The 72,089-nt window shown below is 33.7% G+C and overlaps 3 protein-coding genes across 5 annotated transcripts; 1 reads left to right on the top strand and 2 right to left on the bottom strand.

Moving 5' to 3' along the window:
* Positions 1–2,597: 2,597 nt before the first annotated feature.
* Positions 2,598–9,858, bottom strand: LOC126828706 (semaphorin-1A). Its single transcript, XM_050558655.2, has one exon. It carries the CDS (start codon positions 9,215–9,217, stop codon positions 7,019–7,021), a length of 2,199 nt encoding a protein of 732 aa, XP_050414612.1. The 5' UTR covers positions 9,218–9,858; the 3' UTR covers positions 2,598–7,018.
* A 23,577-nt stretch (positions 9,859–33,435) lies between these two features.
* LOC126828734 (3-hydroxyacyl-CoA dehydrogenase type-2) lies at positions 33,436–45,634 on the bottom strand. 2 transcript variants are annotated; one of them, XM_050558707.2, is made up of 5 exons: positions 45,554–45,634; positions 39,723–39,887; positions 37,160–37,324; positions 36,405–36,642; positions 33,436–35,583 (listed from the first exon to the last, which is right to left on the bottom strand). In XM_050558707.2, the coding sequence occupies exons 1-5, from the start codon at positions 45,575–45,577 to the stop codon at positions 35,396–35,398; spliced, it is 780 nt and encodes a 259-aa protein (XP_050414664.1). In that variant the 5' UTR covers positions 45,578–45,634; the 3' UTR covers positions 33,436–35,395. The 2 variants fall into 2 exon arrangements, with proteins under 2 accessions (XP_050414664.1, XP_050414668.1); XM_050558711.2 differs by lacking the exon at positions 45,554–45,634 and adding an exon at positions 44,381–44,399.
* A 64-nt stretch (positions 45,635–45,698) lies between these two features.
* On the top strand, positions 45,699–60,588 carry LOC126828714 (ataxin-10). Of its 2 annotated transcripts, XM_050558670.2 has the most exons (9): positions 45,699–45,888; positions 50,506–50,880; positions 52,161–52,328; positions 54,127–54,204; positions 54,736–54,895; positions 55,263–55,374; positions 55,751–55,926; positions 57,729–57,792; positions 59,669–60,588. In XM_050558670.2, exons 1-9 carry the CDS (start codon positions 45,773–45,775, stop codon positions 59,860–59,862), a joined length of 1,443 nt encoding a protein of 480 aa, XP_050414627.2. In that variant the 5' UTR covers positions 45,699–45,772; the 3' UTR covers positions 59,863–60,588. The 2 variants fall into 2 exon arrangements, with proteins under 2 accessions (XP_050414627.2, XP_050414628.2); XM_050558671.2 differs by lacking the exon at positions 52,161–52,328.
* Positions 60,589–72,089: the final 11,501 nt, after the last annotated feature.

Genomic DNA, 72,089 nt, shown 5'->3' with positions numbered 1-72,089 from the left:
TGTATCCTTACATGCACTCTACAATCTCTTGAATCGGTTTACCATATTAAAACAAAAAACGACCCTGAGTTTGAGCAAATAATCTAATGACTGAAAGGTGCCCTTCTGAGCATTTGTTAATGTCACAAAGAAATTTTTTAGGTTTTCATAATCAAAAAACCCTGCATTTACACTAAGGACACCTTTCGTCAAGACAAACCATAATACAATATGAAATGATACATATTCAAGTTGTTTTCTGAGCAAAGAGTTTAACTGAAAAACCCACAGAAGTTGTAATGATTATTTGCAGTTTTTTTTTCTTAGAAAAAAGGATGCATAGTCTAAGAATTCTATCTGGGAAGAGGGAAGTTTATAGTCCCCCTACTCTTTAAATTACCCCGTTGCTCTGACATGGCTTCAAGTTTGTAGAAAATATGAAATTTTAAATTAGAATACAAAAGATAGGTAGCTAGGCAATGAAACATACAACCACAGCAACTAACACTGTAACACGGGTATCATTTAATCTTGTGTATCTAGCACTAATTTCTTTCACATTCGTTTAATGTCAAATCTTTGTTTAAAATTTCATAAAATCACTAAAAATCATTGTACATGTGTCCAGTTTAATTTCTTTCACATTCGTTTAATATCAAATCTTTGTTTAAAATTTCATAAAATCACCAAAAATCTTTGTACTTGTGTCCAGTTTAAAGCTGACCATTCAATTTTGAATTTTTAAAAAAGACCTTATATTAAATGAATGTGAAAGAAATTAGTGCTAAATACACAAAATTAAATGATACCCGGATTACAGTGTAAGTCGTCCGTGCAGTCAACAAGGGTTGTCGCATATTTGTTTTCTTGTCAGTATGAAAACATTTGCAACCCACTAAAATCTGATTATGAGTAACAAACCATTACATGTAAGTAATTATCAGAAATCATTATAGTTCTGTTCTATATTATGAGTAACAAATTAAGTAATCATCAGAAATCATTATAGTTCTGCCTTATATTAACATTAAGTACACAAAACTCTGTCTATAAATATATAGTCAATCGGATATTAAGTTTAGCTTCTACAGCATCCACAAGTTTTTTTACTAAAGTTATCAAGGGCCATAACTCTCGCAGTAATTATTGGAAATATGTGGAAATCAATAGACTTCCTGGTCTCATGACCTTAAACACTGAGTATTAATTTAAAGTCAATCAGATATCAACTTTAGCCTCTAGAACTAGAACATCCAATAGATTTTTCAAATTCTGGCAGTAATTATCAGAAATCGTTGAAAATCAATAGGCTTCCAGGTCTCATCACACACTGTGTATAAATTTACTCAAACGGATATTAACTTTAGACTCTAGAGGTGGACACCGGCCGGACGTACAAGGGAGAAGACAATATACAACATTTTACTGTGGGTGTATAAAAATGGTTATCCTATCATGTTCACTACATTTTATTCGACAAATATTCACTCAAGATGTTTCCAAATGTTTAGAAACCTGATAGTCTGAAAAAGCCACTCTTATCTGTTTAATGGCTTTCATCATTAGCATCATTTGAAATGTTTTCAGGGTTATGTAACATGTTCAGTCAAATAAAATATCTGCTGTTGCACGAAATTCACTGTCTGCCTGAGGATAGAGTTAGTTCTATTAAATACGGAATGGTTGACTGGTCAATGTGACACATGGTTAGACCACATAAGTTACAAGGTGTCCAGGGAATGTCTGTACCATGCGTTACCAGGTCTTGTAAATTATACAATATAATCTTGTCAGGCATTCACTTAAACTTACAAATATTATTTTAATATTCAATTTTCATTTTAAGACCTTCAATAGTGACAATATTATAGTATATATTTTTGATAGTCTTTCTTCCCATTTACCCAGGTGGTTACATATATCTTGCCAAAACAAAGGTTATTTGTTTTTAGGTATATTTGGAGTATTTGGTATGGATTCGCAACCATGGGTTCCAACCCGGCCATCTATGCAACATAAAAAAAAAGGTTTATCTAACTGACATTATTCACTCTGAATAAGATGCAGGATTATGGCAAACTCTACATAGCTTGTTTTATTTCTTTGTTTGCAAAAACTTAGAGGAGTAGTTCAATTATACTGTATAATGATTTTGGCCATGGTAAGAAAACTGAGAGGGTGGCATTACATTTCTAATTCTTTCTACTTTTGCTGGCAAAGAATTAGCAACCAAGACTGCAAGGAGAATCTAAAATGAATGTGCCAATACCTCTGAACAATACATGTACATGTACTCTTATTTAAATAACTTCTGTGTCTTTTCCATAGAAAACTATTTCAAACTAAGTGTGAAATCCCAAGCTTAACAGAATTTCTGCCATAGATTATGGGAACTTCTGCCATAGATTATGCAAATCTTGTGGTTTCACAAACAGATGCTTGCCAAAACTGAAGGAAAGGACCATTTACTGTACATGTAGTTTGATGTTTATTTTGGATATGAAACAATTTGTTACTTTGACAACCAGTTTCAACATACACGTACATGTATGTGTTCCTTCACATTGTGTTCAAACTACATGTAACAAAATAATTAATATAAAAAAAATACGAAAAAATAGTTTCTAGCAATTTTTTGTTTTATTACATTTCATCACATCAAATAATCTACAAAATAACAACAAGTTCACCATATTGTTTCCAAGGTGATCATCATATAATTCTTTGTTTTTTTCCTAAGATTCAACATTGCGCAGAAGACATTTTAAATGCCACCATTACAGAAGCAATCAATTTTGTAAAGCTTTTAAAATTTTTAAAGAGCACACCTTTCAAAAGTGCATGACCTAACATGGGTGTATGTGTCATTGTCTCAAATGATAGAAACAAGTCTACATTTAAAACATTCTTGACATGGATTTAACCAATTTACAACCGAACAGTTTTCATACAATTTTCTAATAGATTTTGTGGAAAACCACCATTCTTGTATACACATACAATGACATGAAAATAAACCATCAATAATTTAAATATTCATATTAATTATATATAACCTTTGTTTTTTTAATATATTATAATTTAAAAATATAGATTTAAAATATAATTCCACAGAAAATGTAGATATACATTTCTAGTTAAACACTAAATCTGACAGAAATGATATTGATTGGGTGATACCAGAAGAGAAGATGTTTTAATGTATGTAATGTGTAATATACAGTGAAATTCATCTTAAAGGGAAATACAATGTATGTAAAAATGACATCATGATTCTTTAAAAAATGAAATCTACTTGTCCAGAAAAAAAATACAATAAAATAAACACTTGGAAACTTTTCTACTTGTTTTTCACACAAATGTATCTTTATTCATGAAATAATAATAATAAACTTCACAACTCCTTCAATATGATTTTCATTCAGTTGTAAACCAAACATTGCCATTATTTTCTCCTACTCCAAAAAAGATCCAAGACAATTGGTATGGATTAAAGTGTTAAGTTTTAAAGTAAATACATGTATGTAAATTTGCATTCACAAATAAAAATTTCAAATGATAAATTGCAAATCTTGGTCAAAACCGATTTAGATTTACTATGGATTAGAGCATAACTGAATGATGTACATGTTGTAGTTATAAAGATTGCACTATTATTTCAACAACCATAATATCACAAAGGGGGGTACATTAATCTTCTCGTAATTACCTTTAATAAAACTTAAAATGGTGACAGACAAAAAATGTGTGTGCATTTAAGCGCTTCCTTGATGTACATGTAAAAAATACAAAAAATTAAAGTATGTGTGGTACATTGTATATAAGAAGTAACCTTGCCAGCAAGTTTCGATTTAAATATAAAACTTAAATGAACGTTTAATTTTCATAATAAAAAGTACATAAGTCATAGAATAACAATAAAAGTTCACAGAGCTTCAAAACTCTTTAACGCCAATTCTTTATTCAAAGATTTAAAAGACTTTATTGAACATATATGTATATTTACTTAAGCTTTGTGTATACTATTGTAGTCAATTGTAGTAAAGGAATAACAAGATGTGCCAATGTTGTATAGACAAAAATTGTTTGTATATTTGTAAGTCTATTTATATATTAAATAGCCTACACCTGGATTTACTCTCATTAAATTTGAAAACAGTTGTAAACTCTATTGTGTGTCCTAGCTTTTTATGCTTCGTGAGTTGACATAATTAAGCTGTATTTGTAAAACTTGGGTGGAGTGATTTTAGAACATGTGACAATTACAATAGTAGCTACCCCAACACTTGAGGTCCTTGAATTAAAAAACTTGCAGCTCTGTAATTACTAATATAATACATGGATTTTACAAACAATTGACATTACTTGAGTAACAAAAGCAAATAGCTATAAAGACTGGAGTTTGGAATACAAGTCCATAAATATTAGCTTGCTAAATCAATACAAGAACTGTACAGGTACATAATGTATGTAAATCCAAGTGTTAATATGGGTTAGAAAAGCTCTATGTTAAGTCATGTATTATTTACAAAATAATGCCTTTAAAGGTTTTTGCTTACGGTTAAAAACAAAGTCTAGATATAAAGTTAACACCCCATTTGTTTGAAATTTATCCCCCGGGCATCTAATCATAGAAAAGTGGTGGATTTCACACTTGTATGTTCTAAACAACACTGAATGTTAATTAATTCTGACAAAAATGCCCAAAGGTGTAAAAAAAAAGAACAATCATTGCTTTTTTCTAATTTACAGAAACTGGGGAAATCATAAAAATGTTTTCAGTATCTACAATGTTCAAAATTAAAGCCAGAACTTCAACAGAGATTACTAATGAATGTTGATGATCAAAAAGAATAGTACATGTACATGTATCTACAGGTAGCTTGAAATTAGGTTAAGAAAAACCTGTTTTTGTTATTAATAGAAATGAAATGAAATAAATAGGGTCTAAGGTCCTACTCTGGCTATAAACAGAACAGCACAGATTAATTAAGAGACTTTACAATTGGATGTGATTAAAGAACTTGTTACATACAGTGTGGGTTCTGTATTTTTAATACTTCATATACTGGATTAATAATAAATATATACAGGATTAAAGCAGTTATGTCTGTAACTCAGTAGTATCACTTTTTTAAATTAAACAACCTACATAATTCATTTCTCCTTATTGAATTCTATTACCATATAAAAATTAATTAAAAATAATTCATGCTATAACAGTCTATATGATGGGGACAAATGGATGAATTATGGATGACATTAACATGTATTTACACCGAATAAACAATTTTTGATATATTTCTTTCGCCCTTACTTGATTAAAATTTATAATATATAATAAAGATGATGAGTTTGTGTTATACATGTATATAATATGTTTAAAGCAACATCTATCATAATTCATAATACATGTATATTTGCATAAAGCATATGAATATGATTTAAAGATCATATATGACATGTACGTAATATAATGTACATTTCGTTTGTTATTTTGTTAAGTAGGCCTACATGTATGTGTGTACATGTAGGTTGAGTTTTTGTGACCCTAATACATCAAGTTGGCTTAAAATAAATAAGTTAACCTTTTATAAGTCTCTCCAATTACTGACAATTTTAAAACCACTATACACCACTTTGATTTGGGCAAAAAATAAAAGTGTTGATGTACTTAATGTGTTGATTTGCTTTGTGAAGTTGGTATCTGTCTACATTTAAAATTGTAGATCAACATAATAAAAGACCTTAATTACTATAACCCTAATCGAAAAAGTTTTCTTTTTATAAATTGTAAAACCTACAGTATACTTGTACTGCATAAATACACGAGAAATTAGCAAGGAAAGCATTGTTTTAGTAAGGCCTGAAGATTTATATGTACAATGTACATTGCTGCACATTGCCAGATTTTCAAGAAAATGATTAGATGAAAAACCAAATGTACAAAATCAATGTGTACATATAATTTTAAAAATATATCAATTTTTAGGCTTCATTTAACAATTTAAACACCAAAAAGTATCATTGTTAAGAAATTTTACGAAACTGCCACGTCATTTTTGAAACTTATTTTGGTCACGCATCGTATACCATCCTAATATTATTTATCTACCTAGCTATAAACTTTTTTAATGGTTGCTTGTTCATGATAATCGCCTATTTATCCACTGGCTGTCATATCTATTCAAGTGATAATATTCCAAGATAGTCCTCTGAATAGAAACTAATGTAGAGTATCAGATGAAAGATGTTATTGAGGCGAAAGAACAAATCAAAGTTACTGGACCGTGAAGCTACAGTGTATACCAATGCAGTAATTTGAGAGACTTATAAAAGACTGTTGACCTCAATCTCTTTGCCCACTGGGTGAGCCAAGATATGTTTATATATAGGTGGGATATGATAGCACTATAGAAATCCAAATTTAAAATGGAATGTCTTTCTTTATAGTGAGTTTATGACGTCAACTTTTTCTATGTAAATTCACCAGCTCTTCCAACAATATGATGAAAATGTCACAACTAGAGGGTACATTTCCCCTCTGTTAGTTTATACAATGTAAAATCACAACCTTTGAAGAGTCTGGTGTGGTCACATGTTTATGTTTTTGTTAAATCTTCACTTTTATGATTTGAGAAGATAAAATAAAAAATAGGCTTAATGCCAAACACAACCACAAAGCTTGAATAATACAGGTACACACAAACTGTCTGGAGTCCTTAGTTTTTGGCAGTTGTACACAAGATTTACAAGTCATTTAACTTCCATTTTGCAGTAGACTTGAATAACATGTTTAACACACACACAAATCCAACAAAAGTAAAAATTTTTGGCCATATAGTTTGCGACTTTGCCCTTATTCTCAATGGAGAGAACCGATTCTCTTGGCAGTAGACTTGCTTTTTCACTCAAGAGTTTACACAGCTTAATTAAAACAACAATGAAAACAACCACTGGCCAGATTTCTTTTTTCACTTTGGTTAAACTTTTAAAACAAATCACTAAAAAGCACCAATAACAAATTAAAAACACCATGTTATAAGTAGACTTTGTTTGATTTGTGTACGGGTTTAGTTTCCACTGAACTGTTCAATTTACCTTGATTTGTAACGTTCACAACATAATTTATATTAGGTTTTTGTAAGTTCACAGTTTCGGGGTTAAAATACACATTTTCTCCCGTAGACGAGAGTCTGTTTTTTGTTTTTTGAATAGCAATGTTTCTATCTAAATGGGGGGTATCAATGTTCCTGGAACCCCGACAGGAACTGACCTTATACCCTATCAAGAACCCTATCACAAGCGATAACACTATAGACACTACAACAGAAATAGCCATGGTTGATGCTGTCACATTTGATTCTGTTCTGTCTTTGATTTCTTCAACACGACCGCCTTTGTCAATAAAATTTTGGTTTTCTTCTGGCATTTCTGGATAATTAACAGGTACGCTATTCGGTACGTCGATGGGATACGTTTTTTGGGGGTTTTCCTGATCTTTGCAATTACAAACTAGTGGCTTTTGAGGAACAAAATGTCGGATTGTTGTTGTAGGCGGCTTGCTGACACCCATTGGCGGTGCAGGACCACAATCATCATCTTTCCCTTCTTGGATGTTCTGAATGCCTCTTTCGGAATTAGCGCATTTATTTTCAATCCAAGAACAGTATGGATCTTGTAAAGCAACACAAGCATGACACGACATTTTCTCATGACATCGATGTAGTGGAATGGAGACGATATCTTTGCTAGACATGACAACCAGTTTCTCTGTTAAACTGTTTTTCTTGTAAACTTTCAAATTAGTAATTGGGGAATGATCGTGAAACACTAAAATATCTTCAATTATAACTGTTTCTATTTTAGATGTCTCCCCTTTGTTAATAGTCTTGATAACACGTCCATCGTTAGTACCCACAAATATAATATCGTAATATCTTCCTTTACCGGAATTCACCTGCCAATCAACAGCAATCTGCGTAAATCTCGATGTAAAACTGGTATGTACCAATATCGGTGCCCCGCCTCTAGCCGGAACAGCTTTATCCATCAATGGATGAGTTTTGATAAAATCTAGTGTCATATCTGGCAAATCCTTGCTGTGTCTAGAGCACTCCTGTGGATGCGGAACTGGCACCTTTTCTTCTGGTACAGCCAACCAATTATGCAGTGCTGATTCTTGACCCTTGAACTGCCCTTGAAAAGTATTAATGATATCCTCGTGACTAAAAGCACAGATTGCAGAACCAGGAATACTATTTTCGCTTGTGGTAAAAACACCATAAATCATATCATGTCGATCGCGACTGTTTGGTACTGGTCTATAGCTACCTTCCTCCAGTGATGTGGTCGACTGAATTTCATTAAAATAAAAGGGCATATTTCCAGGAATGGAGCAATTTAGTCTAGCTTTGAAGAAAGAGGTCCATGTATTGGGTAAAAGTACATTACCACCTTGGTCTTGTTTGCAAATTCGAGCGACTCTGGAAAACGTTGCTTTGCCGCAGTTGATATTTTCAATGGCTGTTTCTCGGAAAAAGAAAAACACTTTGTCCTCTTTTGCGAAGGAACTTACAAAATTGGGTTCATTTAACCATTTTGAGTCATACTGTTCAGACCTGATAAATTTGTCACTTTCCAAGATCAAAGGATCCCGTGCAGAAAAATCAGCAACAGTTGCGGAATAAAATTTACCATCTACGTAAATGGATGTGCTGTTTTGTTTGGGATCAAAGGGACATTTGGCAATGCCCTCCTCTTCTTTTCCCTTAAATTCATATTTTCCTTCACTGTTTTTTCGATAAGTTCGGCATCTTGGTCTGAAAGCATTTGTACCACAAACAAATAAATCCATAGTGTTCTTTGGTACTAAAACACGGATATAATTCTGACACTCTTCTTTTGGTTTTTGTTTCCTGATGCAAACATTGATATCCGATTCGTCTGCAGGCCATTTTATTTCATCAAACTGTTTTAAATCAGCTAAACTGATGTTGTGAACAACATTTCTAGCTCCGACCAGCATCCAGTCATCTTCAGAGTGTATCACTTTAAAATAGTCATTTTCATGTAGTTTCCCATGAAAATACATAATACTTTTTTGACCATCTTGTACAGAGGAGTAAGAATTAGGATTCCATTTGTATTGCCAACTGTTGATTGTGACGAAATGTGAGATCAAGAAAATCAATACAACACACACATGTTTACTTGAGGCTAAATAATTGTTCTCCATATTTTCGGTTTCTGTTGATCAGCTGTATACAGAAACGTTGAAAACACTGATGATTAATATCTAAGTTGCATACGTGCCCTATGAATATTTATCGTGACTCAGATGGGGGGTTTTAAGGCCAAATCAGGGTCAGTCTTATTTGTTAATAGCGGTCGAGTCTCTACCGCCGTAAACCCCAATAAAACATCGGTTTTCTTTTCACACGCACAGATGTAAATCTGTCGTAAACATTTCTCCAATCAATATCTGATCAAACAACTTCTGATTACCTATAATCCAAGCTATACACAAACAAAATATATAGTCTTGACACGCACCAGTGCGTCGTCTACGTAAACCCAGAACAGGGCCAAAGGATTGTGCGAAGCCCACAACAATATTTCTTCCTTCAAGCTTGTCAAGTTTTTGGCAAGAATCCAACTCAAGTAAAATCACAAACTGGGTTTCAAAGACAAAATACAACTGTACTCCAATCACACATATGTTATTAAATGTCCAATTATTATCTTCTGGCTATCTTCAACATCGTGGTCCCTTAATACAAAGAACGTTAGCTAAAATAACCCATCAAAACTTTCTGTAAGCGAATGGAAGACCCAGCTCGATGGAAGCCATTTTGGATATGATGAAGGTCAGATTTACCTAAACCAATCAAAACACAGATAGTATTAGTCCAACCAATCAGCTTGTTTGATATTCGCAGGTACTTGTCTTTGGGTATCGTAGGAGCCGAAAGGTGGCGCCTAGGTTTATTCGATTAACAAGACATGTCAATGATCATACGTTGCAAAAGAATCACTGGTTAACCGAAAATATATGCTAATCTTGTCTAAACAGGTGCGTTGTTGATTGTTTACCTATGGACTGATGTACACCTCAAAGAGAGCTGATACAAGACTTCCAACTAAACCCAACGAGCTATTATGCACACATTTCAAACAAAGATCTTTTAAAGTAGCAACTGTTTTCTCGATTTTGTAGCTGCATCTTGTAATTTGCGTAAATTTGGATTAAATGCGCAAGGAATAAAAACTTTTTATCTGCACAGCTGTAAAACTTTGACCCCCGAAAACGACGCTTTTAAAACCCGACGTATATCTATCGCTTCTCCCGATAATAACCGACCTCTTTTTTAAAAAAACAGATCGTCCTATTTTTTAGGATGTCACGTAGCTTGAAAACACAAATCCATATTTTTAAGGAGTCATAGCCCAGACTTGTTTTAACTCTTGTCTAAAGTTGTCTCTTATTTACTTTGTAGAAGCATTATAAAATACTACGATTACATTTTATAGTAACCTATTTATCAGTAGTAGGTTGGGTTTCACTCCCAAAGAAAGTGCATTATATTACTTTGGTTCAATTTGTGTATTTCATTTTGGAATAAATTAATAGGTTAAAAAGCCTGATAGATCTATCCACCAACGTATTGTATTATTCACAAAGATCTAGGGTATTACCATATGCAATCAATTAATTGTTTCCCTTTTTTATTCTATCCTGAAGCATAATATTTAGTAATATAATTAAAGAGACATAATATATAGAATTACTATACTGTACTTTAAAAATTGACACTTTATTCTATTCAGTCCAGGTTTACAACAAAGTATTATATCAATCAATGCTAATTACTGTTATTATGAATAATATACAATTGATATGAACACAGATTCTAATTTAATAAACTCTTAATACTATTGACATACAGCTGAGTGCTGATTGTATGTAATAATGTATAAAATCTGTTTCATTAATTTTATTAACTATATAATTTGTAATTATGTAATCTTGTCTGTCTATACCATACGCACCTGTACAACTTACGACTGCAGGTGGTAAGAGTTTGATGTTAATGACTTTAAGTATAGAACAATAGATATATAATGGTAGGTGTGATGAGTTTCTTTAAGAAGTTATCAGGTTAATATAGTAGCGTGTTTGACAGGTAGCAACCCCTGGTCAGCCTAGTGGTACATTCAATATGTAATTAACTAGTTTAACACCAGCCATTCATTACAAAAAGAGGGAAGGTCATTATTTTTTAACCTGTCAAATTCTCTTTAAACTTTCATTATCAGCTGAATAAATATTCAATGGAACTGTCAACTGGATTTTATAAATAATATAACATTGTGGTTTAATTTAACCTGACACATTTGTTGAATATTTTAAAATAAAACAAACGATAACCAATCATTTAATATCAATCAAATCTGACAAATTGTCTATGTATCATAATCATTAACCAACTTATTTTAACATTAAATATTTTTTAAAAAGAAATATGAAAATCAGTCTAAACAAACGATAGAATTCTTAACAGAAATTTATAGATTACATGTACATAGATTGATTAATGTCTCTTTTTCAAAATTTGAATCAATTAAATAATGACAAATAGTCTATACGTATCATACTCATTATTGTTATTTTACTATTTGTAAAAAGATAATTATCTTTGAAGGTAGGATGACAGTAATAAAGGCTTGACAGGTAACAAAACTTTTGTATGTTAATTATTACATTATCAGTTATTTATACATGACTGACTTCCACATCGCAATTTGATTTTACATACATCTACAGATGTTCATGTATTGGTAATAATATTTGTTATTTTATGACTAAGCTAAATTTGATTTTAATATTAAGTGTAAAAATTAGGAATATATAAAGCTTAGTCCACAATATTAGACCATGTGTATTTGGTCAACAGGTGTTAAGAATAAACATTGAAGCAGGTTAACATTTATCTTGTAAATAATAAAAGAAAATAGGTAAAGGTTTACCGATAATTGCCCTTTATTACTAATTAAAACCTACTAAAGCCAACTGACATAAGTAAAATGTATGTGACAGTTTATGTGAAAGAGCAATGACCAACTCTTTCAACTCCATGTCAACAGAGGATGTTTGCTCCGCTCAGACAATAGGTACATAAATTAGGCATTTTACAGTAGAAATAGGTCAGGTTGTTTTTCCCCAACTTATAAAATTTAGGTGAAGATGTAAGCTACATGTCTACCTTCTTCTTTAAAATTAAATTTACCAGTTTTATAATGATCTGTAAATTTGATTAGAAAGTCAAGTGTATTTGGAGCGTTTTGGAGTAGTGAAATTGAGCTGATGTGACATTTCTTGTAACTAAAACTCTAATGACTGAAGACAGTCAAGACACAGATAAAGAAAATGGTGATAAAAATACCCACACCAAGAATAATTCATAAAATAAATATATCCACAGTAATTTTTAACTTTTGAATATAACTTTTATGAATTATTTTTGGTGTGGGGTATTTTATCACCATTTTCCTGAACCATGTAGACAGGCCATGCCCAGACAGCAATTGAATTCCAACTATCAGTGTTTCTCTTACATGTAGGTTCACATCTTAACGCCTAGACTCTGTTCCTTACCATAACCCTCTGTCCGGCACCACTGTCAAGGAAAAGCACTCTAGAAAATCCTGCGAAACTTTTTTGGCCAACACTGGGATCGAACCTGGGACCTCGAGTTTAGTTACCCAACATGGCCCCCTCAAAGCTTAGTTACAGCTCAACATAACTACTTAGAAATGCCCCAAATAACTTCCTAATCAAATTTACAGATAATTAAAAAAAATCTGTCAAATTAAATTTAATTTTCAGGAAGATAATTATTTTAATTGAGTGTGGACATTTATATAGGTAGAAAATATACACTCATGTATTATTATCATATAACTCATGCTATTGTTACAATACAGTCATGAACTACAGGCTTGTGTAATTCTGTGATATAAATATACAAATTCTGTGATATAAATATAAACATACAATGTTACAGATCTTTTATTTTGTATATATAGTAGGCAAAAATAACTATTTTATTTAAAGCAGCAATAAGTCAATGTAAGCCAGCATAATTTCTTGTAGTTAACAAGATTTAAATCCTACTAACTGTTGAATATGTATTTAATTATTTTAACAGTTTTAAATCTGGTACTTGTTTATCTCTCTATAACCTCCTTTACTATTAGTAAACCTTATTTTGGTATACAACTAATATAAGAATTAGAGTTTTCAAATAATATATTTCAGAAATATTGAGGTTTGCAGATTACCATAATATAGTATGTTTTAGTTCCATCCAAAGACTGGTCTTGGTGATTTTTATATATTAATAACAATATTTCTACTTTAAGTTTTAAAAACAATTTGATATAAATTAAAAGTAATATTAACTAATTTTAAACCCCAAGATATTAAATTATTTGATGTACTCTACAAAAGACCGGATTTAAATTGTAAGATATTTATGTAAAAACAGTGTTTTAAAACTATGTAATAGTATATGTGTATGTAAATGTAGGTTGCGTCTCTTAGGGTTGGGTGACCTTGAATGTGGTGTCCAATATCCTATTATCCAGCCATTATCATGTCTAAGGAGAATGCCTGTACTCCCTAGACAACACAAAAAAAAACTAACAAGGAGTGTAAAATTTAGGCTATGAACTGCGTCTCTCTGAGCTCAAGTAAGCGTATATATGTAAATCTTGTAGGGCTGTCAGCATTTGTAGTGACAGTTTGTAGAAACAAAGTGACATTGTACTATAAAAAAAACATAATTTTACTTAAACTTGAATATTAACTTCTTCTTTCACGTAAAACAACGTAAGTGTGTTAATATATACCATTTACACATTCATAAATAACAATAGATGTCGTCCATTTCATACAAGAATAAATCTTTTGACTTTTCTCACAATTGGAGAAATTGTGGCTACTTTGCTTTTCCATCGAGCATAAAAATTTATTGCCCTAAAATGATTAAAGATATGTATTTTTATAGATGAATTAGTTATCAATAGAGTACTCATTGTTATAACACCATTTTTTTTATCAAGATCTATATTTGCCCTGAGCAAAATAAAAATGAACCACACGACAGTAAATGTTTTATTCATGTTAAAATTGGATTTATTTTAGGTTTTTAAATATGATTAACAATTCAAACCATGTTATTATTCATATAAACCACAGATTTTATTGATTGTGATGATGAGTATTCAAGCACCTCCTACATTCATGTACACTAATTGCCATTTAACCTGCTTTTTGTACCTGTGAGTAAATTGAGATCAAATTATACTTGGGGATACAATATCAATCATCCATAACCTCCTATATTTTTTAAATGATTGCTTTTATTTATATTTTAATGATTAATGATATTACACTTGTAATTGGAATACACCTGCCAATAAATGATAAATAAATAGTTTTCTATTAATTGCAAAGATATTTCAAAATTTGAAGAAAAACAATTATGATGGGCTTATAAATGTTATTTTATATGATTGACTCTATATTAAATGGTTAAACAAATTCACATTTTTATATTCCTTAAAGTAGCCCAACTTTGATTTTAGGTAAAGGAATGTACTAAATTGGGTTGAGCTGATGTATTATTTCAAAGTGATAGTACAAGCTTATTGAAAACTATTGAAAGGAATAGATCTGGGATTAAAAATACACACTTGACACATCAACAGACTTTATGATTTTATGTGCACACATTGGGCCAATTTGCCCCCCGCCCCCGCCCTCTGCCTCTTTTAAAGCAAACAGAACTGTACAGGTTAAACTGACAGAAACATGGTTTAGTGATGTTTTCCTCCCGATGTATGCAAAAAGCTTATTTTGTATTTTGGATTTGATCCCCAGCCAAGGATCCTGTAGTATATAAATTGTACAATATGACAATTTGAAGTTTGCCTTGATTCCATGTCAACGTCTCTATTTTCAAGTTACAATGATTTATCAATCTTTTCCACACAAGCCAGTTCATACTTTATATACAGATGTGTTTATGGATATAGTTAATTAGATAACAGTCCTGTAAAATAAACAGATATATGTTTGATTGTATAAAATATTTATGGATCTGGTTTATTGTCCCTTAAATTGATTACATAAAGGATTACAGTTTTAGGAAATTGCTGTGAATCAGTCATATGCTAATCTATAAACAGAAATAGATTAAATCCATCTAAAAGCCCAACTATAATCCTCTGGATGAGTGGATTTAATGGAAAAAAAGATTAGATATCAAAATTATGAAACACTCTGATTATTTTGTATTAAGTATTTGGGATGGTGGTGGTGGTGGTGATAATTATTATTAATAGCCTACATGCGCCTGTGGTATTTCTTTTGTTCCCTTTATAAGCAGGGCCATATTATTTCTTAATGTTTTCAAGCAGGATTGGTTTCACCATATAAAAAATATCCTGTTAAACTTTGACCTGTAACCTGAGTCATCCTATTGTATGTTTTGTTAGTATACTATACGTAAAATAAGGTTATGCGTGTATATAATACATTGGGATGTCTTAACAGCTGATTTAGGCTATGACAGGTGTAATAGGAAATCCTATATATTTAATTTTATCTTTTATAGTGTCATGTGATACTGAATCAGATAGGGTTTCTAGTCTATAGGAATGTTACTCAAACTGTTACATTAATATTAGGAAATATTAAAGGAACTATATAAGCAGATAGTTTGTAATATTTTGTCTGACTCCAATTGATTGTCTAAAATATGTTTTAAATTTCAACCTTCATCCAAGGGTCAAAACTTAACTTACAATACATTGTGTCATTTCTATCTTTAACCCCTCCCCCAACCCCTCCCAATAAAGATTAAACTAGAGACAAGCTGTTGCCATTCCCTGCCTGTATGGTTCTCCACAAAACACACTGTATTACTTAAGACAGGAAATAAGGAATATTAAACCACCTAGTGATTATTATTGGTCGTCCCAAATTAAGATAATATCAATATTGACAACACTTCCAGATGAATGAGAAAATTCATTTGTCTGATAGTGTTATCAGTTATGCAACATAGATAACCTCAAAAGGTGCAGTACCTTTAAATATGAGCATGACATACGCATAACACATCAATCTCTCTTCCTACCCATTCAGAGGGCCCTCACATAGGGGGAGACTGAAGGGGGCATATGCCCGTTGGGGATGCTTCTTGGGGGGGGCAGCAAATTATTTAAGTGCATACCAGAAATATTCAAAGGGCTGAGATAGCAAATCACTGGCCTTTGCTTCCCCTAAAACTTGTGTAAACCAGTTCATATTTCAGCTAATAGACCGGGTAACTTTCAGATTTTTTCAAGATATATTATAGAAATGAAATGAAATAGGGTTTAACATCCTACTGTTCTGCTCAGATGGGGGGGGGGAGGCATCACTGAAACTTTTGCCCTGAGGCACCACATAGGCCTGTGAGGGCTCTGCCCGTGCGCAGTTTGAATTGTTTTTTCAACAGTTCATAATTCAAGCGACTACGCTAATCACAAATTGGCTAAAAACTAAATATGTTACCTACTTAGCTTATTTAAATTAGAAATTGGGTATAAGATCAAACCAACAACTTGAGCTTTGTCCCTTTAAACAGTTTCTTCTAATCTGCACCTATCTAATAACTGTTATTGGAAGAATATCACGTAGAATAAACAAGTCCATACAATCTGCATAAAATATCCAAATAATAATTTACATGTTTGATCAAACATCTGAAAAAATTACTCAAATAAATCAAGTTCAAGTTTATTTTTTGTCACGAATGCGTCAAATGTGTTTGATATCACAGAGATACATACATACTAAGTAAAACAAGTTCCATGTTTTTCTGTATTGCAATCTCAGCTATAGGCCTAATGATTAAACAAAAATTTCAAGACTTGCAAAAAAATTGTTTTGACAGTGTTTGTATTTTGTTTTGTTGAGAAATCTAATGATTCTTTATGTAAAACCAATGCCCAGTGGTGTCTGCTTATAGGGTGGATGTGAAAATAATTTAAAGGTGTATGTTACTGTTCAGGTTCAAATTTTACAAAAGATGTGTTTTTCATTAACTGACGCTAATAACTTAGATAACCACCTATATTTACATGTAATTGGGAACTTAAATATAATATATATTATTTACTGAGCATGTTTCTATGTCCGTTTCTTTATGTTGTAGGTTGGAATTATGTATAAAAGGTGTTACTATTACTTCGAAGGAAAAGAATTAAATTTTGCCTAGTAAAATCAACATCATAATATGATTCACTGGTGTTCAACCCAGATCTACATATATGCTCTCCCTCCCTACAACTCTTTTACTTCAATTCTTTTAGCAAATATTCCCACTCTCAGTCTTTATAGCAAGTACTTCCTCCTGAATTATTGTAGCAAGTTTCCCCTCCTCAGTCTTTATATCAAGGACTCCATTCTGAATTATTACATTTTGTATAACAATTATTCCCCTCCTCAGTCTTTATAGCAAATTCTCCCTCCGGAATTATTATAGCAAGTATTTGCCTCCTCAGTCATTGTAGCAAGTACTCCCCTCTTGAATCTTTTTAGCAAGTATTCCGCTCCACAGATAGCAAGTACTCCCCTCTTGAATTATATCACGTCATCCTTTCCTCAGTCATTATAGCAAGTACCGGTATTTCCCTCCTCAAGTCACTGTAGCAAGTACTCCCCTCTTGAATTTTTATAGCAAGTATTCTCTTCCTCAGTCACTCCTTTCTTAAATTATACCAAGAAATCTCCTCTTCAGTCATTATAGCATAATTTTAATAGCAAGTATTCCCCTCCTGAAGTAATATAGCAAGTATTCCAATCCTCTGTCATTATAGCAAATATAATTCCCCCTTCATAACTTGTGCTAGAATATTTCCCTTCTCATTCAAGCAAATATCACTATTCACAATTTATGCTAGTAAATGTTACCCTTTATAAATCATGCTAGTTACGATCTCAATCCCATGAAAGTAATTTTTGCATCAACCAAGTTTGATATTTCCGTCAATCTTTCTAGCAAAAGTTCTCATCAATCATGCTAGAAATCTTTCCAAAACGAAGTTTTTTTTTTCAAAATTCAAATTAATCTCCCACATGCAATCCAAACCAATTAGCTATTCTGTTTGTAAAAGTATTGGTCTAATCCCACATGAGCTTATTAGTTCTTTGTCTTTAGCCACCTCTATGAATTGATGTTCTAAACTTATTTAATAATTAACTTCTTCAACGCCTTCCGCAACCAGTTACACTGCAACACACTTTAAGAAATCAATAAAGAAAATAAAGGTGTTACAGCACTTAATCAGCACCTTTCTCTAATATTTATATTTATTCACCTGTATTTTTTATTGTCCATGATTAATTATTTTGTATTAGAGTGTAAAATCTCTTTTGTGCTTCAATCATTTATCACTTAGTCTTTTTCTCTGTAGCCTAAGGTGGTGTTATTATAACTACATTAGAACTAATTCAGATTTATTGTAATGATAACTATTAATTCTGTTTTACAATACCTCACATAAAATACTAATCTATTATGATAGAACACAGACATTTTTGATTAGTACAAAAAGTCAATAGTTACTATCTGAAAAGCTATATTAAGAAAATCTTTCCTCTTTGATTTCCTTTAAAGGTTGTCCATATCAGGAATTTCTTTATTTCCTTTAATTCTGGTGGTTACACTTTCTATTGACTTTTAAGAGATTTGAGATAAACTGGTATTATATATAGTATTGACAGAGGAAAACTTTATACAAGGTGCCTCACCAATATGGTCAATTATTTCAGTCTATGACTTTGTGCTCAAACAATACTCTGGCATAAAGTTTATGTCATAGCCCTAGGTCACACAGACAACTTTTAAAAAGTACATTGCTTGTTAGTTTTCTCCTCTTTGTTGATATTTATTTGTCTGACACACATCTATTTTTCCTGATAATTATGATGATTTGGATAAATCTAATGGTATCAGTGCCCTGATTTACAACAGAGTTTTGGCATTTGGTGGACTGATTGTGATTTTAATTTTTTTAACAATATTGAATTATTTTATGACTTATGTCACGCTAAAAAGAAACGGTACATTGTGCTCAAATTGATTATTTAACATTTAATTAAGGAAACAAAATCAAATAACAGTGGTAGATAATCATCTGATTGTTAAGTCACTCATAAAATTGGAATATGAATTTTTTTAAATGAGTTACATAACCCCGTTAAGCAAAACTAGCAACAATTTCTGAATGACTCAACATTTTGATTTGAAATTTGCAGACAAAGTAAATATGCTATATCCTCACATTTTGGCATTTGACTTAAACCGTTTTTTTTATTAACGGAACAGTCCTGTGAGATCAGGGACTTCCTCTTTAAATCAAATCATTTTAGATTAGTTTACATAACTATATATCTATTTCCATCAACTTGTATGTATAGTCTATAATTAAGAGTGATGGATGAGGTATAATATGGGGTTATAATATATTGACACTAATACCAACAGATGATATTAGATACTACTATTGATATGAGAAAAACTACACACTAGTCCATTAGTAGTCATATATCATCATAATATATCACAGTTTAACAACTTCCTACTCTGCAAAATAACATTACAAATTCCCACCGATTAACCATGTATACTGGGTGAATTCTGAACCAAATAAATATTGTTGCTTCAGTATTTGGTACTGGTAAAATCAAGAAAGGATTTTTCAAGGAATATTGTATGATGTTATAATTCTGTTTAATTATGAAATTAGCCACGTTGACAAAATCCAGCATTGCAATGTCAATGTCCCAATACTGGCATGTCAAAAAAATGGAAGTTGCATCTTTTTCATCCATACTCAGGCAATTAGTAAATAATAAGTAAGACTCTGTTTTTCAATAAACAAGGCAACTTTACACTTGGCTGCAATAAGTGTTCCCTTCTCAGAACCATTCCAGGTCATGATAAACTTCAAGAAATTGGCACTGTTTACACTGCTATACCATTACCATTCTTGGTAGGATAAGGGAAGGCAGGGCTTTATGGCATACATGTATCATTGATTGTCCAGGCAGTATTTATTTTTAATTTTTGCTGGTATAATAAGTATAAATTCACACCATTTAATTCTTTGCCTATAACTTTTTTATTATTCTACACTGTTTTGAGATACATACATATTATTATTTTGGTTGTATTTTTGAGACTAATCAAATATCTAAGTCACCAAATTCAGCAAGGTCCCTTTAAGGACACACATATAATGAGTATACATAATGATATCTTTTTATTTGAAATCCTAAAATCGCTTTGTGTGTACCAGTCATTGTTTAATTCAAAACTTGATAAAATCAAAATTATATTTAGTCAATAGGTAACACCCTCCATTGTACAATTGAAAATAGTATTTATGTTGACACCCTAACAACTATTATGGTGTTGGAAAACAGTGTTATTAATGTTATGATTGCGTCATTATGCAGGTCATGTGTATTAAAACAGCTGTCAATATTTATAACATATTCTTGGGTATATGATTGCTTGATAATAAGAACATTTAACTTGATAGTTTGAGTATTATCTGGCATATAAGGCAGAGAGGGGGATGTTATCAAGATAGGGGCTGCATCCCTCCCACAGGTGTCCAAAGAAATGTTTTGTTGGGTCAATTGTAAGTCATTTGAGTTAAAATAAGTTATCGTAGCCAATAATTATCAGAGATAATGGTAGGCAATCTACATTTGGTTGGACACAGAAGCGGATCTATATGGTGGTGTGGAACTAAATAAGCTCCCCACCCCTCAAAATAACCTAAGTCTGGTTTGGGGACTTCTAGTGTTTAAAGTACAATAAATTTTCTCTCACAAATTTATTTTCCACCAACATTTATTAATTTGATATCCTGATTCCTCTTCCCCTTCCTCAATTAGGTAGCAATTAAACTTCATAAAATCTAGTTTCTCTTTTAATAATTCAATTCATATCCGCAATTGTTACAAGTATTTTCCTGTCTATGTTCATAAATTTGTGACAAGTGTAGAATTACCTTTCTTATTCTGTAAAGTCGCAAACTTTTTGTGCGCTAATTAATCATGCAATATTCTGTTGTGAATTTAATGAGCAGTTTAAAATGGGGCTAAAATTCCAACTAGTTAAGAATTGTCAAGTTTTTTTTTTAAGTTTGTACTAGATCCAGTCATTTTAACACAAACATTCAAACATCTGACCAGAATCTACCAAAAATGTTTTACAAACTTGTGAATTAGCTGAAGGAAAGGTAACAAATATCTATCGATAAGTTTTACTGAATAATTTAAATAAAGACAAGCTCTTGCTATGCTGTGATTATAGAACAGCCTTTCAAATCCAAGAAATATCAGCACATTCGCTAAAGTCCTTTTGATTAAAATTTCAACATAAATAACAAATCTGGAATGAAATAGATAGTTGATAAAAATATAATTTCAGCACAGCAAAAAATAAGAAACATAATGAAAGTCAAGGGTATGCCATTGTTGTGTCTAAATGTGAAACATCAACATGTAAACAGCATAGGAAAATAATATAAATACAAGATGTTTGACATATGGTAATTTTTGACTGATGATTCTGTCCTTCAGAAAATAAAAAGTGACAGAAAAGCTTTCCATGTTTTGACTGTATAAAAGGGGTTATTATAGGTCTAAAAACCAATTCTTCTTCTATATCCCTTTTGTTAATTTAACCATAAATAAATCTGTTATGGAGATAATTGTTAAAACAAGTTGTTTTATTTGGAAAATTATGTTTACTGTGTCAAGCAAATATTTTGTGATTCTAGTTATACTTATAGCCTAATGTTAAAGTGAAAACATTTTATTTTTATAAGCCCACATGGAAATGTGGACGTATATTATTGCCGTTGCCCCCGTCCGTCCATTCGTCATTTAATTTAGTAAAAAGAAGAATCCTATTGAATTTCAGCAATTTCTGTTTATTACGTCTAAGAGTTATGGCCCTTGTTTCACTTTGTTGAACCTTGTGAACACTCTAACGCCAAAAGTTATCATCCGATCTGTATGAAATTTATATGCATCATTTAGGTTAGTGAAACCACAAAGCCGCCTATTGAATTTCAGCAATTTACAATAATTACTTCTAGAGTTATGGCCCTTATTTCACTTTGTTCAACCTTGTTAATGCTCGATTGATGAAAATTATATCCGATATGTATAAAACTTATATGCATCCTTTAAATTTGTGAAACGGAGGTCTGTTGAATTTCAGTCAATTATTTCTAGAGTTATGGCCCTTGTTTTACTTTGTGAACCTTAAGTGAATGTTCGAATGACAAAAGTCATCAACTGATCTTTATGAAATTTTTATGTATTATTTAAATTAGTAAAATGAAAAACCCTGTCAAATTTCGAAATTATGTGGAACCTTGTGAACCCTCACACAACAAAAATTATATATATAATCTGATCTGTATGAAATTGTCTTGTAAATGCCCCAATTACCTGCAACAGAATAAACATGCGACAACCCATGTTAACCGCTCGGACGATTTTGCCTGGCAAACTATCTTGACATAATTCAGGAATCTGGAAACATTTTAATATCGTTACATACTGAACCAGCGGCTGCCAGGCAGGATACGCCCACATTTTCGAGAGATGGATAGAGAACAAGCTAACAAGAAAGTGATTTTTCCTACAATCAAGGGCCATAATTCAGGAAATTACAATTCGATATGCGCAAATATCGAAACGAACTGAGATATTTGTGTTATAAACTTACATTTCAAGTTTCAACAAAATCGGATAAAAATTGTGACCTCTATAGGGTCCACAACCTTGAAATACCACATTTTTACGCTATTTGAGAACGAATGGCAGCCATTTTGTCTGTCAATTTTGGGCCGATTTTCACGAAATTCGAACTCAGTCATCCTTAGGGTGTAAAGGTGATATAATAATAAGTTTTTTTAAATCGGATAAAAATTATGACCTCTATAGGGTCCACAAGCTAAAAACGCGATTTTTCGTACAATCAGGGGCCATAATTCAGGAAGTTACGGTTCGATATGCGCGAATATCGAAAGGAACTGAGATATTTGGGTTATAAACTTACATTTCAAGTTTCAAAAAAATCGGATAAAAATTGTGACCTCTATAGGGTCCACAACCTTGATATACCATATTTTTACGCTATTTGAGTACAACGGCGGCCATTTTGTCTGTCAATTTTGGGCCGATTTTCACGAAATTCAAACTCAACCTTCCTTAGGGTGTAACGGTGATATAATAATACGTTTTTTTAAATCGGATAAAAATTATGACCTCTATAGGGTCCACAAGCTAAAAACGTGATTTTTCGTACAATCAGGGGCCATAATTCAGGAAGTTACAGTCCGATATGCGTGAATATCGAAAGGAACCGAGATCTTTGGGTTATAAACTTATATTTCAATTTTCAACAAAATCGGATAAAAATTGTGACCTCTTTAGGGTCCACAACCTTGATATACCATATTTTTACGCTATTTGAGAACAAACAGCGGCCATTTTGTCTGTCAATTTTGAGCCGATTTCCACGAAATTCGAACTCAGCCTTCCTTAGGGTGTAACGGTGATATAATAATACGTTTTTTTAAATCGGATAAAAATTATGACCTCTATAGGGTCCACAAGCTAAAAACGCGATTTTTCGTACAATCAGGGGCCATAATTCAGGAAGTTACGGTTCGATATGCGCGAATATCAAAAGGAACTGAGATATTTGGGTTATAAACTTACATTTCAAGTTTCAAAAAAATCGGATAAAAATTGTGACCTCTATAGGGTCCACAAGCTAAAAACGTAATTTTTCGTACAATCAGGGGCCATAATCCATGACGTTTCGATCCGATACATGCCAATATCGAAAGCAGCCGAGATCTTTTGAGGATAAACCTATATTTCAAGTTTCGTCAAAATCGGATAAGAATTGTGACCTGTAGAGAGTCCACAACCAATTGTGGACGGACGGACGTCCGGACGGACAGGGGCGACGGCATAATACGTCCACATGAAAATGTGGGCGTACAAAAAGGATCTGGGAAGTAAAAGAGGAAATGAAGGGTGCTCCATGAAAGGTTACAATAGTGATGTACTGTAGCGATAAGCAGACGAAAAGTGTGGTGGGATTCCGGTCTCAATATGCCCCCGTTTAGCTCAGATATGAATGTTTGACCAATATGACGTCTGATGTAAGCTTTGTTTGTTCAATGATTTATGACAATATTTTCCACATTTATTATTATGACGTCTTATTGTCCACACCCAAACTGTCATTCTGTTAGAGAAGGAATAAACAAACATCCGCTATTATTCTAAATTATAAACGTTATAAATTATGTTGAATTAATCATAAAGTTTTAGGCTGTATTCACACTCTCTTTCCAAAATAACATTAAATATCATCCACAGTCTTCCACACGGCCAACACGACTGGTCAATTTAAATCAACATTGATGTTGCTATTTTACCATGAAAAGCTGGGCTTCTGATATCTAATATTAAAATTGGCATACGATTCACATGCCTGAATGCTTTCGATCGCCATATGTAATGAAGTGAATCGATGAACGAGACTAAGCATATCCCACAGGAAAATACTATCAGAGTAGAGTGGAATAACCAGACACCAAAGACTGCCATTCAATTTGGAATCTTCAAAAATTTCGCTGAACATAACAGATTAGAAATTACAGTAAAGATAGGTTGCCAGGCAAGGAAACATACGCCCACACCAGCTAAATCATTTGAGCGGTCAACAAGTGTTGTCGCATCTTTTGTAGGTAATTTAATACAGATCAGATTATAATTTTCGTCGTTTGAGGGTTCACAATTTAAATTTCATACAGATCGGATGACAACTTTTGTCATTCGGACATTCACACGGTTCACAAAGTATAACAAGGGCCATAACTCTTGAAGTAGATGACGGAAATTGCTGATATTTAATAGACCTCCATTTCACAAATTTAAATGATGCATATAAATTTCATACATATCGGATGATAAATTTCACCAATCCAGCATTAACAAGGTTGAACAAAGTGAAACAAGACAAGGGTTATAACTCTAGAAGTAATTATTGTAATTGCTGAAATTCAATAGGCTCCGTTGTGTCTCTAATCTAAATAATGCATATAAATTTCATCGGATGATAACTTTTGGCATTAGGGTGTTCACAAGGTTCAACAAAGTGAAACAAGGTCCATAACTCGAGATGTAATAAACGGAAATTGCTCAATTTCAACAGGATTCCACGTTTCACAAATTTAAATAACAAATATAAATTTCACAAAGATCAGATGATAACTTTTGACGGATATAAATTCCATACAGATCGGCAGATAACTTTTGATGTTAGAATGTTCACAAGGACCGACGAACCGACAGATCGATGGACCGGGGCGACGGCAACATACGTCCACATTTCCATGTGGGTGTATTAAAACAGAAACGCTTGAATGTACATGTAAATCAGTTTATATACATTCATATTACACTGTTAATGTGTTAGGACCCATTTGTGTCCATTTCTAGTTGCCAAAGAACAGAGATTTAGCTCCTTAAAATTGAAGCTGTGACAAAGTATAGGTCTATTGTCTAAAATCTATTATGTTCTATGTTCGTTAGCGAGATTATCAAATAACTGGTCTGAAACCCAATCTCTAATTCAGGGGTAAACAATTCGTCTGAAACCGATTCTCCATCAGTACTATAAAACTAAAGGTAAGAAACAGAACGCGAACTATAGGTGGACAACATTTCGTCAACCAGTCACAATACTCAATACTCAAATCTAACAGTTATGCTACTCCTAAAACAGATGTGGTGTGAGTAGATTTGTGACATATCAAAGGAGTTAGCTTTGGTGATTGGTTTGGTTGACATGTATCATATTCAGTTTGCACAACAACCTATTCGCTCAAAACTCTTGTGACCACCTTTTGAGGCACTGATACAATTCAATACCGGAACATTCGCTTGAGTATCCCCTATAGTTTAAGCGCAAGACCACAAAGGGATTAATCCATTGTGTCTGCGAACGCAAGTTCAAATTTCGATCCAAACCCGTTTGTTTCGGGTAAAATAATTCTGAACATAGATAAGTAATTTATATTGTACAATCCCAAAAGGCTTTAGGAATATTTTTAGCAGTTCCACACATAATGATAGTAAATAAAATATTAATAACTTTGATTCAGGATAATATAATCTAGAATACCACTTATATATCTCCCCCTTTAATCACCAATCTAGGGTTACAAGTTGATTCTTATCATCTCCATCTGATGACATCTAAGTGTGCTAATTAATTAATTAGGTGTTAGATTGGGAATAATTAACAGAAACTGATAACACTAGAGGTGGTATTGGTAATTCACTCAATAGCTTCTACATTTTCACTTTTTACTATTATTAATCACCTAATGTGGTAATATTTATTTTAATGTTCAAAGTTTCATTGGCCGCTTGAAATGTATCTGAATTTCATTTTTTTTTAACCCAACCGTCCATTTTTTAATTTTTTCTATACTGTTATATGGTTTAATTTTTTTTTTTTTGTTTGAATAAAGGAATGAAAATGGTCACTTTACTACATTTTAGCCTTTGCAGTAGTTGGCATGCAAACCTGTAGCTAAACAAAATGGACCATGAGAAGAAATGTTGCAAAATAAAAAAAGGAAATTCTGTTACATCTTGAAAAATATCTAAGTCAGAATGTCTGAATCGAAAGTTATGAGTTGATGATTACTAGTATCAAATTTTTATAATTTTGATTGGGAATTACATTGTTTTTAAAGAAAAATATCCTATACTTCAGGAGAAATATTTTTTAATAGATTTAATCAATCAGGATATCAATCATTATTGTTAAAAGAAAAATCTAAAAAACTACTTCTGTAAATGAATCTATGAAATTCAATTTTCAAACGGAGACCTTTTTTATGTATGAATAAGCTCACACTCTTTCACTTTCTTATATTCCAAGCTGGTTAATATTGTGAAGAATTCTGAGAAAATCAATTGATAAATATTCCTGGGAGAGAAGTGCTTGTAGATGGTGCCTCTTTATTTAATGACACTAGCAGAATTTGATCAGTGAAGTCTGATTGGGGAAAGTGATCAGTCACTCGAAAGTATGATTGTGCTTTGACCTTTGCCGTAGTAATGACTGAGTCAGTTACTGTGGTAGAGTTGAATTTGCATGAGTAACTTGAGCATTTTGTTCTTTATTGCTTAAATTAGTTCCATAAAAAGACCATCTGTGAATTCTTCAAGAAAAGATTTTTTTATTATTTGGTACGATGAAGATGAAAGCAAGTTGTATTCATTTTCATTAATTCTCATTCAGAAGGTGCTCATGTTTATTGGAAATCAATAAGGCACATGTTACATAAGAAAAACTCATGCTATATTAGGACTTATCTGTAGTATCATGCTGTCTATTAATTCCACTAATTCCTACATAAACTCAGACAAGACTGCACTTCACTAAATTATATTAATTTTGTAATGTATTGTCTTAATTAATTACCACATAACAATAATCTTATTATCAATTAATGTCATATATAATGATTAATTACTTATGTACAGGGTATATGTAATCATAATTACGTAATTACATGTAAATATATCATTTATTATATACAATATGACGTAAAAATGTCATATGTAATCAATTTGATCAATCTATGTCATTTATTGCACCAGTATTAAATGCTGATTTTACTATGTTATTTTACTATGTTATTCAAATATTGCATTTCATTCAAATGATCAATCTATGGATTGTTTATGGAGCCCATTCAGATGTCTATCAATTTTTACTCATTCAAATCAGTATATTTTTCTTATCTGTTTATGAACAGGAAAAATAAAATCATTAAAGATACATTATGTAAGCTTTAAATAAAGAGCTGACCCGTCTTGCTATAATTGTTCAAAAATAGATAATGAAAAATGAATATATTGAAAATGCCATTCAAATTACTTTATTCCGAGTCAAGTTTTCACAAGATGTGTGCATTATAGTAACCACAGTACTGGTATATTCGAGTCTAAGCATCTCTTCTTTATTTTTAAGTTAAGTCATTAAATGGCCAAACTGTTCTAATCTAGTTCAAATCTCAGCTGGCATCGAGAGTTGATTATGGTCTTGTCATGTGAATAAATGTTTCATTAATAATTTATATAACATTTAAGACCTAAAGAGAGAGAGAGAAATCCGGTTTAACGTTCACTCGACACTAACTAGGTCATTTCGGGACTAACATATGGTTTAATTTTATTTCAATAATTCGCTTGCGCGTAGGGGTCTTTAGCAGTGGGAGGAAACCGGAGGACCCGGAGAAAACCCACGAGGTTGGACAGGCAACCCTACTCCTTGCCACGTAGAACCGGGGGATTTGAAACCACGCCAGTCGACTCAATGACAGACTTTGTGATACAGCGCGCGCACGCTAACCATTCAGCCATCCCCCCCCCCCCCCCCAAGACCTAAAGAAAGACCTGCAGTAGGCAAATTTAGCTCTTGAATAATGTATCTTTAACACTTTTAGATAATAAGAAAACTTTATGGTATGGGAACTCTTAATTTCTAAAATCTGACATTGAAATACATGTAAACCTACATGTTTGCACTGATGGAAAGCAGTTATATTATGTACTATAAAATTATTTCTTTTCAAAACATATTTATATTGTTGACCAGATAATGGTCAGTTTTATACATGAATAATATTATTCAAGTAATGGGGTCATATTATGATTTAGAGTCATATAAAAATATTTGGATATAATTTTGTTATTTCAAAATATTGCCAAAATATACAACAAACTTTAGTTCAGCACTTTTCATTGTAACTCCAGTAAATAAAATATAAATTTTTTGTTTCTTGTAACATACATAATAGGGATAAACTATTATATACACCCTGCAGAGAAAAGTCATTGACCTCATATATATTCATATTAAACAATTTTATTTTATGATCTACAGCAAATTTGACACTTTAATGCAGTTAACCAATCTAATAATACAATAGATGTATTCTTCTTTGTTACAATAACTGTGTCTAACTAAACATCTTTCATTAGTTCATGATTGTAACAAAGAAAAAAAAAATCCTGCTGCAATAAACTTTTAATTGAAGACAAATGAAATGAATTTATGTTTAAGCCTGAGCTGTTCTTTGTGTTCTTTTAATAATACCTTTTTCTAAATATACACATTTCACTATTTCAGTCATATTTCAAAAATGTTTTTTTAAAAAAATGAAATTAGGTTAATTAAATACAATATGTTTAATAATAAAGGCATTCCCCTGTGTATATGTCTTTGTTATAATATTGAAATGTTTATCTAAATATACATATTTCAATATTTTCATCATATTTATAAAAAAAGATAAACTAAACACCAAATTGGTTTATTTTTTTTGTGGAAGTATTCCCTAGGTGTTAAGTTATCTAAATTAAAACTAAAAAATACTGTTTTGAGTACATATTTTTTCTATACATTACATTATATTTAGTTGCCAGGCAACAGAAAATAATCTCACCAACAGCTTAGGGTCTGTTGTAAAGTAAATTTGGCTACAAATTCAATATCGTAAAAGGCTTTAAAATCTCAATTCCTTACTGAGGCAGAAAAAATATCTTTAGAGTCTTTATTAAAATGAGTTATCGTTGGATATTGATAAAAATGAATGTGTAATTTTCATAATCAAGGGTAATTGTTGGAATTCCTTTAAAAATTGACCTGAACAACCCACTGAAATTTCAAAATAGATCCCATCATAATTGTGTTAACAATAAAGTGTGATCAGACTTACAGATGCAAGTGACAACAATATACCCATAAAACCACATAAAATGTGGCTTAATTTAAAAAAGATGAATATATATGAATTAAAAAAAAATTCTATAAATAAAATCTGGTGAGTTTATCTTTAGTACTGAAAGCCATCACTATTTTTTTTCAATCTGAACCAAAGGTTTAACATCAATGAAAGATTTTTTTCCATGTGCCACGTATTGTTTTGACAGTCATGTCATAAATAAATAGATATACTGACATGAACTCAACATACGACATGTGTGAGGTCTTATTGGTGCATTGGATGTCCTATGTGAAAGGTTACACAGATTATCATAGACTCGAATGACTTCATCTGTGCGCCAGATTCTTTTAAAAAATGCATTATGCAAGAGCTAAATCTACATATTGCAGGTCTTCCTTTAGGCCTTAAATGTTATATAAATTAGACATTTATATGTTATATAAATTAGACATTTATTAACTTGCCAAGACCATAATCAACCCTTGATGCCATCGATTGCTCGACATTTTCAACGGATTTAAACATAATTGGCGGTTAATGATCTAACTAAAAAATGGATAATTGAGACTTTGTTTACTATCGTAAATAAAAATCGAGACTCCACTATTCTCCAAACAGTTCAAACATCACTTAGAATCAAGTAATTTAACTGAAATTTTCAAGATATTCGAACAATCAGAGGCCATAATCCAGGAAGTTAGGGTCCGATACACGCAATTAAGTATCGAAAGGATCCGAGACATAAACATTTTAAGTTTCATCAAATCAGATTACTAGCGGTTGCCCGGCAAGATACGCCCACATTTTGCAAGAGATGGATAGAGATCAAGCTAAAAAAAAAAAGAAGCTATTTTTCGTACAATCAGGGGCCATAATCCAGGACAGGCCCATAGCTTGCCAAAAATTGTTGTGGGGGGGGGGGGGGGGTAAAGGCTTCTGGGGGCGCCGATGGGGCTTCTGGGGGCACCGATCTACCTACACTTGACGGTCCACAGTATCGTGGATACGCCCTCCTTCGGAGTAGGGCCTAGGTAGCTATAAGAACGTAGCTAAAAACGTTGAGATATACTGATGTTCTTGTTTTTAGCTGAGATTGGGTGCCTTTAGTTCCAAGTGGCAAACTCACTTTCCTTATTAATGCATGTAACATCTTAAAAATAAGATAATTTTATACTATTATGACTAATTAAACTATGTAGTGGCACAACTATCGCCTAACTCCAAATATTCGCGTTTAAATTAACGAAGCGTTATTTTTATCCGACATACACCATCATACATCTCCAATTTAAAAATGGCAGTCCTAGAAATAGCTTAACGCCTCGATTTTAAATACAATGATTTATATCCGTTTCAGGTGTTGAATGTGGCAGAAATATTATAAATAACAATAATCAATCGTCGTTTTGATGAAAAATATTGTCAATTTTGCTTACTGAGGCCCGATGTGATTTGCGTTGGGCTTTGCTACGTGGAACTATATAGCACCATCTCTTATCTCGAAACACGGAAGGTTGAGGGATGAGGTTTGTTATCTAAAGTCTAGGGTGCTCTGCCCCCCCAAAAATTTTGGAAAATAGGGTTTGCACTGAAAATGACAGAAACAATCAGGGGCCATAAACTAGGAACCAAGATCTTTGTGTTGTAAACAAACGCTGGCATTCTCTTAATCAGGTAACACTCTTCAAAATGGGATTTTATCATCTACCATCTATAATGCTAAATCTCTTTGATCCTTGCGGTATATTCTATGCCCGGAATAACTTGCGGTCTGAAAGTGGGAGGCGGTTTGGAATATATACAGGGGAATTCTTTTGAAAATTTTTCTTTAAACCTGTAATGGGTTATTCTTCCAGGGTAGGTTTTTTTCCCCCATAACAAAACGTGATATAAGGTTTTTCTTTTTGGAATTCTTGGTTATTCTCATTAATTTTTATATACATGTAAACATAAACGGTTTAAAAGCAAGATAAAGTCCTCGACTTTGGTTATGCTGGGGAAAAAAGACTTTGGATAAAAACCCTTGAAAGAAAAACCGAGGCCAGAGGCCCCAGTTTTTCTTTTTCTTGGGTTATTTTCTTGAGACCTTCTTTCCCCAGCATGACCTCAATCCTGTGCTTTATCCTTTTAATTTGAATGAAGATTTAAGTAAGAATTTTTATCAAATATATGTACCCTATGACACATTTCCATGGAAAAATTGTTATGAACATCTTGCCAAACCCTCCTATCAATAACAGTCAGATAAGTTCAAAATGATGTAAGAAAGCTATAAATATTTGTTAACTTCTTCCCTGTTGGACAAAAATATACCCCACAGACTGTTTAATCTGACTGATAAGAAGGTATAAACAAATAATCAATCAAAATTAATTTGACATCCAGGATCCTATTTCTAGTTAAACAATAAAATATTAGGCTAATAGTGAACAGGACAAATGTACAACATGTCTATTTACTGATAGGGATATAAAGGATTCTCATGTAAAGGAACAAGAGTTACAAAGCCAATATATATTAAGTTCTTATTTATTGGGGTGAATTAGCAATTCTATTTTCCGATAGTTTTTATATTTTCTGCACTTAATTAGCAATTTTATATTCCGATAGTTTTTATATTTTCTGCACTTTATTTTACTTAACATCTTTTACCGGTGGATTTTGTTCTATTTTTGTAAACAGACAATGAAAAATGTTTTTCCACTTATGCCAAGACATTGCCTACTGATCTATTCATAAACTTACTTAAGTGAAAGTCTAGTCCATATCTCAGCTGATGTTGGCTGTTAAATTGCAGAGTATTACAAAATTAAATAACAAGCAGTTACCCACATTTTGCAAGAGATGGACAGAGAATAAGCTAAAAAAGTGATTTTTCATACAATCAGGGGCCATAATCCAGGATGTCATGGTCGGACATGCGTCAATATCGAAAGGAACCAAGATCTTTGGGATATCAACATATTTAACATAAGTTTCATCAAAATCGGATAAAAATTGTGAATGGCCGGAAGGCTGGACAAAGGTGATAACAACCTAACTATGTTTTACAATAATCATATGTTCACTTTTTTCCATAATCAATTATACTCAGCAAAATTATAGTCATTGTTTTCAAGTAGGCCTACAATGGGAAACCGATAGACAACTATTCCACACCACAGACAGAACATATGTACAATTAGACAGACAATATAGTTTATTTCCCCCAAATTTCTATCAATACAATCAATAAATTTACCAATATCCACAAACACTGATGACATTTTTCCTAATTGTATTCCCTTTTGCCCACAAGGGTTTTCCATAAAGGATAAATTGGTAGACTATTTTATAGCCTTCCTAGGTCTATTACAATTAGTACAGGTAATTACTGTTTTTATTGCTGTCTGTCCCATGGGATATAATTGTTCATTTATTACTAGGAATAAATAAACCATTTTATGAGAAAAATAATGAATCTCATAGATAAAATGCTCACAGTACAGATTATTTTTATGGCCAAACATTTTGGATTTTGGAAAGCAGCCTTGCCTATTGAAGGGGGGCAACTCTAATGAAAGACATATAGGGGTTGCTCGATTGAACGTTCCGCAATTGAATTCTGTCAAACCCAAAAATAGTGACAATCGAGTGAAAATGGGAATTTGGGCTAGACTGCATGCATTGACTGCATGAGAAAATATCTCAACCAATCATGACAGCTGAAACATGTTCATTAGGTTTAATTACGTCACGATTCTACTCTCACCACCTCCTTTGTCGGGACTGACAGAACTGTGACAGGACTGAATTCCACGTCACTCGATTGCAATTCCGCAATTCGGAACGTTCCGGACTGACAATCGAGCATCCTCTTTATATTTTTCATTCATGGAGATATACCCAATGTTCATGTACTTAAGTAAACTTCCATACAAAATGCTTTTCTATACATATATGGTATTCCGCTTATAAAAATATTATCAGTGATAGTGTTAGAATTCATTCAGGACGAAATAACTGCATGACAACATCTCAGTATGGATTGTGAATCTATGAATCCCAGGTAGATTTTTAAACAAATATTTAGAATGTTATATTTGATGTTTTCATTGAACATTTATTTGTCGAATGTGATGGTCCCTGTAAATACCTCGAACAGAACAAATGTCCTGATAAACTGTCATGTTTTTTCTGGCATGCTCAAGCTTCTTAATGAGAGAGAGAGAGAGAGATGGGGTTTAACGTCCACTCGACACAAACTAGGTCATTTCGGGACTAACATATGGTTTAATTTTATTTCAATAATTCGCTTGCGCATAGGGGTCTTTAGCAATGGGAGGAAACCAGAGGACCTGGAGAAAACCCACGAGGTTGGACAGGCGACCCTACTCCTTGTCACATACAACAGGGGATTCGAAACCACCCCAGTCGACTCAATGACAGACTTTATGATACAGTGCGCGCATGCTAACCATTCAGCCATCCAACTCCCCTCTTAATGCGAAGGTTACTGATGACATGTGACATGCATATATGTCACAATCTTTCAGTATAACCTGTATGTATAGGCACGCCACTGAGCTACCATTGGAATTCCGTCAACTAAACTGTGATTCAAGATTTACCGTTACATAGTATCATACTTTATAAAGCAATATTAATTATGGTTGTCACAGGAACTTGAATTCTATGGGGAGAGACAACAAATGTTCAATGGGAATGAGTCGACAAAATTTTACAACATTATATAATAAAATATGTATGACAGTACCACAAAAACACAATTAGTACCAGATAAATTGAAACCAAGTGATTGCCACTAGATGAGAAAAGTGAGAAAATACAAAAGTCAGAGCAGCACATTGTCTTCATTATAAATCCATTTACCTATTAAAGTCATTACTTCACCTACATCTTGCTTTAACCCAATTTGTACTACTTGAAACTACCAGTAATATTGGTAATATTTAATCTGCGATACTATCGTTAACATTTACTGATGGACTAGTAATAACAAATGTAGAAAAAAAAATATATAAATTCATTTATTTTTTACAAACTATTTTTTCTCTAATAATATTTCTCTAAAGCATATATGTTACATACAACTCTGTTTATTGACACCTGACATCATTAAGAATAATCCTAAATCAACTAGAATTTATTTTGTTTCCAACTTCAGTTGCATATATTAATATCTTGTTGTATTGTATATTTGAGTGTAAACAAATTATTATCCACACTACAATAATTATAGTAGGTATTCATTATTGTTTCTTTTCTTTCGTGCAAAATAAACGTAGAATAAGACATACACAAGTTCTTTGATCCACAATTTTAAAATAAGGATATGACCATACGAATCACGAATCACGTCTCTAGACTGAATGTTACCAAAGCTTGTTCAAATTCTACAAACTGATTGCCACAATTATTGTTTTATTGTCACTCATCAAACCATCCTAATAGCACCATCAAGACGTATAACTTCACCATTTAATAATGGGTTTTCTATAATAGATTGTACCATATGGGCATACTCGTCAGGATGGCCAAGTCGAGAAGGAAATGGTATGCTGAGAGAAAGATGTTTGATAATTTTTTCTGGTAAGCTAGCTAATAGAGGTGTTTTGAATAATCCTGAAAAAAATGGAAGAATGTCTTAATGTGACGTAAATTCTGAAATTAGATAGGGATTGAAAGACCAATAGACAAGTATGCTGTACCGGGAATATGATAAGCGGTATTGTATTGCATCTCAGTTTCCTAAACAAAGACATGAGAACATAAGTGCGATTCAAATATTTATTTGATAGCAGAAAGTTATCAAATTTAAGGGAATTTGCAAATCAAGTTTCTTATTAAAAATCAAGCGTGAAAACAATGGTTGACAAAGAAGGAATTACCGTTTCACAGCATCCAGTTGAACGTTTATGAAAGGGGCACAACTTTTCTATTATTATAGATAGTCGTGATTGACCATGTCATCTTTTTTTTTGTATGACATAAGTAGGGATGATTTCTTACTGGATGATCGTAACACTCTGGATTCACGCCGTTAATCAAAGATGGCGCTGTCTGCTAAATTTTGACGGTAAAGGAATGGAAATGTTTGATGCCAATGATCGTGGCTTGATTATGATCTTGAAGCAGAATAGAATGCAGAGTCTGTATTAAATATGAAAGTAGAGTACATAAGAAACTTCAGTACAACCTTTTGTATCAGAATTACCGGGACTACTCTTCAATTCTTTTCCTTATCATATTCCCTGATACTGTAGCATATGTACAAAATTTTCAAGTCAAAAGTGTTAAAGGGGAAATAACTCCACAATTTGCAAATTCATAATTTTGACAAAGGTCTTTCTAATATGATTCATTAAGAAATTGTGGACTTATTGATGGGTGTAGGAGACAACAGTATATTTCCAGATGGATATGGTTTATAATAATAATCTTACCTGGAGCAACTGTAACAACTCTAATTCCTTGTGAAGCTAAATCTCGAGCTAATGGTAAGGTCATACCAACAATGGCCCCTTTACTAGCTGAATATGCAACTTGACCCATCTGTCCGTCATAAGCAGCTACACTAGCTGTATTAATAACCACACCTCTCTGTCCATCTTCATTTGGTTTATTCTCTCCAATCAATCCAACAGCTAAACGTATCACATTAAATGTTCCTACAGTATTTACCTATAAAAATCATCATTCTATCAAACTCATACAATACGTATATATCAAAATACTCAGGTTTTTGCGGAATGTAGATCCTAATAAAATGCCAAATCAGAACCACTGTATGGTAACTGGTCATAACAACTTAACTGCCTTCAATATTATTTTAGAATTCAAATATTCATGAACTAAGAAATAAATAACAGCCCTGACAATTATGATAATAATAATAATTTTCTATAGCCCTGAACAAAATTTTAATCTTGGGCTACAGATAATTTATCTTTTACATTTTATTGCATAGAATCTTTTTTGTCTAATTAAAGATACTGTTTTTCCAACTTTCCAGTGCTTATGTTTCATCGATCTAATTACAGTAAAGCTATTATGTAATTCTCATTTTTTTTATTTTGATGGTCACTCCACATCTACAAACAAGATTGAGAAAATTACATTTTGGGCCTGTGATGTTAGCGTATTAAAATGCTTACCAACACTTATTTGTGTTTCCACATAAATATGTAAACATACTTACTGTTAGAACGTTTTGGAAACTATCTAAAGCATGGGGTAGTTTTTTATTAAAATTGTAAACTTTAAATGCAACACCAATACCAGCACAATTTACAGCTGTATCTAGTCTTCCAAATTTATCTTTTGCAAGAGATAGTGCATTCTGCACATCTTTTTCTGATGTTACCTATGGGTTAAACAATACGAATATGAATGAGAAGGAAAGGAGATCATGTTCAAAGTACATTAGAATCTGACCTAGCAGCCACATAGAAATTCTTTGGTTTATTCTCTCTAATGAATGAGTATTGATGTTCGCTTCTGATGCGTAAAATTTCACTGGATATAAGCACTAACAAGCCAACAGTGAGGCTGATGTCCCCCGCCGAAATAGGAAAATAATTAGAGGACACATATAAAAATCAAATTGCGTATCGCTCTGCTTACCCTGAGCAGAAAATGCTCATTATCAAACTTAGTCAAGGTATTACTGTAATGAAACTATACACCAAGTTTCATCAATCTCACTTAATTAGAACTAAAGTTATCGTGTCCCAAAGCATCAACCAATCAAATTGCTTATCTCTGCTTACCCTAAGCGGAAAATGCTCATCTTCGAACTCCATCAAGGCATTGACCTAATCAACACATACACCAAGTTTGAACATTATAGCTCAATTAGGAAGAGAGTTATCGTGCCCCAAAGTATCAACCAATCAAATTGCTTATCTCTGCTTACCCTAAGCGGAAAATGCTCATCTTCGAACTCCATCAAGGCATTGACCTAATAAACACATACACCAAGTTTGAACATTCTAGCTCAATTAAAAGTTATCGTGTCCCAAAGCATCAACCAATCAAATTGCTTATCTCTGCTTACCCTAAGCGGAAAATGCTCATCTTCGAACTCCATCAAGGCATTGACCTAATCAACACATACACCAAGTTTGAACATTCTAGCCCAATTAAGAAGAGAGTTATCGTGTCCCAAAGCATCAACCAATCAAATTGCTTATCTCTGCTTACCCTAAGCGGAAAATGCTCATCTTCGAACTCCATCAAGGCATTGACCTAATAAACACATACACCAAGTTTGAACATTCTAGCTCAATTAGGAAGAGAGTTATTGTGTCCCAAAAAGTGTGACGGACAGACAGACAGACAGACGGACGAACCCATTTTAATAGTCCCCTGCTTTCTTCGAAAGGCGGGGGACAAAAAATGCTGAGATTGTATTAAGAGGGCACTCTTATTAAGAGGTAAGTCATGTCATTTCCCTTGAGTGGCTGCTGAATACAGATTCTAACTAACAGTGGTCTAGAAAACAGTGAACTTCTGAAATAAGAAATGGTATGGGGTGTTCTGGAAAGAATAAGCATAGCCTCTCTCATGAGGCATCTGTCACTATAATTTCATTGACTTAATAGGCTTGTACATAAGGGTCTTAGGCAGTGAACCAAAGAAAACCCACTAATTTATGAAGTATGCCCTTTTCCAACTTTGTCCTAAGATATAACTAAAAACTGCAGCACATTGTTACCGGTTTCTATTTGTTTGAATATAAAAAATAATCAAAAATCATAATCAATTATACCGGAAATACTAACGTTTCCAATGACTGGAGATTTAGCAACCGTTGCGAAAAAAAAAACGTGATTTCTACATATGTGCCTAAAGTGACATTCAAAACGTGAACTAGGTATCAGGAGGACAGCTGACAGCACAAGCTCAACCTATATTTAAGACTAGACTGGCACTGTCATCATATTGTATTCAAATCTCTGAATTCTCATTAATAATGTGGATAACCGCCATTCATGCATGTACCTTGAATATAGCTAGTTTTCCTTCCATATTAGACTGATTGAAACTTTGAAACATTAAAGAAATTAGAAACAAAATACAAAAAAGATTAAGATGACTAAGGCTTAAAAAAAAGAAAAGAAAAAAAAAGTGAAAATCTATAGCCCCATATAATAGTAGATGTCCCCACACCTGTACATTCATACGATTGAAGTGAAAATCTGAGATCTTTGTGATATAAACATATATTTTAAGTTTGATCAAAATTGGACAAAAAATGTGACCTCTAGAGGGTCCACAATCTTCATATTACATACTTTTACACAATTTGCGATCCAGCAGTGGACATTAGGGAGAAGTTTTGGTTTGATTATTACGAAATTATTAAGGTGTAACGATGAAATATTTAAACGATTTTTAAAATCGGATAAATAGTTGACTATAGATGGTCCACAAGCTAAAATCGCGATTTTTCTGTTTAATCAGGAGCCATAATCTGGGAAGTTATGATCCGACATGCGCAATCAGGGGCCATAATCCATGAAGTTACGGTCTGATACATGCCAATATTGAGAGCAACCAAGATCTTTGGAATACAAACCCATATTTCAAGTTTTGTCAAAATTGGATAAAAATTGTGACCGGTAGAGTGTCCACAAACAAATTGTGGATGGACGTACAGACAAAGGCGACGACAATATAGGCCAACATCAAAATGTGAGTGTATAAAAATGGAGATTTTTATTTCATAAGCTTATGTACTGTATAGTCGCACAACTTACATCTGTAGGTGCAAAAACACAATCAGGACCAAGTTCCTTGGCTACTGCTTCACCACTTGATGTAGGTAGATCACAGAGAACAACCTTTCCACCTTGTCTTACCAATCGTTCAGCTGTTGCTCTACCTAGACCTGATGCTCCACCTGTCACTAAACCAACCAAACCCTACGATAACATTAAACAATACAATAATCAATTTAATATTGCAGCTTATTACAGTCTATGTCAATTACAGATAACTTTCAACCAAGAGAACATTGGGTAATCGCTGCGCATGTGGAATCTCTTTATCATCTCTTGAATCACACAGCAGATCAAAGAGAAGGGCTGTCATGTTACCTATTATGTTTCAACAAACTGTATAGAAATACGACATGTGCTTTGATTTTCTTCACAAAAATGGAAAAATATTATCAAATATTTAAAGGTAGGCAGTAATAATTGGTACACGTTTATAGAAATTTATATTGGAGATTTGAGTCAAAGAATTTTCGTCCCAATAGCGAGTTTCAGCGATGTCCAAATTCACCTATGCGAGAATCGATGTTTGTTCCCGATGCATCCAAGTGTAAATTTTTTTCTTCAAATCAGCACTAACAAACACTAAGATTTTTTTTTTAAAGAGGTCATCATTGGTTAAGTCATAAAAATTCCATATATTTACTTAAGAGAAATTTGATTGGATGATGTGAATGGACACGCTCCGTCAAAGACTCAAGTTTTCAGTCTCAATACAGCTATGGCTAGAGAGGGAAATTATTGTGCCATTGCTTCAGGAATATGCTTCCATACATGTATTAGGACAACTACAATCCTTGAAGTACCTTACTGTGGAAGCACAGGAGTAAGACACTATTGCACTTTCATACACCTAATACTTTCAGAGTGTAACTAGTGATGGTCGAACCCCAATTTTCAGACGATTTCAATCAATGACTTTTATTTTTTAGACTTTTTACTTATTTCATCAAGATTTCCCCCCTTCCCCCGCCCCCCTATGTTGCCATGGTTTAATTACCATTTACTGTCTGAACCAACATAAATTTTAAACAGATTTCTTTGATTATGAACAAACTACTTAACTTTGGTTATTATAAACTTACCTGTGTGTTTGAAATCACCTCCCATTAAATAAAATCCATTCTACAATTAAATATTCAAAAGAATAAAAAGGTTCTCTCTTGATAATTTGACGTATTTACTTGTACTTTTGACTGAGTTCAAGACAACATAGGTTTCGTCACGTGTTGGACAAAACCAGTGAAGCTGTTGCGGAGGTGGTTTAAATTTGACAGATATTTTGACAACCATGCGTTGCAATCATAACAAAGTGCCATCATTTTGATCATTTGAGTTTGGGCAACGAAAATTAAGACAATTACATGTTTTTGAGTGTATCGTCAATTTGATATCATTCTTTCAATCCGATAATAACCGTTTCAATGACATCTATAAGCGCGTTGCGGCAGGCCTGAAAGTGCCTTTTGGGTGGGTTTATAATGCTAAATAACCTGTAAGACCTTGTAAAAAGTGCACCATCACTTCTAGATTTGACCGTACTGTGAATATAGATAGAACTCAATGACTATTGAATACCGCTCGGGTTATTCAATGGTTCAAGCGAGAGTATCCCTGTGCAAGTATTCCACATGTAAATCTCACCAGCGGCTGCCAGGCAGGATATGCCCACATTTTCGAGAGATGTATAGAGAACAAGCTAACAAGAAAGTGATTTTTCCTACTATCAAGGGCCATAATTCAGGAAATTACAATTCAATATGCGCGAATATCGAAAGGAACTGAGATCTTTGTGTTATAAACTTACATTATAAGTTTCAACAAAATCGGATAAAAATTGTGACGTCTATAGGGTCCACAACCTTGATATACCGTATTTTTACGCTATTTGAGAACGAACGGCGGCTATTTTGTCTGTCAATTTTGGGTTGATTTTCACGAAATTCGAATTCAGTTGTCCTAAGCGTGTAACAGTGATATAATAATACAGTTTTTTAAATTGGATAAAAATTATGACCTCTATAGGGTCTACAAGCTAAAAACGTGATTTTTCGTACAATCAGAGGCCATAATTCAGGAAGTTACGGTCCGATATGCGTGAATATCGAAAGGAACCAAGATCTTTGGGTTATAAACTTACATTTCAAGTTTCAACAAAATCAGATAAAAATTGTGACCTCTATAGGGTCCACAACCTTGATATACCATATTTTTACGCTATTTGAGAATGAACGGCGGCCATTTTGTCTGTTAATTTTGGGCTGATTTTCACAAAATTCAAACTCAGCCGTCCTTAGGGTGTAACGGTGATATAAAACTATGTTTTTTTAAATCGGATAAAAATTATGACCTCTATAGGGTCCACAAGCTAAAAACGAGATTTTTCGTACAATCAGGGGCCATAATTCAGGAAGTTACGGTCCGATATATGCGCGAATATCGAAAGGAACCAAGATCTTTGGGTTATAAACTTACATTTCGAGTTTCAACAAAATCGGATAAAAATTGTGATCTCTATAGGGTCCACATCCTTGATATACCATATTTTTACACTATTTGAGAACGAAGGGCGGCCATTTTGTCACGAAATTCGAACTCAGCCGTCCTTAGGGTGTAACAGTGATATAATAATACGTTTTTTTAAATCGGATAAAAATTATGACCTCTATAGAGTCCACAAGCTAAAAACGCGATTTTTCGTACAATCAGTGGCCATAATTCAGGAAGTTACGGTACGATATGCGCGAATATCGAAAGGAACCGAGATCTTTGGGTTATAAACTTATATTTCAAGTTTCAACAAAATCGGATAAAAATTGTGACCTCTATAGGGTCCACAACCTTGATATACCATATTTTTACGCTATTTGAGAACGAACGGCGGCCATTTTGTCTTTCAATTTTGGGCTGATTTTCACGAAATTCGACTCAGTCGTCCTTAGGGTGTAACGGTGATATAATAATCGTTTTTTAAATCGGATAAAAATTATGACTTCTATAGGGTCCACAAGCTAAAAACGCGATTTTTCGTACAATCAGGGGCCATAATTCAGGAAGTTATGGTCCGATATGCGTGAATGTCGAAAGGAACCGAGATCTTTGGGTTATAAACTTACATTTCAAGTTTCAACAAAATCGGATAAAAATTGTGACCTCTATAGGGTCCACAAGCTAAAAACGTGATTTTTCGTACAAATAGGGGCCATAATCCATGAAGTTTCGATCCGATACATGCCAATATCGAAAGCAGCCGAGATCTTTTAGAGATAAACCTATATTTCAAGTTTCATCAAAATCGAATAAGAATTGTGACCTCTAGAGTGTCCACAAACAAATTGTGGACGTCCGGACAGGGGCGACAGCATAATACGTCCACATGAAAACGTGGGCTTTCAAAAATACACAGTACTATCCAGATTATCAAAAAAAAATCACCAATAATGTTAAATTTCATCATAGGTTCCGCTCTTTTTTCTTTCTTTTTTACAAAAATTGTGGTTGCTAGTGGTGACGTCATTACAGTTTGACGTAATTCTGAAAGTGACGTCATTCTGGACAAAAGTAGTATGTGTCCAAGCCATTGAATACAACCATAGGTTATTCAATGGCCGTATTCAATGATATTTGCTTGTATTTGCATGTAGTTATAGAATAAGGTGTAATACTTGATTGTTCACAATGTAAATATATTCAACTATCTTAAAATTTATTGTAAATAATACTTAAATCACACCATAACCCCATAATTGTAAATTCCCTGTACGTTGAATCTATCATATTATATATCATATTAAAGATATTCATGGGTAAAATTTAAGGCCTGTAAAATGAATGTCATTGTTTTTGTGCCTCATTTGTGTTCAAAAGAAAATTCATCCACACGACTCTCTAATCAAAATTATGATTTAAAACAAAATATTTCAAAAGGTAAAGTTATAAACTTTGCTGAGATTTTACTACAATGTAATCAGCTTCCATTTTAGTATTTTTCTATGTTAGAAGTTTGTATTCAATTTTTCAAGAGAGAACTTTTTTATTCGTTGGGATATTAAATTGTGCAATGAATTTTATTTAACGGGAGGGGATTTCAAACACACAGGTAAGTTTATAATAACCAAAGTTAAGTAGTTTGTTCATAATCGAAGAAATAGATTAAAATTTAAGATGGTTCAGACGACCAGTGATTCTCAACCACTAAAGAAGCCAGCTATTTGACTGATGACATTCAAAACACTACAATTTAAAGTAAGTTCATAGCTGTGTTTGTAGTTTGTCTTTATTTAGTTTAAGTCATTCTATGTGTCTATGGCTAGTCTGTGTCTACAGGTGTATGCCGTCTACATGGCTCGAAATGTTCGCCTGTCTACTTGTCGTCAACAGGTGATTTTTTCGTCTGACAGGTAGCAAATAAAACTGCCTGTTGCCTGCAACAGGTGGCCTAAATTTTACTTGATGTTCAGTAAATTGACTTAAGACCACAATACTCACGTACATTTGATTATTCATTTCTAAATGCAAGAATTAAGCACCGAAATACCGCGAAAAGCTGCCATTTGCACTGTTTACATTTCGCTCTGTCATAGGCAACAGTTATTCACACAGTTTGGAAGTAGACAATTTTATAACAATGAATTTCATACCATCTACGCTTGTTTTCATCTGCTTGACACTAGTTTATAGCATTATGAAGTATTATATCTAAAAATTAAAATGCATCCCCAGGTCATCTAAAATAGTTCTATCGTAACGACACCACAGTAAATATAGTGGTAGCTGGAATGGAAATGCACACGGCTCGATGCCTGGTGTATTTAATCATTTAAAAAGTTTAAAACAATTTCCATAAATAAAGGCTATGAATAATTTATAAGAAAATTTACAAAATCAAATAATTAGATTGGAACAATATTTCATATATAAATATAATTTGTTGCGTAAATATAGACATGATATGTGAGAAATGAATTCCAGGGGGCGTTACTTGTCCTCCGCACGCGGTACATGTAAATACGGTACCATGCCCAGGTGTGATTCGTGTTTTTATAATCAATGCATTACGGATATTTTAAAATCTGAATTCTACACCTTAACGGCGAAGTATTCGATTTAGTACGCAAGTTTGGTACCATGATACTTGGCGGAATTCGTGTGGATACGGATGATAGAATTGTATGAATCTTCAAGTCGCTGAGAGTGACAAGTTATTTACTGAAGCGACATATATGAAAAAAAGCTACCTGTCGCTTGCGGCCTGCGTCTATGACTTGACATGATTTTATTTTGCAAAATTCAAATATTTTTCACATATATATTTAGCCAGGTGTGCCGTTATTTGTTGTGTTCCAAGGTGTGCCGTTTGCAAAAAAAGGTTGAGAACCACTAGTTAAGACAGTAGACTCGAATATCACTAAGATGGCTTTCTACATGCTGAGCTTCCTAGCCAACAATCCAATTAAATAATATCAATTTTTTTCAATTGAAGTTGGCGTTGAATTCTGTCCATTCATTTTTTCAATGATGGTTTGAAAAACCGTTATTATGATAGTCCGCAAGTTAGATAGGTTATACAGTCCATTATACCGAATACCCCTTAGTACGACTGTCCGAAAATCAATATTTCTCTTAATCTTGGTGCTTTATAAAATTTATCAACCCTTATTATTATCTCTTGCTTGACAGGGATAGGTTATTGTCGAAAATGGCTGAAGAGGAGTATATCTATATAGGCTACAGATTTCTTTTTTTTTCAAAAAAAAAAGCGTATCTTTCATTTCAATAACATATGATAAGCAAAATAATTCTCTGAAAACCACCTTCAACGAAGTGATAGAAGCCATGCTTGTATTATGATGGTCAAGGTCTAAATTGCACCAATCAAAATTAATGTTGAAATATGATCCAATGAAATTGTTAAGAAATCACAAGCACGGGTATGTTATTACACCGGATGTTTACAATTTGGTGAGCATGGCGCATAGAGTCAATCACTCCATAGAGTTATAAATAGGTGTTTGCGAGTATAAATCTATGGCATGGCGTTAAATGATATCTACGAAAGAATCGGTGTTCAAACACGAGCAAGCAGTTGGTATGAAGTTAACAATGACCTCTTGCTGCTGACAAACGAATTAAAGAAAGATCAATTTAGGTACCAAATATTTGATTTATGCCTAGGACTAGGAGACATGATAGTATTGATAGATAATAAAAAAACTCAAGTATAAAAATAAAATTTAATTTTGATTAATTGATAAGTAGACTTATTGTAGGAGCCTAGTGATTTCGTAACTTCCGGGAAGTTGATATCTTTGACATGTTTCTAACATTCAAGGTTGGTTTGGCTGTCCCAAACTTAACCGTATTGATAGGTTGCCTAAACTCAGCTACATTTATGGGTCGCCCAATCTCGTGTATATTCTTGGAGTGCACTTCTGCTCTGAACGTTGGTCTCATTATTCTCGCCCTGTACGTTCAGGAACCGTCCTATTGAATCCTTGTCGAAACTAAAATCGCCCCCAGTCAATTTTACTGGGCAACTTTCTTTACTACTGTGGTAGTCTCTGTGAACGCCTGTATAGTGTAAAGGAACGTATCTTATTGAGAACATAAGACTTTGCTTACCTCGCTCGAGTCAGTATGAGTGACACAGCGCGCTGTTAAAAATACATCCCCTCCTATATCAAATTGCCTTTTCGCTGCCATGACACTATAAATATAGATCAACGTCCATATTTAGAAATGTAGGCCATACAATTGCAAGACGAAATGAAATTTACTGTGTGAACCATCGTAAATTTTAAACGGATTTCTTCGATTATGAACAAACTACTTAACTTTGGTTATTATAAACTTACCTGTGTGTTTGTAATGAACTCCCGTTCGATAAAATCCATTGCACAACTAATTATCACAACGATGAGAACAAGTTCTCTCTTGAAAAATTTGAAAATTTACTTGTAATTTCGACAGAGTCGATGTCAACAATGTCTTCGTGACGTATTGGTCGAATCCAATATACCTGTTGCGGGGGTTGGTTAACATTGAAAGATAGTTTGACAGCGCGATCATTTTGATCGTATATGGGTTTGGGCGACGAAAAATATCAATTGAAGGCAATTACATAGGAGATTTATATGGAAACCATTGATCGCCAGTCTATCAAATTTTCTTCACAATTAAAATATCACTGATTGCACGGATACTCGTAAAAATAAAGTCATGTATAAACTATAAATATCCTATCTTCTTTATGTTATAAATAATTTAACAAGGATCATGAAGCTTACCTCCGAATTCTCTGAGTGTATTTTTAATTTTATACGCATTCTTTCGATCGAATAATAACCACTTCAGTAACATCTTTAAGCGTGTTGCGGCAGCCCTCAGCGTGTCTATTGGGTGCCCGGGAGGGTATATAATGCTACTAAGCCCGTATGACCCCGTAAGAAGCGGAACATTAATTCTCGATTCGACAGTTTTGACCGAAGTGTGATAAAGCCCGTAAAACGAATGTATAGTTGTGTTTGTGCGGCATGCGTGTTCAAAAGTAAATAATCCCATCCGAGTCGCTAATCAAATAATTAGAACAAAATATTTCAAAAAGTAAAGCTAGAATGTAAAAGACGGTAACTAAATACAGGAATGCGGGTAGTTATGTGTGCGAAGGCTCAAACTCAATGCCAATTGTCGTAGGTATCCAGACCACTCGGACCGAAGACTACTCGGACTAAGACCAGTCGGACCAAAACAAGACCAGTCGGACCAATTAAATTATATTATAAGGCTAGACAATATGCTATTTATTTATTATTAAATCACAATACAAAGAAGCAAATAATTCTTATACGGAATTCTTATATTTAGAGTTGTTTGGTTCAATTTTGTGTACGGAAAATAAATCAAAGATTAGTTTTAAAATTAATTAATAATGGTGCCAAAAAAAATATCAATCTAATTTTTCTTTACTCTTGCAATGAGACTCGGTATGTCCAGACTTTTGACAGTATCTACATATACGGGTATACTGTTCTTGTCTGATAGCCTAATTTTACTTTTTCCACATTCGCGTTATCCCCAGAGTTTTCATTCCGTTCTACCCCACTAACCCCTGGGTTACTATATATGAGGGGGGGGGGGTGGAGACACGTTTTCAAGTTATCCGCCCTTGATGCGTTAATATAAACAGCACATAATAATACGAAGACCGGACGTTTATATGCCCCTTTTTAAACGTGACTACAAGTGTGGTTCTCGATATTTTGCGATTTGGAATACAATTATCAATTTATTCAAACAACACGTTATTATTAGTTCGAGTAGTCATATTAAAACACACACAATTAGCAATTTATTCAAATAACACTTTATTATTGGTTCGAGTAGTCATATTAAAATAAACACAATTATCAATTTATTAAAATAACACTTTATTATTGGTTCGAGTAATCATATTAAAACAAACGCAATTATCAATTTATTAAAACAACACTTTATTATTGGTCCGAGTCGTCTTTCTGTTGGGTCCGAATAGTCTTTTTGTATGGTCCGAGTAGTCTATTTGTTTGGGCTGAGTGGTCTATCAGTTGGTCCGACTGGTCTTGAACCAAGTGGTCTTTGGTCCGAGTGGTCATGGATTCTTGTCGTAATTGTACTTGAATTTCCTATCATGCTGTCACCCCTAATACGAAATGATATCTTCCGCAGAGTGACGTAACCATCTTCCATATTGGTATTTTTCTCTGGGAAAAGTTTGTGATATTTCAATTTTTCAAGAGAGAACTTGTTTTCATCGTTGTGATAATTAGTTGTGCAATGGATTTTATCGAACGGGAGTTCATTACAAACACACAGGTAAGTTAAAAATAACCAAAGTTAAGTAGTTTGTTCATAATCGAAGAAATCCGTTTAAAATTTACCAAGACTCAGACAGTAGGTAAAAATTAGAATCTAGTCATTTATTGCCTTGCCCACCTAACCTTTTAATACTACAACAGAATAAAACAAACATTCCAGGTGCATAATGAGGGATAAAACAATTTACTTTCATATTCAGTATTTATTGTGGGACTTGGTTACCGATAATGTTTTAACAAAATCACAGTAAAACTTCATAGATTTTGGCGCCAGATTTTACGAAAAATCACGTTTTTAACTTGTGGACGCTTTAGAGGTCACAATTTTGATCCTATTTTGAGGAAACTTGAAATGCATGTTTACAACCCAAATATCTTGTTTCCTTTCGATATTTGTGCATATCGGATTGTAACTTTCTGAATTATGGCCCCTGATTGTACGAAAAATGGCGTTTTTAGCTTGTGGCCTCTCTAGAGATCCAAATTTTAATCCAATTTAAGAAAAAAGTCTTAGTATATCACCATTACACCCTAATGATGGTTGAGTTTGAATTTCGTGAAAATCGGAGCAAAAACCCAGGACAAAATGGCCGCCCTTGTTACGGTCACAATTTTGATCCGATTTTGATGAGAGTTGAAATACATGTTTATAACCCAAAGATCTTGGTTCCTTTCGATATTCGCGCATATCGGATCGTAGCTTCCTGAATTATGGCCCTTGAATGTACAAAAAATCATGATTTTAGCTTGCCGTTCATGTAGAGGTCACAATTTTTATCCGATTTAAAAAAACATGTGAATATATCACCATTAGACACAAAGATCTTGGTTTATTTTGAAAATCGCGTATATCCGAACAAAACTTCCTGGATTATGGCTCCTGATTGTTCGAAAAATCGCATTTTTAGCTTGAATTTCGGGAAAATCGAAATGAAACTGTCCGACAAAATGGCCGCACTTTGTACGCAAATTGTGTAAAAATATGCAATATGAAGGTTCTAGAGGTCACAATTTTTATCCATTTCTGATGAAACTTAAAAAACATATCTTTATATCCCAAAGATCTCAGTCCCTTTTGATATTTGCGCATTTCAGACCATAACTTTCTGGATTATTGCCCCTGATTGCACAAAAAATCCTGTTTGTTTTTAGCTTGGTCTCTATCCATCTCTTGCAAAATGTGGGCGTATCCTGCCTGGCAGCCTCTGGTTTAATGCATAATATAAAACTTCACACAGTGGTTAAATATCAATTTATAAAAAACAAAAATTGTGAACAAGCACAATCTGGGGCGGCTAACTCACTGCAGATCATTTTGTGTGACGTCAGCGCATGGCGTCGATGACAAAATGTGGGTGTATCTTGCATGGCAATCACTTTTTTCATAATAATATTCTAAGTGGGTAACCTGACAAGCACTGGTTCACTTGATATGGAATGCCCCATATATGCGATCATGGGATATACTTACATGGCTAGAGTTAGTGGCTATAGAAGTAAGTTGCATGGGAATATATACCACCTGTACATCCTGAAACAAGTAAGGCTTTACACTATTTTAGCATATTTATGAACAAAAATGTATTGGCTACTGATGTACATATGTATGCCTTTCAGTTGGTAATTGTGTAGCTACCGGGTAATACATCTATAAATATGGTTTGGAATGGATGGGTATTTCCTGACTATTTCCCAAATGCTTCTATACATGGTTGCAATGGGATTGGGTGGCGGATGCAAAAAACACTTTCCGGTTTGTGTTTGGTACTATTGTTCTTTGTTGTTCAGCAGTTATGTTGCAATGTCTGCTATTGATATAACCAAAGAAACATGGTGTGACCTGGGTAAAATGTTGACAACATGTTAAACCCCATTCCATTTCTATTTAATACAACATGTCTTTTACTTTGCAGATTTGATAGTGGTCGGGATGTCTTTAACACATTAAACAAAGTTTTACCACAGATATGGAGTCAAGTTGAGATAGCATATGTTGAAGACAACACTAATGTACAACCAGACAATTCCATTTTACTACAGAATTTAACAGAATGTTTCAGAATTTTGAGAAACGCCTGTGCAGGTTGTCAGGAAAATCAGAGTTTGATTTTTTTGTTTCCTGAAAAATTGAATGTTACCAGGAAAGTTCTTGACAAACTTAGCGAAATATATACACTACCCAATATTCTAATGACTCTAAGATGTGCTGTACAATTTTTGGGTAATCTTTGTGTTGGTAATCCAACTAATCAAGTCGAAGTCTACAACGGTTTTCTTCCCATTTTAAGGTACATTGTATTCAAATTTACAACTAATTTAAGTATCGTACATCCTCTGATATAAGCACACCCACTAAACTGCGTAGGGCGTTATATAACGTCCTGGACAACTGCCACTCACCGTGTGTAGGACGTAATATAACGTCCTGGAGGTTTTTTCCCCAACCTATTCTTCGAACACGATCGCAGCATGTGTAAGATGTTATATTACGCCTGGTCGAGGAAATCTAATTGAAGTGAGACAACTCTATTTACCGTTAGTTTTAATTTGGTTTCAGACTACCAAATTTTGTATTCAGGAATGAAAAGGTCCAAAATGACGTTTTTCGTCAAATTAATTACGCAATAGGGGGTAGTTAACGTTTTAAAAACTACGCAGTTAAGGGGTTAAGAAATGAAATGGGGTTTAATGTCCTACTGTACTGCTCCTACTGGGCTAATGAGGGGAAACGAGTTTGCCATGAGGGAAATTTTGCCCTGACAGCAGCATTTCGGCCTACTCTTATTTTGAATTCCAACTGTCAAGGTTTCTTTTACATACACGTATGCCAATGTGTACACAGGACCTCAGTTTTTCGTCCCATCCAAATGACTAACGTTGTTCCTTGCCAGGCCCCCCGTCCTACACCACTGACAACGGGAAACCACACTGGAAAATCCTGATGACCTTTCTCCGCCAACACAGGGATTGAACACAGGACCTCCAGGTTAGCGAACCAACATCCTACTCTCTGAGCCACTGTGGCCCCCAATTTGATTTAAGGGATTAGATGTATGTGTTAGATTTACACCTGAAAGCAAGGACTTATCTTGATACTAGTTCAAGATATGCCATTACAGAAGGAAAATCAGAAATTAAATCAGCTATTCTTGATTTCTAAAAATGAAATTGTTAAAAATTTAATAAATTTAACAAAGACTGTCAAAAACATTAAATTTGACCAGTCGACTTGAATCACAGGCACTTGCAAATTGGATTGATTTAGAAGAGGTTTGAGATAAGTTATTTGCCCCTGAATTTATTTATCTTTCTATACATTGTTTGAATTTAATATGAATATAATAGGTGTAATTACTAATACTTTTATAACTTACATTAGTCCTGAAGTCAAATCAACTCAGAGTCTTGGTGCAATTTTACCTAGTTGTATCAGCACGCACTCAAACCAAAATATTTTAGATGATTTGACAATTTTGAAACTTTCTCATAATCAAATTTTCAAAATGTGTGTTAATTTTAAAAAATCGAATTGTTGTCATTATAAAAATATTTTGTATTGTCTTTTCAGTAAATGTATTAGTACAAGAGATGTGTCATTATGTAATTATTGTAGTATGTTAATACATACATGTCTAATAGGTATAGAAGATAAAACAGATCTTACCTTAAATAGTCATCTATATAATATTGTGACACCTATATTAAATATGCTGTTAGAAGAGGATCTAGATTGGGGGTAAGCAGGCTTCAGTGACTCACCTGTCACTCTTAAATATCCAATACCAATCACGTCACACATTTATCTATAGGTACACAAACCGGTAAAAATTCTCGCAAGCCCGTGAATCAGCTTTGACCAAGCAACTCGAACATTCATGCAATTCTCTTAAATATCCAATACCAATCACGTCACACATTTATCTATAGGTACACAAACCGGTAAAAATTCTCGCAAGCCTGTGAATCAGCTTTGACCAAACAACTCGAAGATTCATGCAATTCTCTAGCCTAATCCGAATACACATGAATTGAATAGGAGGGCTAATGACTTCGGCTTTGAGGAGTTTGTACTGGTAAATTTAGATTCTAAAATATCCAAAATAAATTGAATATCAAAATACGACTTCACACCTATGCATGGCACTGTATTTACCTTGTGTGGAGGACAGGTAACGCCCCCTGTAATTCCTTTTCCGCATCCCGTCTATCACTACTTATTTGATTTTGTCAAATTTTCCAGTAGATTATACATAGACTTTATTTATAAATAGAGATTGTCTTCAATTTTTAAATGATTACATGCACCAGACATTGAGCTAAGTGTAAATAGTGCATTTGTAAAGGAATAATTAAATATACATGACATGATATGTGAGTATTGTGGTCTTAAGTCAATTTACTGAACATCAAGTAAAATTTTAGTCCACCTGTTGCAAGTGACAGGTAGTTTTCCTTGCTACCTGTCAGACTTGAAAACATTTCAAGCCATGGGAGGGGGTTGGATGGCCGAATGGTTAGCACGTGCATGCTGTATCATAAAGCCTGTCATTGAGTCAACTGGCGTGGTTTCGAATCCCCGGTTGTACGTGACAAGGAGTAGGGTCGCCTGTTCAACCTCGTGGGTTTTCTCCGGGGCCTCCGGTTTCCTCCCACTGTTAAAGACCCCTACGCGCAAGCGAATTATTGACATAAAAAAAATATACCGTATGTTAGTCCCGAAATGACCTAGTTTGTATCGAGTGGACATTAAACCCCATTTCTCTCTCTCTCTCAAGCCATGGGGGGTAGGCAATTCTCAAATTTATAGAGGTTTCAGATGTTGATTTGTATTTTGTTTATGTATGGGTGGCAACTCTCCCTTGAAAGGCAGCAAAGGCTGGAATTCCAATAGATCTGTATATAGCTGCAGGATCAAAAACTGATGCACCTTCAGGAAGGAGTAGCCCCCAATAAACAGAGGTACAAATATAATATGAATATATAGAATAAAGTGGGAATTTAATTCATACCGTTCAGGTCTAATGACAGACCCGAAACGTTGTCAATACCATTTGTAAAAGTGTCATTAGACCCAAAATGTTATGAATTCAATTCCAACTTTTTTCTACAAAATTTTGTTAAGCAGGGACTACTCCATCTTAAATTTATGATATCTTGTGAATGTCATAAAGGACAAAGTTCTCTATGGAATTTTTAAAACTTTTTGAATTGAGGCTGTTCAAAATTTTAGGATCATAAATTTCATTTGCTTTTTACGATTTTATCTTCCCATATTCAATTATATTGTTATGGCTTGTGAACATGATACAGGAAACATTTCTCAGTGGATTCTTTAAGAATTTGTTGAAATTGCCATTTGGCCTGCCGCTAATATTCAAATTTACAAAATTCTTCTGAATGCAGTATGGAAAAAAGTTTTCAACTGATTTTTTTTTAGAATTTGCTTGTGAGCATATTTGAGGGTACGGACAAACCCAAATCTCTGTTTAATAATGTAGTTGTATAATACATGTATTTCTTCTTCCCTATTACAGTTTGTTGTTAATTGAAGATATTTTATTGATACCAGATTTTATTGGTAATCTGAGTATAAAAACCACTTTAAGGGAAAGGTAAGAGGGCATCAATTAATAATATAGGATATGTGTGTCTAACAATTATCATGAAATGTATCATTTTGTCATTTGAAGAAGCATTGAATATGTTTAAGTCGGTATATAATCTGTTGTCATAATCAGCCATAAAACATACCATTATAATGTAGCTTACTGTAGATAAATGTTATTTTGATTGAAAACTAATTTTAGAATACAGCACTTTTCAAATGCTGTATTTGAGAAATGTAGTTGTAGATGGCTATAAGTATATTCAACTCTGAGCAAAGACTAGAACTGGTTTTGTTTTTATAAATCAATAACAATATTGCTGTTATTGAAACATATTATTCTGACCATTGTCTAACGCAAAATACCAATATATTGCTATAGGATTCACAATTTGGATGAAGGTGGGTTAACTTTAAAAAACTGAGTTTTTATCGAGACATTATGGAGAGCCATAATTTAGCTGTAGTGGTAATTCAATCTTGGCCGAACACTGTTGGCGTGAAATTTAGCAATGATAATTATGAATGTATTTTGCAGATTATTTATTGTTGAAGTTATGATTGATATATTAAAGAAGAATGATCTAACTAAAAAACAACCAATACATATATCCAACATGAAATATTTATCTAATGAGATACATCAACATAGTTTACAAGTATTGGCTGTTGGTATGGAGGATTGTCCAGAGGGCGATGTAAGCTAGTTTTATCATTTACAATTTTATCTGACTTTATGACAAACTATTAAACTGTCTGGGTTACTTTATAAATTTCTGAATGCACCCTTTGATAGTGGAGATGGTTTGTTTTGGGCCTTTGATGGATGCCACTATATTTAGCTGTGTATAAACAACTCATTGTATTGTTGAAGCTATAACACATTGTCATAACAAAGTCATGAAATTGTCATGCACAGCATGCACTCGCTGTATGACTGTTACAGAAAAATGGTATGGTGTGTGCTTCATGATTTGCTAGACAGTCGAAAAATCATGCAGTCAACCACAAATAATCGTTGATATGCACAGGGTAAAATACATAATTATGTATTTATATTTGTAGATATCCTGGTTATTAGTAAAGATGATAGAAGTATTAGGATTAGCTACATCATCTTTACCTGAAGTTTATACTGATTTACAGACAGATACACAACTATTACTCAATGCTATAAGTAAGATTATACTATAATATGGCTATCTTTACCTTTCTTAACATAGTGGATTTAAACTTATGCCATATAAATATTAAACTGGTCTCACACGCTGCAATTTTTTATTTGATACCGTATTCGGTGTACCATAACTAGTCATGGCATACCACAGCTAATTATGGCATAGCATATTGAAGACAATGATGGGTGTGAAGAGATTACAAAGCTTTTCTAAGATATCAGCTTCCTGTACACATCAGATTTTATGTAGGTCAAGTCACCAATTCCTTTAACTTGTGGTATCATTAATAGTAGTTATCAAAGTCATTGATTATCTTCATGAAAAAAAACACATTAGCATCTGTTTTGTTTAATGAAATTTATTTTTATGTTTCAGATTTATTGAAAAGTGTTGATGAAATTGGTAAAAAGGGCACAAACCATTTTAATGCAGTAGATAAAATGTCCGAACTAGAGAATGTTGATTCTAATCATCCTGTATATGGGTTAAAAAGGGATTTAATACGACTGATTGCCAACATGGTCAATAAACATAAGGACAACCAAGATAAGGTATTTTACTTGAGCAATGAATTATTGTAGACTATAAGGATTATAACTGGTGTAAAGGTAATCTGATGCATATAAAACAGCCCCTCATAGTTAGAACACAATAACTGATGGTAGAAAAAAAGCTGTTATTTTGTTGTGGAAGGGAAATAACTACAGTTTACAAAATCAGAGTTACCTCCCTTCATTTTTTCTTTTGATCTATTTGATAAGGCCAACTTCAAGTTTGGTCAAAGGTCACAGGATGTAAACATGGCTAGCACTAATCCCAAATGCTTGCCCTAACCTATAATCTTGCCAGCAATCATGTGCCCTATCTTATTTACATCTCGGTGACCTTGACGAAAATTAATGTTGGCCTTAAGAAATAGATCTAGCCTCTGCTAATAGTTTTATTTTCTAACTTTTGTTATCTCTGTCATCCAACAGATCATCACTGTGTATGTTTACTCCCATGGTCAGCGTGGGTAACATAGGCTACAATTTATGTGTTGATTTACAGAATTATTGTTAATACTTTGAAAATAATTATTATAAGGCAACACAAATAAAATAAGTTGTTTCTCGGGCACCGCCCGCACGCAAAATTGGTTGCGCGTGCGGCCTATTTATTAGTCTTGATGAAAAATAAAAAATATGTAACGCCCGCCCGAACATCGATAAGCAAGTCATAAAAAAAATATGCCGCATGTATCTACATGCCCCATTCGTGAATATTCATTCAAATGTATTAAACTGATTCAGATGTAAACGCTCATTTACGGGTCTTTTTTATTGATATCGAAAGAACCTCCATTTTTGTATCACGTGATTTTAATTACCTCCCCTTGTGAACTAGAATTTGATTCGTGTTAAACACCGAAAGTCATTGACAACAATGCAATGTATTTCAATCATTCGATCTTCATTATTGCCGGCTTCAGTCTGTCCATGTTTGAAAAAATCCTACTTATAACACAATGAATCGTAGAACAGGTTAATTATTATAACTTGTGGCTACGAATACGATACGATGATAGTCACCATACCTTAGTCAGAATCTGGGTCATTAGCACGTTTACCGGTAGTTTTGATAATCCGGAAAATAATAATTGGATTACACATTTGATGGTTTTACTGACGAGTTGTTAGTTAAATTTAAATAGTCATTCGATATAAACCCCAGATAGAACACCGAATATGCTGAGAAACACACCAAATATCCTGAGAAACAGTCATTTCACGAATCCCGATGACACGTGACATGCATTGGTTGGAATTAGGTCAATCAGTATAAACCAGCGATACTAGATTTAGATCGAAGTGTCGTTTACCGTGATGATTATTTTTGATACACATGCTGACAGAGGCTTACACTTTAAAATATTGTCGTTATTATGGACGGCTATTAATAGTCGTACGGAATTTTATTTTAAACCAATTTCAATTATGGTTGTCACCATTACCATTAGTAAGCTACATAACGTGAATTAAATATGGAAAATTATTTTCCTTTCAGTCAGTGTTCAGTGTTTGAGTAGACTTGATTTTTGGATTTATGTTCTAAGTATGTATAATATATAACTGAAAGCAAAACCGTAGACAAGTAATGACTTTCTCATTAAAAAAAAAAAAAAAATACAAGGCCGCCCTCCCGCCCCAACAATTTTCAACAATAGGCAAATTTTATTTTGCACCATCCTCTAGCCAGAAATGAGATAAAAAAAAAAATAAACCGCCCTCCCCCCCTACAGTTTCAGCTGTCAGTTGCCCGAGAAACAAGACATTTATTTTGTGTAGCCTAATATACTTACGTTTTAATGTAGGTCCGTGAAGTAGAAGGTATCCAACTCCTTCTCAACCAGACCAATATTGATGGCAAGAATCCATGTATCCTTCAGTTAAATCGAAAAATTGTTTTTTATACGCCCACATTTTCATGTGCATGTCCATGTCCGTCTGTCCACAATTTGTTTGTGGACACTCTACAGGTCACAATTTTTATCTGATTTTGATGAAACTTGAAATATAGGTCTATCTCCCAAAGATCTTGTTTCCATTTGATATTGGCATGTATCTGACCATAACTTCATTGTACGAAAAATCACATTTTAGCTTGTGGACACTCTAGAGGTAACAATTTTCATCTGATTTTGATGAAACTTAAAATGGGTGTTTATGATCCAAATATGTTGGCTCCTTTCGATATTTGCGCATGTCGGACCGTAACTTCCTGGATTATGGCCCCTTATTGTTCAAAAAATCACGATTTTAGTTTGTGGGGCCTCTAGAAGTCACAATTTTTAATCGATTTTAAGAACTATAATGATGGTTAATTTGAAATTTCTTAATAATCGGATCGAAACTGCTCGACAAAATGGCCACTCCTTGTATGCAAATAGTGTAAAAGTATGTAATACCAAGGTTGTGGACCCTCTAGAATTCACAATTTTTATCTGATTTTGATGAAACTTACATGTTTATATCCCGAAGACCTAGGTTCCTGTAGATATTCATGCATATCGGACCATAACTTCCTGGATTGTGCCCCCTGATTTTACGAAAAATCGCTTCTTTTTTTGAGCTTGTTCTCTGTCCATCTCTTGCAAAATGTGGGCTTATCTTGCATGGCCACTGCTTGTTAGCATTCAAAAAGTTATAGACATATTTATCCAGGTACAATTATGAAGAAACTTGTTTCCAACCACACATGGAAACTAATGTTGGTATATTTTTTCAAAAACAGGCAGATAGTTTGTATTTGTTCAAAATTAAAGATGCCTTCCCACTCTGAGTTCTTGGCGTGCAAACAACTGTGGATATCCCACTAGAAACATCAATGATGATTGGTTAATCAAATATCTGATATCATAGGGTCAAAAGCTGCTCGTATGACCCATAACGCGACCTCCCACTACAACCAGTCAGATCTTCATGTAGTGGAAGCCATCAAAAGTATAAAAAAAACCTAAATGAAATATATAACTGTATTTTAATCAGATTGCTTGATTGAGGGAAGGACCATTTTCAGATTGTATTTGTCAGGTATTTTTCAGGGAATCCAGTATTTTTCTAGTAAGATTGGGCGTCTCAACTTTCCATTGATACCAAATTTGCCATACATTTATTGGAAATAACTACCCTATTAATACTTTTCTGGGAACCCATTTTTAAAGCGATAATTTCATATTTTTAAGTTATATTTTTCAAATGTATTAAAATAAAGCCTTAAAATAGATGGTATCTATAAACAGTCCTACCTTGTTAAAGAATAATCCATTTAATCCTATAATTCACTATTGCCAGTTGAGAAATTGGCAAAAATATCATTTTCAATTCAAATTCAAACGTTTGAAGATAGCTATTCCATGGGGGGAATAGAAAAACAAGGGCGGTAATTGTGTTATTATTTCCGGTGTGAATGATTTTTAAGTGTGAGAATGATATCTATGATCGTATAATAGTAGACAACCTATTGAGCAAGACATAGAGATAATTATGTTTTGAGTTTCTTAGAAAATATGAAATTCTCGCTTTAAGGCAGACAGTTGCTTTGGACTGGAATAATGTTTTCTAAGAGCCATTCAGAGAAAATTAACCATTTTTATTCACTAAAATATATTTGTGAAAGCTCCTTGGAATTAGAAAATAGATTGTTGAAGAGGAAGAAGATGTTAATTTTTACAAAAACTGAAAATGTAGAAAAAAAAATGAAAATAGACAGAATTTATAACCTTCTTCATGTTATTCCTTAACTGTAACATAGATATAACTCAGTGGGTAGTTTTAGCTATACATAATCTATGTGAGGGTAATGAACTAAATAAAGCTACTATATCTGGTCTACAGTTACAAGGTGTGGTTAATAATGCACCAGTATTAAATGAATTAGGAATTGAAACCAGGATGGAGGGTGATAGAGTGGTAATAAAAAAGACCAGATATGATGGAGAAAGCTGATTTAATTGTACATCTTTTTTTTTTATTAACATTAATTAATGTACTCACATTGATTATTTAACATTTAATTAAGAAAACAAAATTAAAATATCAATGGTAGATAATCTCCAGGTTTGGATTCAAATAAATTAAAATGAGCCCTATCAATACACTTTGGCAAAGATATTAAGATGTGGAATGTTGACAAATTTTCAGTTTATACATCTTTGTAAATACTGTATAAAATTCAATCATTTTTGGACTGATATTACTTTTAAAGATTCAAATTTCACAAATGGTGTTTAGAGACTTTATTCAATAATTAATTGATACATAAATATATAACAAATTGTCTTAATTTGGACATGTTTTGAGCTGAACCGGGACTCTTCTTTCATTCACATTTGCCTGTATTGACTGACTGAGTCAATATAAATGTCATAAAATTAGAATGCAGAGAATTTAGCCTTAAAATACAAGGATATGTAAATACACTTAAAACGATATTTTAAAAAATGAGATAATGCTAAAAATTGTCATATCCTTTTGATAAAATGTCTTGCTAATCCAATTATATAAAATATGTCGAAAATTGACTGGCTTTAAAGATTTCGAATTGTAAGCCCAGGTTTGAACATTCCATAAGCTCAAAATGTAATACTGTTTTATGAAGCATAAAGTTTGTTAGACACTTAATTGTACATGCATGTATATGTAACCTTGAATTTAAAGCTGTGATAATTGTTATGTATTATATTTTTTTCAACCAAAATAAAAATTCTGTGCAGCAGTACTCTCCTCTAAAACGCATTAAAGGGAGGTAACTTGTCATGGTCTCGGCGCTCTGATTTCTTTTTTTAGAGACGCCAAAAGCAGGTTATAGTTCGAAAAAAGAATAATTTATTTATTTATGTAAGGGTATAGAATAAATAAGCGAGGGTTAGGCATAGTTTGCCTGCGAGAAATTGGAAGTCATCGGTTCAATCAGTTAATTTGGAGAACCGGGATTTTGATTAACTTTTCATTACGGAGGCCAGTACATGTCGGTTGAGGTCTGGTACATTCTATAGACACGGCTTTCCTTTAGCTTCTGACAGAAGTAAAACATTAATTTGTTATAATTATCGTCAACAATAACGAGGTATACTACTGACATCAAACAAAAATAAGACACAGGTAGAGTTTGGAAAATTCAGGAAGTTAACATGAAAAACAATAAAATAAAATGTTTTGTGGCTCCTTCAAAAACCTTTGATTACTAGAATTGGCAATGTCGCTAGTACCTCTTTATGTGTCGTAGACACGTCTCTGGATTCTTCTTGAAAGTGGTGCAAGACGGAAGGCATGGCTAAGAAAAACCGTAGTTAGGATAACACAAAACACCGAGTAAAAGAATCCTTGACAGTTGTAATTTGATGGAGAATACAGAAACCCCGCAGGATAACTTTCCCTCATAGCACACATAATTAAAGTAGGTGCAGAAATGTAGGACGTTAAACCCCATTTTATATCTTGCTAAGCAGAAGACCACGGAATGCTGAAATTATATACAACCATTTAATATTGCGCAGTGTTCAAACAGCGGAGTCTAGAGCTTGACGTACACAAAGCATGTCACATTTAATCTATATAGCTAAATTAACAATTACTAGCTAACATTTAAACTCTAGTAAAATTACTAGCCTCAAGACTACAGACTGTAGATTTATAAGCAAACTAAGTTATCTCATAATGTCTGTAAATTATAGAGTAGATCTCTGCCACAATACGGTCACCTAAGATCATATGGTTATATATGATGACTGTCGCTTGAGCGACATATTTATATAGGCAAGACTAATTTGTAAATTGTTGCCTTCAAGCAACGTGTACCTTGCAAATAAAAAGAGCACCCCTCGGTGGTAATAGATAGCCCATACACCCGATTACGTCCTCCACGCCCACTTTTCGCTTAACCACTGATTCGGTATGCGTGAGTCATAGACGAAAGGTTCTCACGCGACGTCATCTTAAAAATCGAAGTCCTTTATTTCCTTCTTTTGTTCATTGATATTATATACCTATCATATTTATACACAGATAGGATGACTATTTATGGTTCTTATTGACTTGTATATAAAGGAAAGAAAAGCCGTGACCCGACTGTCTGAGCCGGAAATAATGTGTATTAGGCTCGACATGGAACTTACCTTACAAACGCGATAAGTTATCCTAAAGTTAGTTGGACTAGCATTTCATAAGCAGAATCAAATGGAATGCCGTTAACTTTTTGTAACATTTGACTTTGGTCATTCTAAAATTATTACCATAATGTCAATTTGTTGTAGCACAGGTCAACGCCTGTACTCAAAACCAAAACTGTTTTTGAATCATGGAATGTAAATGAAATGGGGTTTACAGTCTTGCCAACACAATACTTCGATCATTTTCAGACTAACTTACGGCAATTTTCATGCGCGAGGGATAATTTATCCCGGACAGCGGCGCTTCCGCTTACCACTAAAAGTTATTTTACGTCCACGTCAATTTGTACAATGGACCTCGCACCCCATCCGCCCATCCGAACAACTAAGCACACTTTCCTTGTCAAGCACCCAGGTAACACCTGGCAAGTGCGAACAGAATTTGAAAAATCCTGAAGGTTCTTCATATCGCCAGACAGATTAGAACTCGGAACATTCTAGTCTATAGAACATTGCCCTGCCGCTCTACTGCCACTGTCCCAACTTTTGAATGCTACATTACAGTAACCTTGGCTGCCATCTCTATTAGTATACCGGGCTTCAAATGTTAAGGTGAATTACGGGAAATAAAGGAAAAGAAATTGTAATAAAGAGGACGGAATTCTTGGGCTGAATTAGCCTACCAAAAATTAAATTAAATGGGGTTTAATTTTCAATAATGTACATCGACTGATAAATCACTACGGTTCAGGCAAATCAAAAACCCTTCAGAATAAATAAAAGAAATTCAGAAGCTAACTGGAAAGAACCCGTTCGAAAATCATTTCTGAGGCATTTTGTATTAATGGCGCGAATGATACTTCAAAAGTTGATTGACGATAAGTGCCTGGTAAATCTCTATGGTTGCTTTACCCGAGAATTAATCCATAATAAACACTTGACAATAAATAAAATATACAAAACATACTAACAAGAAAGAATCCTATCGAAATCCATATTTCAGGGCAAATCTTATTGGCCTCGCGAAGCTTTATCGTAGTTTTAGCTTCCTGGAGGCGTTACACATTCTTGTAAACACCTGTATTGCACACGAGTTTGTTGTTCCGTGGGTTAGGATATTGCGATCATAAATATATAAAAACTTGACACATTGTATCTGATTATACACATTTTATTTATATTCTCGAAAAAACTATAAAAATAATATGGTAAAAAAAGAGGACCTAACTTTTTTGCTTGAATTTTATAAATACGTAATTAAATAATATTTGTTTTGATGTATAACTTTGTAAGGCTTTGTATGTTTTATAACCCGACCTCCATGTAACTTGAAATGTGTTTATGGGTGTAAAACCACAGGGGTATCTTTACCCATGATTCAATTGACATTAAAATACTTGGAGGCGTTTCACGTCAAACCTGCAGGTACACTAAAATCATGCTAACGTATCACACAGACAGATCAGAACGTATATAGTCTTTGTCGATACTAGTTGACCTGCTTTTGACTATTCCTCCTAAACTGCTTTCTGCATTTGTCGCTTCTTTGATACAATTCCAATTTGGAATTTCCAAATATGTGTAATGCTCCTCTGTCTAATTTGGGTAGAACACGGAAACCTTGATGAAACAAAAGAATCTCGAATCCAGAATAGCTATGCATTATCTGACTTTTGCTAGAATATCCGCCAAGACCAATGGACTGATCTTCTCAGATCATATATTCGTCTAGAGATAGTAGACTATAATGGTTATGTGTAACAGGGACCAACTTAAAACCTCCGAGTCCAGATATAGCTAAATGCATTATCTAAATTTGGCTAGAATCTCCCTTCCAGATCAATCTACCAATGGTCTAAGACGGTAGATGGGTTGCCCCGGAGAAAATTTTACAAATTTTATTTAAATTTTGGCTCCACTTACGATGACTTTATCTGATGTTTTCAATACAAAATTTTACTTTTTTGACGTTGAATATAAGGGTTCAATTGAGTAATCACTGGAAATACAAAAAAAACCCAAACATTTGTAAGCTATGCTAGGGTTATAAAGGGAGAATTGGTAGGTGGGGTGGTGAGGTAACCTATAATCCCCACCCTTTTGCCACCTCGCTGGATGGGACAGGTGCACCGCAAAGGGAAAATGCAACCGTTTATGGTGATTTGGACAATGTTTTTTAAGACAGGAAGACAGACACTGTTACATCTGGAAGACCATAGTCACAAATTATTTTATAGAATATAATCGCCATTGTATGATTTGGCTGGATGAGTATGCTTACTATTGTGGTTTTTATTTAGTTTTTTACAAAACGTTAAACATGTGAAATATGAAATGGGCGAGAGCAGACAGGCATATCACCTCCTCCTCAGCATTGATTATGTAGATTTTCCGAGGGTCTGGGACGGACAAAGTTCGCAAATATTCCGATACCATTCAGCATCCACTTGCTATTTATTATGACACCACATCTTTATATTCACCAAGGTTTTATCAACAATAAGACAAGTTTCAGCTACCAAATACATCCCCTATAAAAACATACATACTACATGAAAACTGCCACGAGCCACCATTTAACCACTTGTTATTTCCTTTGGGTAACTGACATAACTAGCGTAGAAATGTATGTAGCTTACATAAAATAATAACTACTGAAATCTAATTGTCATGATTTGAGAGCCACGGGCCCGCTGGACATACAAGTATCGCACAAATGGCTTACACATCCATTCCATGGACATTCCACTAGACTGAAATTACTGGATATGTAACCTTACGCTTGCGTTGTGCAATGATTCTTTGGAGTAAATACACTTGGCGAAATTATGTAGTTTTCGAAATGAATACACGTAATAAATCTGTATATAGAAGACGGTAACACGACGAGTAATTTAAAATGTTTCGTAATTTGGACAAAATGTTGTTGTCTTTCCCTTTGTAGAATATCAAACCATTTGCACCCCATACCATGGACTATCCTGCAGAACTTTTGGTTTCGCCCTCCTACGGAATGCAGCGGAAATAACCGAACACCCCCACCTATGTAGAGTATTCAGCGTAGTTGAGTAAATTCGCTCTGTATATTAAAGACACCCGAGCAAAAGAAATTGAATTTTGTGCCTTTTTTCTAAGTTAGCCTGTTGATCCACCTTTTGTAACATCTATATTGACGACTTCGTTTGATCTTCTACAATTTACTTTAAGTACAGGTGAGAGAGAATGTCGGCAACTAGTTGGCTTATTGTCAATTATGGCGGGTTAGAAACGCCACGAGGGAGAAAATCTTTTGAAGATTGAAGTGTGTAGTTGTTTATTCAAGCGACGGATCTAGCTTTCTTTTAAAGTGTGTGTCAGAATATGTTTAAAGCCTTCGGTGTCTATCGTTGCAGTAATTAAGTTTTTAGACAAGACGCTCGCGTATTATAGTGAAACCCACGTTTTAGGGATTACAGGCACAATGGAGGTAGATGCCTTCATGTACATTATCACTTGATTAAGTCTAGTAGACAGACGAGGAGAGAAATAAACAGATAACTTCTGCCTATTGACAACACAAGTACTATAAAATATACAAGTTTGTATAGCCTATCATGCAACCTTGTGGTATATATGGCTTGAGACAGACAATACAACAAATAAGCTCAGTCCGCTTCTGAAAAAAGGGGCTTGTACTAGAAAACTAGTGCGTGAAACGAAAGGAAAGCTCTCCTGAAATAAAATCTTGGGCAGATCTCTTAACACTTACCATAACCTATCCATCCATTAACTCTCCTCATCCCACCACCTGCTAAAGACTAACCACATATACTACTTCGGTTGCATGTTTCCTCAGCAAGTCTGTCATCTCTCATTCGTGTAGCACTAGCAAAGCAGCGGGGTAATACAAGATCACAGAAAAGACGTAGCTCTTCTAGGACTCTCAATGAATATGATGGAAGAGCAAAAGCTCACACACCAGGTTAAATTAAACATTTCTAGGAGAGAGATTTACCGCGAAAACTTATCAATTTTAGTGTAATATTTTTAAGTACTGTAAAATTTAGATGTTGTAAACTTTATACTTTTGACATCTTCTGGTCGAAGACAATTGTAGTAGTTGTATCATGTGGATTAATGTGGGTCTCCGCATTACCACAGAAAAGGCACAACTCTTCTAGGACAGTCATCAGATATGGCGGAAGAGCAAAAGCAAAACATGTTAAATTGAACATTTCTAGAGGAATGATTTCCTGTTATTATGAATGTTAGTGTAACATATTTCAACTTTTTAGCCTTGTGATCATTCTAAGTACTGCAAAATTATATGTTTCTTCTGGTAGAGGTAGTGGCACCAGAAAATAATAGCAGCATGTATTTTGATAGTAATGATATCTTGATAATTTTTTTTCCACAGGCTCAACGTCATCAGTAGAAGACACCTCTCCCCCCCCTCTTCAGATGACTTCAGATGAAAGATCCCGTGACACTATTCTATTCACTTGTATTTAGATTTTAGTTAGTTCTTTTACAATATTCCACCCGTTGATATGTGTACGAAAAAAAAACATTTCCGGTACCAATGGATTTTAATTTTCTTCAAATGTTACACGCCCCCACAACGCACAAAGCTACTTCGTCCTGTGCAGATTTTCAACTTTGCTCCATAAGGTTTCGATTTACTAGCGGTGCACACAATTCGCCATGTTCGAAGAAGCATATAATCATTGAAAAACTCCTATAAAGGAAATAAAATGGAGCATCGAAGACAAACATACAGGGTTGACATCGATACTCCACCGCCCCCCCCCCCCCAAAAAAAAAGACAACCAAAGATTAAAGATTTTATAAGGATTTAGGTGATCCTGTTAATCAAGCAAGAGATCTGCTATAAGTAGAATGGTTAGTTGTATGAACAATTTGGTAAGAGAGTTACCGCTGATTTTTATTAAGTCTTACGTTATGAATTAGGACTTTTCACCATTCTTTAAATACCATTGTAGAGGAACGCATTCATTACATTGAAAAAGACTTAATTATTGAATGCTTGTCCAACCTCTATTTAACACCCGCATAATCTCTTTGTGATGAAAATAGAATGTGGGTCTTACTGCTTGTCACAATGTTCAAACCCAAATATGTCTTTGATCTAACATATACATTTTTAGACAGACACGAAGGGTAGTTTTGGGTGCAATGGGATAAAACATGAATTGTAAATGGAAACTTGGATCAATTTGGGAATTTTTAAGGCTACCTTGTTTTCGGGCACACATGAAGTATAACGGCCTAAGAAACCGGAAAGGTAGACTCAGTCAAAATAATATTTTGTTCACAGAACAGTTCTTCAATTAAAAAAAAGTATTACAATTTCATATAATTCCACCAAATCAAGATTTTACTAGTTTCTTAAGGGAAGAACCCAGTGTAAATCAGGCGGATGCGACAAATGAATCGTTTGGATACACAGTAGTAACGGTTGTGCGGTGTGGTCGTAGTCGTGCTTGAACAAAAGGCATGAAATTAAAATTGTAACAGCATAGGCTTGTTGTTAAAAATAAACATGTTAAAATACAAAGTAAACAATGACAAGAAAAGTAAGTTAAGAACGAACAAAATAAGACGTAATGAAGTAAGAATTCAAACCATTTTTGTGCAACCGGTTTCACACCTACTACACGATATAAAGGTAAATATTTTTACAGCTAACATCATGGTTTATTGTATTATTACTCAGTTTTGTTAGGAAAGAAAGGAATAACGAATAATATTAGTTGAATCTAATTAACAAACAAGTAGAAAAACCCTTATGAGACTTTCGTGTTATTTTAACGAGGGAAATTAAGTGACACATTCTTGGCATGTTTAGAAAATAAAATGAATTTGTTCAGTGAATTCACGTTTTGAATAAACCTTTTGTTCGGATGTTTTCGAAAGTTTTCCAATTAAATGTGTAGATTTTAATATCCTATGTCGGGACAATGGTCAAACTTATTGTAAAGCCTGTTCAATATATCTTATCCTTGCATATGAAAATAAACATTGGGTTGTAGGCTGAATGTATAAATCTGTTTAGGTAAACGCCACCGCTTCCTACGTTTCTTGTGCACACCTTCTGTATCAACGAAAAAATATTATTCAAGTTAACATTGGTATTTTATTTAAAATCAAAACATTAAATTGAAGGGTTTCCACCCAAAAGGTATATTCGCAATTGAGCGAAAAGCATCTGAGAAATATTAAATTTAAAGAAGGTGTGCCCCAAGGATCTATATTCAAACTTTTACTTTTGTCTTTCTGTATAAATGAATTGATGATAGTTATTAAACGCTTGCCCAGTTTTAATCGTATATAATACTTTTAAAATTGCTTCCAACTAAGCAAATATAATAGGCACAAAATATATTATTTTATACTAGTAAACAGTTTATATGGCGCAATTATTTTAATTATTGAAAAAATAATAATACACATTATGATATAAACTTAAAACATTACAATAATCTCTATGTTGGTATTATACCCAAATACGGTTATTTATGTGCTCTACCATCGCAAATAAAATTTGACAGATCTTTATTTTTCTACCAGTGATAAACTAGGATTCCACCGGATTACTTCTTGTCCCAGCCTCGCCCATTACCAACCATTTTAAAATGAACAGTAAATATTGAGTGTGTTTAACATTGACTGGACAGTGGTCATGATACGAAACACTAACAGTATATGAACAAAGAAGAACAGGCCGGGGACAGTTCTAAATACCAATTTTAATTGATAGTCTATTGTTCCTAATTCTTGTTGGCCTTCTCTGAGAGGATCAATGCTAAAATTGGCTTCTTGATAAACAGTCTTCCATTGTCCTATTGTTTTCTTCTCGCTGTTGGGCAACTTGGCAGACGTCGTTTCGTTGGTTTTAGGCAAACTTTCGCCCTGAAAATTTCTTAAAAAGAGTCAGAAAAAATAGACTAAATAAGGTGGAAGTCACGCGCGAGAGTTTAATCAGAGATTCTTGCAGCTCTTCAGGATTAGCGTGAGGATTGTTATGTGGTTGTTTGGCCAGTTACTGACAGTAAGGCTGGTATGCATGACAAGTTGGCACAATACATGCTAATATTCACCAGCTACTTACAGAAGACATTCACCAATGTACATAACACCTATGTACCGTTAAACACGCCATGTTGAAACAATTAATTCGCAAGATCAGGAATGGTTTCACCATGGTAATTTGCTTGCATTGGTTGACATTTGATGGTGACCTATTGCACATTTGCGGGTAATTTGTCGGAGTTGATATTGTGTTTCCTTATGCAAGCTTTGAATGCCTGCCTGATTCTGAAATCGTTTTAAAATGCGTCCAAAGAAATCGTTGGGAGAACAAAGTCATTCATTTTTTAGTTCACTGTACAGTCTTTTTCACATAACGGTCAAGTAGATAACAACCGACTCGAAACGTTACATATACAATGATTCTTCTATGTTGTTTTAGCTTGAGGGAAGAGTTGGGCTGTTACACTTTGGCTCCGTAAGTATTGATTACTAACAAAGAGGTCCCGGGATCAATCCAGGTGATGGTCTTGAAAGTTCCTCGGCTGGTTTGCACTTACCAGTGATGCAGGGCGGAGGGCGTGCAGGGAAATGCGTCTAGTCAATTGAATGGGACGAAAACTCAAATCCCGTGTATACGATTGGCAGCACGTTAAAGTTCGCCTCACCGTTCAAACACAAAATTAGCTCGGTTGGATTTAGAAAAGTTAAGAGGTTCACAGGGTTTCAAGAAGTTAACTACACGGCAAACAACTGGAAAACTTACAATTTTCTGGAATTACAATTCAATATAACAATCAATGTCCTATTCCGTCAGAAACTATATACACAAACAAATCAACCTAATGTCGACTTTCGCCAACCTTGATATCTTTACTAAAAATAATATTTGCTTCAAAATACCATATCGTTTAAGAAAATACTGCTTTTCAGTTGATCGAACCCACAAACATTTCATTTAGGCCAGTGTTTATTCATACACACAGTGAAGTCCATACGAGATATCCATTTCGCTGGGTGAAGTGAATATTTGTCCAAATGAATAATGAAAAAAAAGAGGAATAACATTAATGAATAATGTAAGGAGGTGGTGATAAGGAGTTTTGATTTTTTCACATTGAATCAATCCACTCAATTTTCAAAATAAGAAAGAAAGAAGGACATAACAGGCGCGTCAAATTATACTCGTATTTATGATTCTCAGTTTACGTGCCTTCGTGTAGAATATTATTTTCACATTAGTAAGTTCGCAGGTGAGGGTGGTATGCTTGAATTAACTCCCTTTTCATAGTTCTTTTGTGCCAGTAAATTTAGTTGTCCTCATTAGCTATTTTGAAATAGACCGACTCAGGCAAGTGTTAACGCGACGTATTTGATATCACGCTATTTGATATTGTATAGAAACACACAGATCGCCAATGTCTTCTATAAAACAAGTATATGATGTAATGCGCGACTACTTCTATGCTACATCCCGAATAGCTAGGCTGTTTATAGACAGTCCCCCGTAGTTTTCGTTACCTTCATGGTTTTCATATCACAGATGGCCCAAAGGGACTGTTTTACAAGCTACAATTAACTCGCGTCAGAAACTCTTATATGTTTCTCTGAAGCGTAAGAAAAACAACATTTCATCTGTTTATAATGTAGAGACGGTGATGGTGGTCTCTTATTGGGCCGTCTAAAACAGACACCATGAATAGCAATCACAGTAAGCCCCTGAGCAACAGCTAAAAGTGATATTGTACATAAATTAAGTATTGAGATCACCAGCGTAAATCCACTATAACGGTAACAGTCTATGCATAGATCTGAACAATATGGACGTTCCTTTTTAAATGACTGTAAAATTAATTAAGGGCAAAGCCAATGGATAATCAAATCGGATGGGATGATCTCTTAGTGAAGAATAACATGATGGATTTGAAGAATAATAGAAAGATGCTAGATGGAGGATACTTTTGCTGCATGCTATTCTATTCATACTAAATTGTGGGTTATGCAGATAAACCCACTCTTTGGCGAAGACTTGACAGATTGAGTGATTTTGCGAAGAAAAACAACAAGATGCATATTGGTAGTCTTTTGGTGACGAAAAAATATGTGGGTTTTGTGATCTCTGGGTTGGGTGGGTTTTTTTTGCTGCAGCATAACACAAAGAATTGAAATGGATGAACTTTTGGTGCGGAATACCAGCAAGAAGCAGGTTGGTGATCTTTTGGTGTGGAATACCAGCTAGCTGCAGGTTGCGTGCTCTTTTGCTGCGAAATACCAGCAAGCTGCCGAATGTGAAGAGTACGTTGCTGGTTGTGTAATCTTGTGGTAGAGAATAATAGGAAGAGACCCATTGGATAAGCTTTTGCAACAAATCAAACATAATACTGAGGGAAGAGGAGATATATATGCAAACTGGAATAAGATACAAGTTTTGTGATCTTTTTGTGCAGAATAATAGATGGTCATTTGTAGAAGAATACAGAAGAGTACGAGATGAAGATGCAAGTGGTAGATCCATTAAAATAAAAGACCTTGATAGCGAAACAATTATAGTCTAATCAGATTCAACGACAATATGTTTTAGTGAACGAATTCCTTTTAAGCAAACAACTGTTTTCAGACGTACGTCAGTTATTGTTTTGTACCTGAACAGTCGAACATTATTCAATACTTATGTTTTTGAGGAATAAATAGAATGCATGAATTAAACATTAGACAAAATAAATAATCCCACACCTATATATGTAAATGCTTTTGCTATTGAATCACGATAACCGTTATTTTGTGTTTCCTAATTTAAATGAAAACAACAAATATGTGACCGTGTTCTGCAGTATGTTATGGCGAAGAATGTTTCATTTTAACACGAATTAGGGCGTTGCATGCATTCAGCAAAGCTGCTACTCATCTTTGGAGGCAATTTGACGTGAGTTTGAGAAAAAAATGAAGAAATTAGTCTATTTGGAATTTCACGGGTATTTGTAAGTGCTCGAAGATCTTGACTCGGCGAACTTTTCCCCTCGCCTGTTCACTCCTTTT

Source organism: Patella vulgata, chromosome 7, assembly GCF_932274485.2.
Source record: "Patella vulgata chromosome 7, xgPatVulg1.2, whole genome shotgun sequence".
Lineage (NCBI taxonomy): Eukaryota > Metazoa > Mollusca > Gastropoda > Patellidae > Patella > Patella vulgata.
The sequence above is the reverse complement of the archived record's forward strand: the minus strand, read 5'-3'. Positions and strand labels throughout refer to the sequence as shown.

What these genes read in the sequence shown, in the direction of transcription:
- LOC126828706 (XM_050558655.2), bottom strand. Translation starts at nt 9,217, where the DNA reads ATGGAGAACAATTATTTAGCCTCAAGTAAACATGTGTGTGTTGTATTG.
- LOC126828714 (XM_050558670.2), top strand. Translation starts at nt 45,773, where the DNA reads ATGGCGTTAAATGATATCTACGAAAGAATCGGTGTTCAAACACGAGCA. An exon ending in GGTTTTCTTCCCATTTTAAG is followed by an intron (nt 50,881 to 52,160) that starts GTACATTGTATT and finishes TTGTCTTTTCAG; the next exon opens with TAAATGTATTAGTACAAGAG. An exon ending in GAAGAGGATCTAGATTGGGG is followed by an intron (nt 52,329 to 54,126) that starts GTAAGCAGGCTT and finishes TCCCTATTACAG; the next exon opens with TTTGTTGTTAATTGAAGATA.
- LOC126828734 (XM_050558707.2), bottom strand. Translation starts at nt 45,577, where the DNA reads ATGGCTTCTATCACTTCGTTGAAG. An exon ending in GTGTTTTTGCACCTACAGAT is followed by an intron (nt 37,325 to 39,722) that starts GTAAGTTGTGCG and finishes TTTAACCCATAG; the next exon opens with GTAACATCAGAAAAAGATGT. An exon ending in AGTTGTTACAGTTGCTCCAG is followed by an intron (nt 35,584 to 36,404) that starts GTAAGATTATTA and finishes CATTTTTTTCAG; the next exon opens with GATTATTCAAAACACCTCTA.